We start from the raw sequence: 64,484 nt of genomic DNA on the forward strand, positions 1-64,484 counted from the left end.
CACACACGCAGATCTTTTTCCCCCTAACTTTTAGTGGGTTTTATTACCGTTTTATTATTATTTTTAATTCTCCACTCCCCCAACTCTATGCCACTGTTACCAAATTCTTTTAAAAATCATTTCAATTGTAATAGAAACAATTGAAAATCAATAAGCCTTTACTATTCAAGCTTAGTCACAAGTATAAATTTTCTTTTTTACTAGTGTATTTATTATTTAATTTGAACTTATTGAAAACGTGCAGTATAAATTCTACAGTCTTACAGTTTATCCTAAATTTGTTATTCCACTCTATGCATTATTGAAGAATACCTTTTCCTCTTTTAGAGACAGACCCAGGTCATATCCCTAGAAGTGAATGCCTGTACATTGACCTCTGCCTGTCCTCAGGACGGTCACCCATTCAATGCACTGTTTTGCTCTCTGAGCCTGTGTTCATTGACCTCAGTCTCTCCCGGGACCAGATTCTTTTATTTTTTATTGAGGTGAAGTTAATTTAAAGACTGTGTTAGTTTCAGGTATAGTGAAACAACCTTTAAATATATGCATATATATTCTTTTTCAGATTCTTTTCCATTATAGGTTATTACAAGATATTGAGTATAGTGTCCTAAGCTGTGTAGTAGGTCCTTTTTATTTATCTGTTTTATATATAGTAGTGTGTATGTTAATTCCACATGCCCCCCCACACACACACATACATAGATCTTTGTCTGTGCCATCCTTTGCTTTCACCATGTGGGTTGATGCTAACAAGTCTTATTATGTGCTTTTCTGGTGGTTACTTTACTTTTCAAAAAGGCTTAGTCTTTTGTGCCCCTTTATATTTTCAAGTTTTAACTAAATCGCTCATTTTCTGCTTTTCATTTGGGAGAAATGTGAAAAACAGGTCAATTCTTGGGACAGTCACATCAGCTCAAATGGCCTTTTAACTTCCCAGTCATTTCTTGGAAGTCAAAATCCCCTAGAAAAGAAAAATCTTTTTTGTCCTGTTCGGTGAAGTAGGAAGCTGCTAAGGGACGGCTTTATAGGGACAGAGAAACGTGTAAATGCTTGTCCCCCACATTCTCTGTGAAAGGCAAAGACCAGCTTGGCAGCCAGTATTGATAGATCTTGGAATAGAAGCAAGACTGCATTTCACCAAGGACTGTTTTATTGAAATTGCAAAGATAATGTCAACAGTGTCTGTCTCTGGGCTTTCTTCTAAAGGAAGAGTATATCTTCAGCTGGGTTGAGCCAGCCCTCTGCAGATAAAGGCAATAATGACAGAGACTTTCAAGACATGTGGGCTTTTATGGAGCACTATCTGGCATCAGCCCTGAAAAGCATGGAAAAGCTCATAAAATGCCTCAAAGGCTACATCCCATTATTATCTTTAACCCTCATTTCACCTTACACATTCTTTCCATCAGTCCCTCAGTGGTGAGCTATATCCTCTGCCATATATTCAGAATTTATTTTTAAAGTATTTTCAACTTTACTGATGTTACTCTTTACGCAACAGATGAAGCCATTTTAAGTGTAAGTCAATGAGTTTTAACAAATCGATACACATCTCATCATTCTCACAGCCAAGCCTTTAAAGATGTTCCCATCCAAACCAGAATCTTTCTTTGTGTCCCTATGAAGTCAATCTCCAGCTCCAACCCCAGCCTCAGGCTGCTTCCTGTTACTATAGAGTAGATATTTCATTTCTAAATTTCTAAAGTTTATTAATGGAATAATACAGTGCTGACTTTATGTCTGGATTCTTCTTCTGTCTATAACCCTGTAGAGACGTATCCATGATGATACATCCATCAGCAGTTAATTCCTTTTTATTGTTGAGTAGTATTCCCCTATCTAGACATGCCGCCATATACGTATCCATTGACCTACAATTGTCATTGAGTTGTTTGCAGTTTATTGTGAATAAAATTGTCGGTATTAATTAAAAAAAAGAAGAAGAAGAGGACTGTCTTCAAAGATGCACATATATGCAATTGCTTATGTTCTGTCTGTCCATCAAAGTGTTCTGAGAATGTTTGTTTACATAATGTCTCTGATGCGTTCCTCCCACTCCACAAAGATTCAGCATAAGCAATGCCCGATGGCCAACAGAGACCATCTCTTCCAATTCTCAAAGGGTGGAAAGAGCCATAAGGGAACTGGAGTTGGCTCTGGGCCAATATGGACCAGTGTCTATTACTGAAGCAGATAACAGGGAGATTAGAAAACAGGGGATACAGCTGCCAAAAGGAGAAAAGGTGGGGACAATGATAGGCTGGCTTTCAAGAGGTAATTGCCCTGTGAAGTATAGAAAGCAACTTTTTGGTAACACAAGAAAATTATTTTCTTAAGTCACTGAATTGTAATTATGACATTGACCACTCAAAGGATTATTAGCATCTTGGAAATCACCTGTAGATTAAACTAAACAAGTGACAATATTCAACAAGGAATAGAAATAATTCAACCATACCCAAATGGACAACACTCAAAGGCATTCCACTTGAATATTTTTAAATTAAATATTCTAAGTTGCTAAAGAAAGTAGCTTGCCATTTACCCAAGTTTTTCACATTATTTCATTTTGAGTTTTAACTTTATGGACTGGAGAGGCCTGCCTTGACTCTCTCCACTTTATAAAGAAGGAAGTCAAGGCTCAGGAAAGCTAAGAGGTTGACTCAAGTTCCCACAATTAGTAAGAATAATGGCTAAATTAGTACAGTACTTTGCAAGACACAAAGCACTTTCAAATATATCATATTTCATGCAACGCTCCTATCTGTCATGTGAGAATAATGTTACCAGTAGACTCATTTCTCAGAGATAAACTGAGGCTCTGCGGGCTGAGAAAGGATTTTCAGGGTTGCTGACATTGGGCCATACAAGACCCACATATCATATTTCAAATCTCACCCTCTCTCCATTTGAGTTCAACCCCAGCTCTATCAAGTACAAATCCACTTCATTTTCTGCTAAACCATCCGCCCTTGAAGAAGACGGAGAAATAAATTTCCTCTTTAACTGACCATTGTTGAGTCAAATGTTTTGAGAGCTTTAGCATCCTTGGGTTCTGTGTTGACTCTTTCAGCTCAGGGGGTATTGAAGCAATAGTCTACCCAGCAGTCAGTTTAAACTGATTTGCAAGTGGAAGATGCCTGGGAAATGGTAGAAGTCTTAACATCCCCTTATATAGCACAATATTTGGTTTTGAGATCCAGCCAAGAATGTCTCTCGCTTTAGAACAGCTAAATGTGTGTTGGAGGGCCATCACTAAGCCCTGAACCAGACCAACATATTTGAAATGAAAAGGGGTACATAAGGTATAAACTAAATACAAACCCACCAGTTGTGAACTTTCAAATATGTGAACACGCATTGGCAAGTCCAATCACGTAAGTTAGTTCACAGGTCTGGCACACACTGTTACATGCGTGCATCTCCGACAAGTGGTTGTGCTCTTGTGAACTCTACTGTAAGTGCAGTGTAGTGTACAGCCATACAGTATCTCTATTTCAACCCCAGGATGTCCAGAAGCATGTGTCGAAGCAGAGGTGATGCAGCTGGTGCTGCTAAGAGGAACCAGCTGTTATACTGTGAAAGTGAAAGTCACTCCGTCGTGTCCAACTCTTTGCGACCCTATGGACTATACAGTCCATGGAATTCTCCAGGCCAGAATACTGAAGTGGGTAGCCTTTCCCTTCTCCAGGGGATCTTCCCAGCCCAGGGATCAAACCCAGGTTTCCCACATCACAGGCAGATACTTTACCAGCTGAGCCACCAGCGAAGTCCAAGAATATGGGAGTGGGTAGCCTTTCCCTTCTCCAATGGATTTTCCCGACCCAGGAATTGAACCGGGGTCTCCAGAATTGCAAGCAGATTCTTTACCAACTGAGCTATGATGGAAGTACATTATACTCTACTACTGTGCTTTTCAAGGTCCTGTACTGTAAGATTAAAAGTGTTTTCTTTATGTTTTGTGTCTGTTTTGTTTTGTTTTTAGTAATACTTTTTGTGTGAAAATTATATAAACCTATTCAGTTCAGTTCAGTCACTCAGTCGTGACCCCATGAATCGCAGCACGCCAGGCCTCCCTGTCCATCACCAACTCCCAGAGTTCACTCAGACTCACGTCCATCGAGTCAGTGATGCCATCCAGCCATCTCATCCTCTGTCGTCCCCTTCTCCTCCTGCCCCCAATCCATCCCAGCATCAGAGTCTTTTCCAATGAGTCAACTCTTCCCATGAGGTGGCCAAAGTACTGGAGTTTCAGCTTTAGCACCATTCCTTCCAAAGAAATCCCAGGGCTGATCTCCTTCAGAAAGGACTGGTTGGATCTCCTTGCAGTCCAAGGGACTCTCAAGAGTCTTCTCCAACACCACAGTTCAAAAGCATCAATTCTTCAGTGCTCTGCCTTCTTCACAGTCCAACTCTCACATCCATACATGACAACTGGAAAAACCATAGCCTTGACTAGACGTAACTTTGTTGGCAAAGTAATGTCTCTGCTTTTGAATATGCTATCTAGGTTGGTCATAACTTTCCTTCCAAGGAGTAAGCGTCTTTTAATTTCATGGCTGCAGTCACCACCTGCAGTGATTTTGGAGCCCAAAAAAATAAAGTCTGACACTGTTTCCACTGTTTCCCCATCTATCTGCCATGAAGTGATGGGACCAGATGCCATGATCTTCATTTTCTGAATGTTGAGCTTTAAGCCAACTTTTTCACTCTCCACTTTCACTTTCATCAAGAGGCTTTTTAGTTCCACTTCATTTTCTGCCATAAGGGTGGTGTCATCTGCATATCTGAGGTTATCGATATTTCTCCCGGCAATCTTGATTCCAGCTTGTGCTTCTTCCAGCCCAGCGTTTCTCATGATGTACTCTGCATATAAGTTAAATAAGCAGGGTGACAATATATAGCCTTGACGTACTCCTTTTCCTATTTGGAACCAGTCTGTTGTTCCATGTCCAGTTCTAACTGTTGCTTCCTGATCTGCATACAGATTTCTCAAGAGGCAGGTCAGGTGGTCTGGTATTCCCATCTCTTTCAGAATTTTCCACAGTTTATTGTGATCCACACAGTCAAAGGCTTTGGCATAGTACAGTACTGTATAGCCAACTGTGTTAGTTGGGTACCTGGGCAAGCTTTATCAGACTTACAAACAAATTGGCTATACGAATGCACTTTCAGAATGGTACTTGTTTGTATGTAGGGGACTTACTGTACTTTCAAACCACATGATATTCAAGTGGCTATGGATTAAATGCCCAGCTGTACTGTGGACCCTCAGACACCCTTTTCTTTAGAGTAATCTACATTGGGGTCCAGTGTGGGAGCAAAGAGTGTGTCTCTACTAACAAAGCCCAAAGGTTATTAGTCTTAACTTGGCATCCTGCCGCTTTCCTTATTTTCTCATTCAGAGTTAACCTTATTTTGGCATTGATTTTGGTGTCTAATTTCATTTTTCAAGAAAAATTTAAAGACTGCCATCTCCACACACATGCACCCCATGAGAAACAGCTCTGGTGACAACTTCTTTTATTAAAGTTCCTCGTGACCAAACAATAGTGCTTCATTCATCTGAATTGAAAGACGAGGTTGTCAGAAAATCTGTAAGCTATTTCTGCACAAATCCCACAAGTGCTGTGAATACAACCTCTGTCCAGCCCCTTCCACAGATCTGGCATTGGCACAAAACTTGGCTCAGTGGGTTTCTTAAAACGAATCCTGAGCTGCCATACATGCCTGGTGGGTTTTATATTGACTCTGAAAATACCATCTATTTACCTTGCATTTCATCTTTTCATGCAACACCCTCATTGCTCCAGTTTCCACATTCCTGAAATATTAGAAGTTTTGGGGGTGTTCAAGGTTCACTTTGAGACATTAAATTGGCTGCTTGCTTTTTTAAGTCCTGTACAAAACAATAAGAGCACTCTCAGCATTCTTACTTTCCTAAGCCAAGAGAAACCAGGATGAGAAAAGGAAAACTTAATATTGAGTTGCAAAAGTCTCAAGTTTTTCTCTTTTTGTTTATGGAGTTCTTGGGTAACTATGAAGAGAGTGTTTGAATTCATGTCGAGTCTCAATGTCAATGGAAATCTTAGTCCCAGGAGGATTGCTAGGGATTTTAAACAGAAAATGGTTCCCATGACATATGTAGCTGGCTTGAGTCTGAGAAGCTAGCTTATTAGGGAAGTTACTCTTTGAATTGTAGCATGAAAGGCTGCTCTCCTGGCTGTAGACAGGCTCTTGACTCAGGGAAGGTAGAGTGAATGCCTATGGTGATTCTCAGATTATGCATTTGATATTTTTTTTGCAATTAAATAAGAAGTCAGGAGCCTCTTGATTGCTCAGGTTTGCTTTTGGTACAGCTGCTCCCAGGAGAAGCGGGATCTTCGCCATCTGTGCATCGGCAGCGACTCCCAGCTTTACGTCGTAGCATATGTTAGCAGCCGTTTTCTGTTGCTTGTGCACTTCATATGTTCCTTGAAACCCCACCTAAAACACTTCTCCTGTGCTTCTGTATGTGTAAGCCCACCAGCTTGCTACTGGGTCACTATCGTGTGTCTCCATTTAATTTTCAGTTCAGTTCTGTTCAGTCGCTCAGTCGTGTCCGACTCTTTGTGACCCCATGGACTGCAGCATGCCAGGCCTCTGTCCATCACCAACTCCCGGAGTTTACTCAAACTCATGTCAATTGAGTCAGTGATGCCATTCAACCATCTCATCCTCTGTCGTCCCCTTCTCCTCCTGCCTTCAATCTTTCCCAGCATCAGGGTCTTTTCCAATGAGTCAACTCTTCACATCAGGTGGCCAAAGTATTGGAGTTTCAGCTTCAGCATCAGTCCTTCCAATGAACACCCAGGACTGATCTCCTTTAGAATGGACTGGTTGGATCTCCTTGCTGTCCAAGGGACTCTCAAGAGTCTTCTCCAACACCACAGTTCAAAAGCATCAATTCTTCAGCACTCAGCTTTCTTTATAGTCCAACTCTCACATCCATACATGACTATTGGAAACACCATAGCCTTGACTAAGTGGACCTTTGTTGGCAAAGTAATGTCTCTGCTTTTGAATATGCTATCTAGGTTGGTCACAACCTTCCTTCCAGGGAGTAAGTGTCTTTTAATTTCATAGCTGCAGTCACCATCTGCAGTGATTTTGGAGCCCAAAAAAATAAAGTCGTCAGAAAAATAAACTGTTTCCACTGTTTCCCCATCTATTTCCCATGAAGTGATGGGACCGGATGCCATGATCTTCGTTTTCTGAATGTTGAGCTTTAAGCCAACCTTTTCACTCTCCACTTTCACTTTTATCAAGAGGCTTTTTAGTTCCTTTTCACTTTCTGCCATAAGGGTGGTGTCATCTGCATATCTGAGGTTATTGATATTTCTCCCGGCAATCTTGATTCCAGCTTGTGCTTCTTCCAGCCCAGCGTTTCTCATGATGTACTCTGCATATAAGTTAAATAAGCAGGGTGACAATATACAGCCTTGACGTACTCCTTTTCCTATTTGGAACCAGTCTGTTGTTCCATGTCCAGTTCTAAGTGTTGCTTCCTGACCTGCATACAGGTTTCTCAAGAGGCAGGTCAGGTGGTCTGGTATTCCCATCTCTTGAAGAATTTTCCACAGTTTATTGTGATCCACATAGTCAAAGGCTTTGGCATAGTCAATAAAGCAGAAATAGATGTTTTTCTGGAACTCTCTTGCTTTTTTGATGATCCAGCGGATGTTGGCAATTTGGTCTCTGGTTCCTCTGTCTTTTCTAAAACCAGTTTGAACATCTGGAAGTTCACAGTTCATGTATTGTTGGAGCCTGGCTTGGAGAATTTTGAGCATTACTTTGCTAGTGTGTGAGACGAGTCCATTTAATTTAGCACTCATAATATGCCTGTTCCTCTCCATACTCTCAACAACCTTCAAGGATAAGCTTTTTTTCATGTTATTGAAATATAGTTGATTTACAATATTGTGTTAATTTCTGCTGTACAACAAAGTGATTCAGTTAGACATACATATACACTCTTTTTTCATATTCTTTTCCATTGTGGTTTATCACAGGATATTCAATATCTGACTTGTGGTGTATGTATGTATATATATGTATAAGTGGTATATATTCCATATGGTATATAGTGATGCCCCAGGTCTGCCTGGAGCAGGAGAAGGCTTATGAACAATGAAAAGACTCAGCCACGTGTGTATAAAGGCTCAGCCATGTGTATCACACAGATGATGAGTGAGGCTCATAGATTCATATATACTATGGTATATACGTATATATACCACCATATATATCATTGTTTATCCATTTTATATATAACAGCTGTATCTGCTAACTCCAGATTCCCAGTCCAGCCTGCCCCTACCTCTCACGCCTTTGGGCAGCCACAGGTCTTGTCCCTACGTCTGTGAGTCTGTTTCCGTTCCATAGATAGGTTCATTTGTCTCATATTTTAGATTCCACATGTAACTAATATCATATGGTGTTTATTTTTCTCTGTCTGATTCACTTCATTTAATGTGATAGTCTCTAGGTCCGTCTGTGTTGCTGCAAAATGGCATAATTTTATTTTTTATGACTGAGTAGTATTCCATTGTGTATCTATGTATCATATCTTTTTTATTCATCTGTCAATAAATATCTACATTGTTTCAATGTCTTAGCTGTTGTGAACAGGGCTATTGTGGACATAAGGATGCGTGTTTTTTTTTTAACTGTATTTTTGTCTGAGTATCTGCCCACGAGTGGGATTGCTGGATCACCCGGCAACTCTAGTGTTTTGAGGAACCTTCTTACTGTTTTCCATAGTGACTGCAGCAACTTACACTCCTTCAGGGATGAGTTTTGATGTCCAGGTTTCATAGATGAGCAAATGGAGATTTGGAAAGACGAGAAGTAACTCAGCCACAGTCACAAAGCTTGTCAGTGGGAGAGCTGGGATTCGCCTCCAAGTCCACCTGAGCACAGGGCCTGGCCCAGCCCTTCCCACGCTCTGTTCCTTAGCGGCGCCCCAGGCCTGCCCAGGACACGGCCTGTGGGCAATGAAGAGCCTTGGCCACGCATGTATCAGTCACCCAGAGGACACGTAAGGCTTACAGACTCAGGCTCCCAGATCACCAGTTCAAACTTCTACCCCGATCAGCAATTCCCTCCACAGCAGTCCAGGTAAACACTTTCTCAGCCTGTACTTGAGTTGTTTCTAAATGAAAAAAAAAAAAAAGATGGTAAATGGCCATGGCGATGATCACATTTGCGTATAAATATTCATCCAGTGTTTACGTTTCTGCAGCAACGTTCTATTTGGGAACAATTGTGCAAACAGCCACGATCGGGCTGGGTCAGCGTATTCCCCCAGCAGAGCCAGGCCCCCGGGAGAGACCCGGCGGTAAGGTATAATCAGGAATCACAGTTCTTGCTGCTGTTTATGTGCCTTCCTGGGACTGACAGTCTCGAAAGTGGACCCCCCAGAGGGTGGAACAGCGTCCTCTTGAAACCACACAAACAGCCTGACAGACGGCACACAAATGCCCCAAACAGAGCAAACGCCCACACATCCCACCCGCCGAATGATCATGTTTTCACTCCCCTTGCTTCCTGTTCATCCCCGCCGTGTGTAAACATGATTTTTCAGGCTGTAACGAGATATATGTGCAATTTGCTATTCCGCTTTGCGTGCGTAACATTATATCACGAGCATTTTCTGTTGCTACACAATCTGCCTGCTTCTGACTTGTACAGACTGCATGATAATCCATCAAACTGACACAACATAATTTACGTAACTACTCACTCTTCGGCTGTTGCTAGGTTTTCTTTATTATTAATTACTCCACAATGATCATTTTCATTTTTATTGACTTTTATTGACTTTTCCTTCTTTCGGATTCTTTCCTTGAAGTCAAAAATCGGTTAGGCTCTTTAAAAAATAAAGTCAATGCGAATGGATTCTGGGTTGACTCTTGTGACATATGACAGGTGAAAATCCTTAGAATTCACATCGGGTGTGGTTGTTTAGCCATGTATTACTTAGTATGAAGGTGTCTAATCACTTGCGTCATAGATGAATAAAATTCTGCTCACAACGAGCTTACTCTCTAAAGGAAAGTAAAAGGGGAGTTTTTTTGTTTTTTTTTTTAAGAGTAGAACAATTTTCAACTCTTCTCACCCCCAAAGAAAGGTTTTTAAAATTTCTGTTATCTTTCCTTTTTTACTTCTGTCGCATATATGTCTTAAAGCTTTCAAGCACAGTTTTTTAAGCAGGAGGATGGGGTCATTGGATCTGCTATTCAAGCAGATCACTTTGTCCCCAACATGAGAGGAGGCCTGCACAGGGTAAAAGAATAGCAGGGGTCCAGTTAGGAAGCCCAGCAATAGTCCTGGGGGGCAGGGTGAGGCTTTGAGGTAGGTATGACAGGTGTGATGGGGTGTTCAGGAGGCCAAGGCAGGTGACACTTAGAATGGTCAGGGCTTGGAGGTCAATCAGGTATGCAGGGTGGACAAGTGAACCAGTTGCCAGATTTTCGGAGGTTTTCAGAAGCGTGCTCCTGCCTCAGCTTAGGTATAGGAAAGACATACACCAGCCAACTTGAAGTTGTTTAAGATACCCCCAAATCTGAGTTCACCGGCCAAAAATGCCGCCACAGGAGAATCACTCATTTGAGTTGATACCCTTCTCATCAGCCTTCAGTTACGAGGCGACCTGCTCTTGGGTGAAATGACACATTATGACATTATCCACAATGTGGGTCTGGGAAAGGTGCTGGGCTAAGCGCATCTGAGAGTGGAGTCTTAGTCCTCACTGTGTGGTCACGGACAGTCACTGGCTCCTGCCAAGCCTCAGTTTATCTTTCTGTAAAATGGGGATAACAGTCACTGTGCTGCCTGTTTCACAAGTTGGTTTTGAACATCATGAGAGATCACACGTGTGAACTCTCTCTGTAAACTCTGATATCCAACACAGATGTGGGAGGGTGGAGGGCAGGAAGGGGAGGTGGGAAGCTGACTGTGTCACCAGCTGATGCTGAAGGGCAGAAGCAGAGCTTTCAATGAGTGAGATATGGGACAGAAGATGCTGACGGGTGTCCCTGGAGGGCTGTCTGAAGAGTGTGTTGAGGCTGCCACGACGAAACACCACCATCAGGGTGGCTTAGATAACACACATTTATTTCTCATAGTTCTGGAGGCTGGAAAGTCCAAAAGCAAGTTGCTGGCAGATTCCATTCCTGAAGACCCTCTTACTGCCTTGCAGATGACCTTCTCGCTGCGTCCTCACAAGGTGGAGAGTGAGTTCTATTGTCTCTTCCTCTTCTTGTAGAGTAATCCCATTGTGGGGCCCACCCAATCCGGACCTAATTACTGGATTATCCAACAAGTTCGTTCAGGTTATTGTAAGATGTCATAGGAAAACCCAAACGAACTTTTAACCGACCCAGCTGCTTTCAAATTGTGGTGCTGGAGAAGACTCTTGAGAGTCCCTTGGATTGCAAGGAGATCAAACCAATCAATTCTAAAGGAAATCAATCCTGAATATCCACTGGAAGGACTGATGCTGAAGTTGAAACTCCAATACTTTGGCCACCTGATGCAAAGAACTGACTCATTTGAAAAGATCCTGATGCTGGGAAAGATTGAAGGTGGGAGGAGAAGGGGGCAAGAGAGGATGAGATGGTTGGATGGTATCATTGACTCAGTGGACATGAGTTCAAGCAGGCTGCAGGAGACAGTGAAGGAAACAGAAGCCTGGTGTGCTGCCATCCATGGGGTTGCAGAATCAGACACAACTAAGTGACTGAACAGCAACAACATACTTTCCAAAGGCCCTGCTTCCAAGTACCATCCCATGGGGACCAGAACTTCAACATATGAATTGGGCGAGGCGGAGCACACAACATTCAATTCATGGCAGAGCACTGGAGAAGGAAGCACTAAGAGACACAGAGCTGAATGGGAGGCTGATGGGTCTCTGAGCATCTGGAACAAGGGGATGCCTGAGAACAGCATATAAGGCTGGAATCCTGGCTCTGTCACTTTCTAAAGCTGGGCAACTCAGACAGGTTGCTAACTTTGCCACACCTCAGCTGCCTCCTCTAAAATGAGCACTCAACCATTCAGCCACCAGATTTTATTGAGCAGCTACTGTATGCCAGGAACTATTGTAGGTATGAAGGATTAAAACGTAAACAGGAGAGGCCTGGGAAAGCATAAACCCCCAAGGGATGGTAACAGTGTCCCATGGGGTTACTCTGAAGGGTCCTAGGTGTAATCTGCACGGCATGGTGATTTTGCAGAATAAGTGCACTAGAATTGTTAGCTGTTACTATCTCATCTGTTTCGCCATTTTTCCTTGGATAGGTCCTGTTAAGGTGCTGTTTTAATGTTAATAGAACAAGTGAATAGGAATCAGGGGCAGTGCCCAGAGGGGCATTCATGCGTCGCATCTGTTTGTATTTGCTGCTGTGGACTGGACTTCCAGGGTCACCCCTACGCTGCTCATCTCCCTGGACAGCCAGTATCCATGCAGTGTGACCATTCTCTGGGCTCCCTTCTCCAGCGAGTCCAGAAGGGCATTGCTTATTTAGGGAATGACATGTTCCCAGTTATTAATACATTCCAAATATTAAAATTTCAGTCGAAGCACTGGGAAAATCATGGCAGGCTCATAATTTAGGGAGGCCAGGTGGCTAATGAATGCTTGGTGCCCAGGAATATCTTAATTCCTCTGCCCCTCTCTCCCAATTAACAAAAGCGCTGATGATCTCAGGGCTGTTTCTGGCCATCTGGGATAAATCAGCCCGCTGGCAGCTGCCCAAATGATGTATTTTAAGGGCACGGGCCATGTGGCTCTCTATTGCAAAGCAATTGGGGTCACCGTGTTTGCATATGGATTAACTTGCTGTGCAGGGATCCTACCCTCTTACTGCACCTGCTGTGGGCTGACCCGCAATAGCCGTTCAGCAATGATAAAAAGGAGATAGACCTTACGATCCTTCAGGATGCCCCCATCTTCATTGCTCTCCATTCCTGTTTTTATTACTCTCCACAAAGAGACTTCAATTGGCTCTATCTATTTTCACAGTCCTCATTCTTAGAAGGAATTTCCCACAATTCATATGAAGACGTATCTGGATGAGTATGGCAGGAGGACCATAAAAACCCATATGGATGGGACTTGAAAGTCACCAAGTTACTTACCAAAATCACTAAGGTCTATTTTCCTTAGTGATGCCAAGGCAAGGTGTGTTAAAGTCATTTTAAAGAAACTATTAATTGGATGAGCCATTCTCTGGGGGGAAACCCAGGGCAAATCACAGTGAATGGGCTCAGGTGGTAATTGCTCTGTTGTGAAGAGTGTCTAGAAGTTCCTGAGTTTTCTGTCTCCATTGCCCTGAGCAATTATGTTCAACACGGAGATGACAGACTTATTCCCTATTCAACCATCATCAATAAGCATTTACCAATGACCTACCATGTTCGACACACAACACTGAACACTGGAAGGGTCCAGAGATGTACAAGACAGTCCCCAGCAACACGAGGTCACACAACTTAGATGCCAATTGCTCCCTGCTCCTTGTGATCCATGATCATAGGTCCTGGACTTTTTAGGCTGCTTTTAATACTTCATTTTCTATATCATTATCCCCATAAATCACTGAAGCAGTACAATAGTCAGCGTCCAAACTACATTTCTCAGACTACCTTGGTATCTCAGACTACCTTGCCTATAGCAAGGTAAAAAATTCTATAAAACCACGAGTTCTGGTTTTTAGCTAAATATAATGTTCACTGAACACACACGTAGCTCCTGCCATAAGGTCGGTGACCATTCATAATTCTACAAAGGCAATTAGCGAGGAGCATGAACCTTCCCAGCAAGATTTTCTAAGGTATGACTGGCCCTTACACAGCTTCTCCCTTCATTAATTAATTAACTATGCATCTATCCAATGAACGACAGTGAGTAAGACACAATCCTGACCTCTGAGAAGCTGACATGACTGTCTGGTGGGGAAAATAGACAAATAACGAGACAAAGAGGCAATGGGAGAAATGGCCAGAACCTTGGATGTGCTTGGAGGGATGTTGGACTTGACTCTGGGCACTGAGACCCACTGTGGGTCTTGAGCAGAGGTGGAGGAGATGTGAGTTGCACTTTAGAAAAGCTGATGTAGCTACAGGGCAAAGAGCTTGAAGGGGGCAAGGCTGGAGGGAGGCAGGCAGACACGGAGGACATTCCTACTCTATCCCAGGGCTTACTGCCACATAAAGCTCCACTGGGGGAGATTTCAGTTCTTGAGAGTGGAAAAGTGAGGCTGAGGCAACGAGCCAAGAAATAGCCGCCTAGAGAGGCAGAGCGACAGACAGCTCCGGTACCTACACACGGTGCTCAGCGTGTCTTCTGGACACGCTGGTATTCAGATGAGGAGAGGGAGGCGGCTTGGGGGTGAGTAGTCAAAAATAATTTGAAAATTAACCCTATGTACATGGACCAATGAAAATTCAAAAGACTCAAAATTGACTAAAGGGAAGTTCACCCTGCTTTGCCGATCCTGAAAGGCAGATAATAAACCCACACCTCGTATTTAGCATTGGAATGCAACTTCTTTTTTTTTTTTTTTTTCTGGAGTGTATCTGCCATCAATGCATTTTTTTTTTAATTTTGTCAATATAAAAATATTCCCCGCACTAACTCCAGACTGGCTGGACAGCAGGAAGCGGGAGAGGAAAAGCAGACAGAGCCCATGAGCCAGTCCTTGAGCACAGGGAAGGGACTGGAACAGTGTTCCCAGAGTTCACCGCCCATGACAACTGTGACCCTCTCAGCCCCCCTCAGTGGACCTCAGTGTTGTCACTAGAAAGTTCTAGAGAGGTGCCAGCTGCCTGAATAGAGTGACTGTGCTTTAGTGACACCATGGAATTCCTTTTTTCCCAGTTTTATTGAGAAATAATTTACACACATCAGTGTATGAGTTTAAGGCAAACAGCATGGTGGTTTGGCTTAAATATACTGTGAAGTGATTGTCACAATAGGTTCAGCCAACATCCATCTTCTTGTATGGATCCAATAAAAAGAAAAGAAAAAAAGGAAAAGCATTTTCTCCTTGTGATGAGAATTCTTAGGCTATATTTGTTTTTATTTGTTGTTCTTTAGTCTCTCAGTCGTGTCTGTTTTGCAACCCCATGGACTATATAACCCACCAGTCTCCTCTGTGCATGGGATTTCCCAGGTGAGAATACTAAAGTGGGTTTCCCTTCCCTACTCCAGGGGAATCTCCCAACCCAGGGATCTAACCCATGTTTCCTGCAAGTCTCCTGCATTGCAGGCATATTCTTTACTGCTGAACTACCAAGGAAGCCCCTGTTAATATTGGGTTGACCAAAAAGTTCATTCAGGTTTTCCATGGGGTCACAAAGAGTTGGACACAACTTAGCGATTGAACAAGAACAACCACCACCATCATCTCTTGCTTGGACCACAAAAGAGCCTCCTAAAATATCTACCTCTTTTATTCTTGCTCCCCCTCCAGTTTAGACATTCTAGCCCACAGAGGTCAAAATGATGTTTCTATTACCTTTTACTTTTTTATTTCTATGACTCTATACGGAGAAGGAAATGGCAACCCACTCCAATGTTCTTGCCTGGAGAATCCCAGGGACGGGGGAGCCTGGTGGGCTGCTGTCTATGGGGTCGCACAGAGTTGGACATGACTGAAGCGACTTAGCAGCAGCAGCTATACGGAAAAACATAGACTTATAGAAGGTCACCAAGCCAGGGGCTTCAACAATTCGTGAAGCGTGAACTTCCAGATGTTCAAGCTGGTTTTAGAAAAGGCAGAGGAACCAGAGATCAAATTGCCAACATCCTCTGGATCATCGAAAAAGCAAGAGAGTTCCAGAAAAACATCTGTTTCTGCTTTATTGGCAATGCCAAAGCCTTTGGCTGTGTGGATCACAATAAACTGTGGAAAATTCTTCAAGAGATGGGAATACCAGACCACCTGACCTGCCTCTTGAGAAATGTGTATGCAGGTCAGGAAGCAACAGTTAGAACTGGACATGGAACAACAGACTGGTTCCAAATCAGGAAAGGAGTACATCAAGGCTGTATATTGTCACCCTGCTTATTTAATTTATATGCAGAATACATCATGAGAAACGCTGGGCTGGAAAAAGCACAGGCTGGAATCAAGACTGCCGGGAGAAATATCAATAACCTCAGATATTCAGACGACACCACCCTTATGGCAGAAAATGAAGAACTAAAGAGCCTCTTGATGAAAGTGAAAGAGGAGAGTGGAAAAGTTGGCTTAAAACTCAGCATTCAGAAAACAAAGATCATGGCATCTGGTCCCATCACTTCATGGCAAATAGATGGGGAAACAGTGACAGACTTTATTTTGGGGGGCTCCAAAATCACTGCAGATGGTGAGTGCAGCCATGAAATTAAAAGACACTCCTTGGAAGGAAAGTTATGACCAATCTAGACAGCATATTAAAAAGCAGAGACATTACTTTGCCAGTAGTCATGTATGGATGTGAGAGTTGGATTATAAAGAAAGCTGAGCACTGAAGAATTGATGCTTTTGAACTGTGGTGTTGGAGAAGACTCTTGAGAGTCCCTTGAACTGCAAGGAGAGCCAACCTGTCCACCCTAAAGGAGATCAGTCCTGAGTGTTCATTGGAAGGACTGATGTTGAAGTTGAAACTCCAATACTTTGGCCACCTGATGTGAAGAGCTAACTTATTGGAAAAGACCCTGATGCTGGGAAAGATTGAAAGCAGGAGGAGAAGGGGATGACAGATGATGAAATGGTTGTATGGCATCACAGACTCAATGAACATGGGTTTCAGTAAACTCAAAATGGACAGGGAGGCCTGGCATGCTGCAGTCCATGGTGTCGCAAAGAGTCGGACACGACTGAGCGACTGAACTGAACTGAACCAATAGAAGGTCACAAATTGAGAAGTTTTTTGACTTTGCTTTCATCTTAAAGATGGGAAAAAAGAGCACCAAAGAAATGAAAAAACCTTACTGGAAGTCACACAGCAAGTATATGGCAAGTCTAGGAAAGAAAAGAGGCTTTTGAATTTCAAGTGGAGCCCTGTGCCATAGTCAGCTAAAGTATTTCCCTATATATACCCCAAGGCCTAGGCTACTGGGAAAAGGTGTCTGAAAACATACAAAATGATACTAACAGAAAATATTCAGGTAAAAAAATGTATCATCCGTTTGTGTGGGTTGTAATAAAAATGATGCTTTTAAAAGGCAAACCTGATTATGCCATTCTGCTGTTTCAAACCCCTTGGGACCTCCCAATACCGAGGAGAAAAAATCCAAACCTTGACACGGTCTTGTCTGAGATGACTGGCTCTCTGCACCCTCGCCTCCTACCATTCTTTCTCTCACTCTCCAAAGTCCAGCCTCTCTTCTTTCAAATGCCAAACTGTTCAGTGCTGGCAGGCCTGCTAACTGTCTCTCCACACATCCCACACCCCGCCCCGTCCCCTCCTGGGGGCCGGCTGCTCTTCCTTCAGTCCTCACCCTAAGCGCACCTCCCCGAGGACTGCCCCCCACTTGGGGTACCTATGCTTTTTCCTTTCATTGTTTTATTTTTATTGGAGTATAGATTTATTCTCTATATTTATCTATCCGTATTAACAATCATGAATTCAGACTGATGTTTCTAATTACAATTCATTGCTACGTGGTTTATTTTAGCCTTCCCTTTTTTTTGTCTATAGACTTACTCTATATAGTCAAAATGCTGTTTTACAAAGGTTAGTTTTTTTTTTCTTTTTGCTCTTCTCATTGGGTGAGTTCCTTTATATTATCTTCCAGCTCACTTTTGTAATTCTGTATGAATTTTAAGGGCTTCCCAAGTAGCTTGGTGATAAAGAATCAGCCTGCCAAGCAGGAGACCCAGGGTTTGATCCCTGGGTCGAGAAGATCCCCTGGAGAAGTAAATGGCAACCCACTCCAGTACTCTTGCCTGGGAAATCCTAAGGACAAAGGAGCCTGGCAGGCTATAGTCCCTAGGGTTACTAAAGAGCCAGACACGACTTAGCAACTAAACAACAGCAATGAATTTTCAGATTGTTTTATATCTGTGAAACATTTTATAGATATTAAATTGGAATTTTTATAGGGATTGCATTAAACCTGTAGAAGGAGTACAGTTGATTTAAAATGTTGTGTTACTTTCTGCTGTACAGCGGAGCGTATCAGTTATATATATATATATACACACACTCACATATACATACACACACACACTCTTTTTTAGATTCTTTCCCATACAGGTCACTACAGAGTACTGAGAAGAGTTCCCTGTGCTATATAGTAAGTCCTTGCTGCTGCTACTGCTAAGTCGCTTCAGTCGTGTCCGACTCTGTGCGACCCCATAGACGGCAGCCCACCAGGCTCCCCCGTCCCTGGGATTCTCCAGGCAAGAACACTGGAGTGGGTTGCCATTTCCTTCTCCAATGCATGAAAGTGAAAAGTGAAAGGGAAGTCGCTCAGTCGTGTCCGACTCTTAGCGACCCCATGGACTGCAGCCCACCAGGCCCCTCCGTCCATGGGATTTTCCAGGCAAGAGTACTGGAGTGGGGTGCCATTGCCTTCTCCAAGTAAGTCCTTATTAGTTATCACTTATATACATAGTAGTGTGTTTATGTCAATTCCAATGTCCCAGTTTAATCCCTTACGTTTCCCCCCAGTACCCATAAGTTTGTTTTCTACATCTGTGACTGTATTTCTGTTTTGTAAATAAGTTCATTTGCGTCCTTCTTTAGGCTCTGTACATAAGCGATGTCGCATGGTATCTTGTCTTCTCTGACTGACTCACTAAGTGTGACAATCTCTGAGTCCGCCCCTGTTGCTGCAAATGACGTTGTTTCATTCTTTTTTGTGGCTGAGTGATATCCCTTGTATATATGTGCCACATCTTTATCCATTCCTCTGTCAATGGATACTTAGGTTACTTCCGTGTCCTGGCTCTTGTGAATAGTGTTGCAACGAATCCTCTTTACTGTTGATCAGCAATGTGGGGACACCATTATTTTGTGATTGCTTGCTCTAAGATTGTCTTTTCCAGCCCACCATAAACAGGGTGGCATCTGCTTTGCTCAGTGCCAAGTCCCCAGACCTGGTAGAGTGCCTGGCACGAGGGCAGAGTTGGGTCCTGACACCCAGGAATGAGCCCAGGGATTAGAGGCAGGAGGTGGGTGGGCAGAGGGGAGTGAGCCTGTGAAATGGGGACCCCACCATCCCCTTCACCCCAGACCTTCTGCTAGGCTGCTGCTTCTACTGTCTCTTCATCACTCTGGACCGTCATCGTATAAACGTGTAACCTAACAACTGTTGGAAACATGCCACTTTGGGAGAATGTGCTCAGAGAATGCAAGCGGTCTCCTTGCCCACTCTTCCCCCCGTCTTTTGAGCTCCGAGCAGCTACGTTCGGGGCTGCCCCTGGAACAAGCATCATCTGTTGTGTGAAGGAGGCGGAGTCCTGCACCCCACCCCACTTCCCACCCTCTCCTTCAGCTTTCAAATGTCTCTCCAACCTGGGAGGGCTGGGAGGATGTCCTTGACCCTCCAGTTCCCTTGGTCTAGCCTCCTTACTTTCTTCTCCCCCTTAAATCCAAAGTTCTTAAAAGACCCTTAAATCCAAAGTTCTTAAAAGAATTGTCTCCATTTGCAACATTCACTTCCTGCCTATTCACTGTTATTGTTTTATTCACTCATTTTTTTGACAAATTTAGATTTTATTTTATTTTTATTATTTTAATTAATTTATTTATTTTAATTGGAGGCTAATTACTTTACAATATTGTGGTGGTTTTTGTCATATGTTGACATGAATCTGCCCCGGGTGTACATGTGTTCCCTATCCTGAACCCCCTCCCACTTCCCTTCCCATCCCATCCCTCAGGGTCATCCCAGTGTACCAGCCCCGAGCACCCTGTCTCATGCATCGAACCTGGACTGGCGATCTGTTTCACATATGGTAATATACATGTTTCAGTGCTATTCTCCCAAATCATCCCACCCTCGCCTTCCCCCACAGAGTCCAAAAGCCTATTCTTTACATCTGTGTTTCTTTTGCTGTCTCACATATAGGGTCATCATTACCATCTTTCTAAATTCCATATATATGCATTAGTATACTGTATTGGTGGTTTTTTTCTGACTTACTTCACTGTGTATAATAGGGTCCAGTTTCATCCACCTCATTAGAACTGATTCAAATGTATTCTTTTTAGTGGCTGAGTAATACTCCATTGCATATATGTACCACAGCTTTCTTATCTATTCGTCTGCTGATGGACATCTAGGTTGCTTCCATGTCCTGGCTATTATCAACAGTGCTGCGATGAACATTGGGGTACATGTGTCTCTTTCAATTCTGGTTTCCTCGGTGCATATGCCCAGCAGTGGGATTGCTGGGTCATAAGGCAGTTCTATTTCCAGTTTTTTAAGGAATCTCCACACTGTTCTCCATAGTGGCTGTACTAGTTTGCATTCCCACCAACAGTGTAAGAGGGTTCCCTTTTCTCTGCACCCTCTCCAGCATTTATTGTTTGCAAACTTTTGGATCGCAGCCATTCTGACTGGCGTATGCACCCATCTTTTGACCTGTCAGTCTGTGTTCACAGCACAGAACCCAGAGTGCTCCAAAAGGCATGGAGTGGAGCGTCTTTCTCCAGTGGGTGTCCCCACGCCCGTGTCTCCCCCCAGAGACAACCCCTGCCGTCGGCCTCTGTGAGTCTTTCCAGAGGGCATACGCACTCACATATTCTTTTTATTTGTTTTGGCGCACTGGGTTGTCATTGCTGCGTGCGGGCTTCCTCTGGTTGCAGGGAGCGGGGGCTACGCTCCAGCTGTGGTGCTCAGGAGTCTCACTGCAGTGGCTTCTCTGGTTGTGGAGTGTGAACTGTAGAGGGCAGGCTTCCAGAGTTGTGGCACACCCACTCAGTTGCCCTGCAGCGTGTGGGATCTTCTCACGGCAGGGATCAAACCCATGGCCCCAGCATTGGCAGGTGAATTCTTAACCACTGGACCACCATGCAAGTCCTGCATACATATGTTCTTGTTTATTTATTTATTCATTGGCCATACCATGACGCTTGTGGGATTTCAGTTTACCAACTAGGGATTGAACCAGGGCCCTTGGCAGTGAAAGTGCAGGGTCCTAGCCACTGAGTCAGTTCAGTTACCCCATGGACTGCAGCACGCCAGGCCTCCCTGTCCATCAGCAACTCCCAGAGTTTACTCAAACTCATGACCATTGAGTCTATGATGCCATCCAACCATCTCATCCTCTGTCGTTTCCTTCTCCTCCTGCCTTCAATCCTTTCCAGCATCAGAGTTTTTCCAGTGAGTCAGTTCTTTGCATCAGGTGGCCAAAGTATTGGAGCCTCAGCTTCAGCATCAGTCCTTCCAATGAACATTCAGGACTCATTTCCTTCAGGATGGACTGGTTGGATCTCCTTGCAGTCCAAGGGACTCTCAAGAGTCTTCTCCAGCACCACAGTTCAAAAGCATCAATTCTTCAGCACTCATCCAACTCTCACATCCACACATGATTACTAGAAAAACCATAACTTTAACTGGACAGACTTTGTCAGCAAAGTAATGTCTCTGCTTTTTAATATGCCACTGAACCACCAGAGAACTCCCCTGTTTGTATTTTTTATACAAATTTGGCCACTTTGGCAACCAGATGCAAAGAACCAACTCCTCGGAAAAGACCATGACGCTGGGAAAGATTGAGGGCAGAAGGAGAAGGGGACGACAGAGAATGAGATGGTTGGATGGCATCACCAACTCAATGTACATGAGTTTGAGTAAGCTCTGGGAGTTGCTGATGGACAGGGATGCTTGGCGTGCTGCAGTCCATGGGGTCACAAAGAGTTGGACACGACTGAGCAACTGAACAACAAATACAAGTGGAGGCATTTAGATATGTTTTCTACCCTTTGCCTTTTTCACTAAAAATATCTAAGGTGTGTGTTCTTACATCAGTATATTCAAAGCTGCTTCATCCTTTCAAATTGTTGCCAAGATCCGTCTATGAGGATGTGCAGTGAATTCTCTGCTGCGGACACTGAAACCGTTTCTAGGCCTTTGTTCTAACAGACACGCTGCAAGGAGCAGCCTTGCATAGAGAGGATTTTTCCAGCCTTGTGAGCCCATCTGCAGGGTAAATCCACAGAAATGAAATTACACTTTGCATTTTGGAATCCAGTTTTCTCCATAAAATTTGCACCAATTCAACCACCCACAGCAACGTGGGCCTCATTTCCCCTCATGCTCTCCAATAGACTGTTCTAACAAGGGTGTTTATTTTCACCAGCCAGATAGGTGAAAAGGAATACTTGAAATTTGCATTTCTTTTTATAAGTGCTGTCAAGCATTTTTCTTATGTTGAAGAGTCATTTGAATTTCCCCTTCTGTAGAGCCTCTGTTCCCATCCTTTGCACACTTTTTCCATCCTGGTATTTTAATGATTCCTAGGAACTCTCCTGGTCTGCGGTATGAGCTGCAAATACTTTTAGTCACAATGATGCTTTGCAGCATGTGTTCTGTGCCCAATAAATGGAGCAAACGGAACTGCAGTCTTATTGGCTCCTGCGCCCTTCTCACTGAGGAGTCCAAAGGCCTTTCTGTGTATTCTTTCCTTCTCCCATGACGTCAGCATCTGATACTGCGGATCCGTCCTTCCTGAACTCGCCTTTTCTTCCTGCATCACTACTTCATCTTGGGTCTCCTCCCACTTCTCTGGTTGTGACTTCTCTTATTCCTTCCGAAACGCCCATTACAAGTGCCCTGGGGAGAGGACGTCTTGAACTCAGCAGCAGTGCCCCCGGGGGCTGAGCCTCTGCAGGCTGCAAGGGGGTTTTCCAGCACCTTCCACCTCATGGAAGATGCAGCCAGTGGCGCCTTGTCTGAATCCAAGGCAGGCTCAGTGTGGTCCCCAGGCTCTTCTTTACCAGCCCCCCATGATGCTTTCAAAGTGGTGCTGGAGAAGACTCTTGAGAGTCCCTCGGACAGCAAGGAGATCCAACCAGTCCATCCTAAAGGAAATCAGTCCTGAGTATTCACTGGAAGAACTGATGCTGAAGCTGAAGCATCCAGTACTTTGGCCACCTCATGCGAAGAGCTGACTCATTTGAAAAGACCCTGATGCTGGGAAAGATTGAAGGCGAGAGGAACAGGGGACGACAGAGACTAAAATGGTTGGATGGCATCATCAACTCGATGGACATGAGTTTGAGCAAGCTCCAGCCATGGTGAAGGACAGGGAAGCCCGGCAGGCTAGAGTCCATGGGGTTGCAAAGAGTTGGACACTATTGAGCGACTGAATATCAAGTTCAACAAGTCTGAAATTAGTCTTATATCGGCTCTCTCACAACTGCTCCTCCCAACGGCCTCCTCTCCCCTGGGCTCCCAACACTCTCCCAGTTCTCCTAGGCCTGAAGCCTCACCTCCCCAGCCCAGCAGCAGCACAGACACTCGGACTCGGCCCCGAAAGTCATTTCCACCCCTCAGCCCTGCCCAGCCCCCTCCCTCTGCTGGGAGACTCGGGCCCTCCCCTGCAGCACCCCCTTACTCCTCAGTAGTGGACTCTGTGCACAGCTAGAACCAGACACGGATTCATGAAGCCTGGATTCACATGAGGTCATGTAGTCCTGGTGGGCTTCCCAGAGGGACCTAGTGGTAAAGAACCCGCCTGCCAATGCAAGAGACCTAAGAGATGTGGATTGCATCCCTAAGTTGGGAAGACCCCCAGGAGGGGGAAAAGGCAACCCACTTCAGTGTGCTTGCCTGGAGAATCCCATGGACAGAGAAGCCTGGCGGGCTACAGTCCATGGGGTTGCAAAGAGCCGGACACGACCGAAGAGACTTAACACACACACATAGTCCTAGTACTGGCAGACGGCATTTCCAAAAGCTAAAAAAACTTCTCCTGTTCTGCTTTTAAAATACATATTAATACTATATCTATATCTCTCTATATAGTATAAAATGTATACTATATATAGTATAAAATGTATACTGTGTGTGTGTGTATATATATATATATATATACTCGACTATTTCTTTAGACATAACAGTGTTTTTGGTGTCTGTTTGTTGCCATTGTTGTTTTTGTCTCTTTGTTTAACTTATTTAGTTAATCAACCAGAACCTATTCTTATTCTTTCCCAGCTTGGCTTCCAGTTTCCCTGCTGAGCCTCCTGCTAAGGCTCCCAGAGAAACCTGGGACGAGAGCCCATCGCTAACACCCGGGCTCGCGCGCCTGTCCGGGGTCCACCCAGCAGTGCCAGCCGGGCGTCAACCCCGCAGACTTTGACCGGGGTCCCCAGTCCACCCGACGCGATCTGTGTCCGGTTCCGCCGGCGCCCCCAGCACACACACAAGTTCGCTGCAGGAAACGGGCCTCCAGCCAGCCGCCCAGCAGAGCCTCAGACACCCTGAGAGCTCCCCGGACGGCGGAAAGAGTCCTGGCGATCCGGCATGTCGTGGGGTCGCGGGGCTCAGCATCCTTGGTCCCCTCCCCCTCCCCCATCCTGACACACTCAGACTCACGAGGGGCTTGGGGGAGGGGGTGCGGAGAGCGCGGGAAGAGGGGGCTGTGGAAAGTTGGGCGCGTTCACCGCTGCTCCGGGGCGGGCGAGGGAAGGCAGGGCAGAGGTGAGGCGCCAGGAGGGGTGGGGAGCTCTGGGCTGGACCAGGCGGAGGGCACGGTGTGCGCGCGCGTGCCCCGCGTTGAAATGCCCGGCACGTCGGGGCCGCAGGCCAGAGCCCAGGGCGCCAGCCAAGCCTCCTGGTGTCCTGCTCCGGCGGCCGCGGTCATGACGGAGAACTCGGACAAAGTGCCCATCGCCCTGGTGGGGCCCGACGACGTCGAGTTTTGCAGCCCCCCGGTGAGTACCGCTCGGGGCCCCCAGACCTGCGGGGGCCCGAACGCCCCCGTCCCGGGTCTACGAGTTGCGTGTCACCGAATTTGGGAGGTGGGGGCAAATTCGGGCGCCCAGATGGGGGCTTGGGGTGGCGCCCCACACGGGTGCGGGTGCAGAGGCCGGGGCATCCCCAGATGAGCGCGAAGAGGAAGGTGGACAGGGAGCGAGGAGAGGGCGTCGCGGAGGGGAGGCCGCTGAGATAGCAGACCCGCGGGGCGACGACCTTGAACCGCGAAGCCTTTGCTCAGCGCTCATCCAGGCCTGAGGCCCAGGGACCCGCGGCTAGGGGCGCGCGGAGAAACGGGGCGCCCGGAGGAGCCCGGGGCCGCTGTTCCCCATTCCCACCGGCGCCCCGATGCCGCGGTCGCTGCGCGCGGACTTGACGCGTCCTCTCCCGGCCGCCCGCAGGCGTACGCCGCCGTGACCGTGAAGCCCTCCAGCCCCGCGCGGCTGCTCAAGGTCGGAGCCGTGGTCCTCATTTCGGGGGCGGTGCTGCTGCTCCTGGGGGCCATCGGGGCCTTCTACTTCTGGAAGGGGAGCGACAATCACGTAAGTCCGGAGGCGCACGGGGTGGCCGGGGCCCCTGGATCACTCGCGTGCCCCCTCCTCGGGGGCCCCAGCGGATCCTGTGCCCTCGGGGGCCTCCCGGGCACCTCGTCCCTTCTTCCACCCAACTCCAGGACGTGGCTTCCCACTGACGGGCAACTTCGTAGAAAAGCCAGTCTGGGCTTCAAAAGTGGTGTAGCCGGGGGATGCAGTGGAGGGTTTCAGGGAAGCCCTTCTCCGGGAAGGCGCATCGCAGCCTGGCGCCTCCACTAAGCAGCTGAGGGACCACCGGTAAGGCACGGCCCTTCTGGCCTCGCCTTACTCACCCTTAGGAAGAAATGAAACTATGGTATCTCCCAGCTGAGAAAGGCTGTGAATTGAAGAACCTGGGACAAAGGTAGCGGAGGAACATTCAGACCTAATAAGGGGATGAACCTGACCTCCCACTAGCGCCTTCTCTTTTTCTCTCTCCCTCCCACCTTTTCTCTTTTCTCTCTCCTCTCTTTCTCTGTCCTCTCACTCCTCATCCTTTAATTTGCCCTTCTCTCTTGCTGTAAGGGAAGAAAAATAAAATCTAACTTCCTTAAAGATAGCTAATATCTTTAAAAATCATTTCTGGCCTGATCACATGTGACTTAATGGTAAATGTTTTACTGACCCCCGTCCTACTTTCTATGAGCGCAACTATTTATGTTAAAGCTCCGTTGGCTCTCAAGGAATATAAAAAGTGCTTCTGACCAGAATGGGCAAGATTCCAGGGTGTTCATTAAATACTCTGAATTTTGTTCACCTATCTAAAGGAGGGGGACCATTTTATCTTGATGACCATTGCCAGGCCTGGTGTAAGCTGATTTCAACTAATGGAAAAGAATTCCCTCTCCAGGGTGCACACAAAGGGCTGTTTCTTAATCACTCCCCTCAGAGAATCCGTGACTGCTGTTTTCCCCTTTCTCTCCCACCATGAAATTCAAAGCATGAACGAATTCCAGTACTTAGAGAAAATGGTGCTGAAAGCAATTCAACCATTTTACACATCACATCTTCTGCAGTCACTGCATAATTTGTATTTTTAACTCAAATGCCTAATGTAGATAAGCATGCCATTTAGCACCAAGTCTGTTTTAGAGACTATATCAAATTTACAAGCATCGATTTGTAGGATCAGAATTGCACGGTATTTTATGTGTATTTGAAAAGTGCCTTAATGAATTTGTGTATTTTAAATATAGAAGCCGGGCCAGATGCTCATATTCGAAAGCAGCATATCTGAACATTTCTATATCTCCATCTCCATTAATAGCAGGGTTTAGACTGTCCTCCCTTGGGAAATGTAAATGCTATCTTTTAGACGACAAAACGTCCATGGTATGGGTCCTTTGGGGACAAAAATAGCTTTGCTTTTTTTTTTTTTTTTGGTAGAGATTTGGGTCATGATATATATTTAAATGGGTACCATTTGGCATTTAATTATTCAAGGCAAACAGGGTTAACTAACAAGCTTCTAGAAAGAGAGATTGAAAGATCATCCAAACTGAGTGGGGCCTCCTTTTATCGTAACTTTTACTTCACTGCAAGATGGTGGGTTGTCTGGTTCGAGAGAGTGGTATTAAATTCTAAAAATACAGAGGAAGAGTGAATCACATTTTATTGCCAACAATACAAGTTACCACTGTCTCTCTGCGGGTAGGACAATGAAGAAAATCGTAGTAGGGTTTGTGTGTTTATTTTTTCAACTCCCAAAATATTCCATGCTGATCCATATTACTTAAGTCTGAGAAACAAATCACAAAATACTAAACAGAGTAAATTTGGTACCATCTATGCATAGCATATGCACAGGTCTGCTTTCCCTGAATTCAAATCTAAACGGCCCAAACAAAACATAATCAGAGAAGGTCAGCCTCTGTCAAACAGACAGAGACATCCACAGCCAATGCACTGCCCACTCTTTGGAGATTACCCATGCCTCTGTTCCTCTGTACTGGTTTATGGAGGAGAAGCAGCAGTAATTCACCTCCTGTGCCTTTCATATGGATAAATCCCCTTAGGACAGGTTTACTGGAAATCAGCTGGAGGACTCTGAAGCATTGAAGTGTTAATAATGAGGGGACAAGTGACGGGGCTCAAATATTGAGGTCATGTTTCATCCACATTATTGTCAATGGAACAAGGCATTGAAATATGGGAAATTCCCACCAATATGAGACAACTGACAACCCAAGCGCCTGGGATGAGGGGATGAGATCATTGCTTGGGGCCTTTATTCTCAGCCTGATTTTTTGAGATGTTGGTCCCAAACATGATGTAATTATCTCATGAACCCAGGCTTTATTAGAAACTCATTAGCAAATCTCCTTGGCTGTAAAAGGCACCATATTGAGCAGAATTTTGGCACATAATAAACTTTCTTTGTGCTTGAATAGAAATAGCCTTAGGTGCTAGCTAACAGCTCCATCAGTTAGAGCAGATATTGTGATTGCTGCTTCACCAACCCAGCCTTCTCCTGAGCTTGGGGCTCAGTACTTTTCACCAGTCTCCAAGCCCAGGCACTTCAGGAGGAAGTGAAAACAAACAAACCCCCTCTCTTGCTCTGGGGCAAGCAGGGGCTGCAGCTCCATTAAAAGGATGCAATACCCAGGCTGGGTTAGGTAGGGTGTTTTGTTGAAGGGGAAGGTGGAGAAGGGTGATGATGAAGAAAGTCAAGTTAGGCGCACAAGCCACTGTTCCAGTGCTATGATCTTGTCTCCTTAAGATTTTCTAAGAATTTGGAAATAGTTCATTTCTTAAATCCAGGATCACTTTAGTAGTAAAAAGTTTATATGCAAGGCTTTAAAAAAAAAAAAAAAGAGCCTCTTGTCTCATGAGTAAAGGACGGACACTTGTGCCAGCAGAAACTCACACACGCGTTGTCCGCCATGCACGCCTTAACAGCCAAAAGTAACTCAGATGAACAGTGGCTGTTCAGAGAGCGCAGGGGCTAAACAGAGCCCGCTTTCTGAGCCTCACCTGCAGGGAGCCCTGGCTCAGCCAAAGAAAACAGGTTTCCCCAAACAGGCTGATGGTGAGCACCACCGAGGTGCAAAGTGAAAAGAGATTGGTGAGCTCTGCTCCCATGCCCCTAAATCAGAACCCCTGGAAGTGGCTCTCATGATCAGCTGAGCTGGGGAGACAGCGTCCTGCAGGAAGCGAAGTTCATCAGAAGGAGGGGAGGACCTGTGCTCAGAGGTGGTGAATGCCGGGATTTTCTGTTCCACTAATGGAGAGCTGTTGCCTACAAGGGTACCAGCTACCGTTTCTACATCTCTGCTGATAAAACAGCGCTTTGTGGGTCTTGCAATAATGAGTTTTCTACAAGTAATGATCCAATAACAACAGATACTTTCCCCAGGGTTTGTCCATGGGGACAGTTAGCTATTTCTCATAATAAGGGAGAAAAATCTGACTTGAATTGAATTTGAGCTCTTTGCAGTTCTGACCTACGGACCTAACACTAAGTAGCTAATGGCCCTCATCAGTTCCTACTCCTTCCACTTTGAAGAGTGTATATGTTATACAACACATAAGAGATACATTATGTATCATATCTGGGCCTCCTTGGTGGCTCAGTCAGTAAATAATCTGACTGCAATGCAGGAGACCTGGGTTCAATCCCTGGGTGGGGAAGATCCCCTGGAGAAGGACATGGCAACCCACTCCAGTATTCTTGCCTGGAAAATCCCATGGACAGAGGAGCCTGGCAGGTTCATGAGGTTGAGAGAGTCAGACACAACTTAGCCACTAAACCATATATCATACATAAGATATAGTGTGTTAGTCAATGAGTGATGTCCAACTCTTTGTGACCCCGTGGACTGTAGCCCACAAGGTTACTCTGTCCATGGGATTCTCCAGGCAAGAGTACTGGAGTGGGTTGCCATGTCCTTCTCCAGGAAGATATAGATATATACATATGTATGCTTCTAAGTCAGAAAATGGAAGAAAAGAAAAGAAAAACCCACCTCCTACCCCACAGTGCAGAGAAGGTTCTTGCAGAGCAGCAGCATGCTGGTCAGGAGCAGCGTGTAAATCACTTTTTAAACCAGTGTCCTAACCAGATGTCTAAACTAAGAGAGCGCTACTGGGGACTTGCCTGGCGGTCCAGTGGCTAAGACTCCATGGTCCCAACACAGGAGGCCCAGGTTCGAGCCTGGTCAGGGAACTAGATCCCACACGCCTCAACGAACATCGAGGATCCTGAGTCTCAAAACTTATTCGGCACAACCAAAGAAATAAATAAATATTTTTTTAAGAGAGAGAGAGCCCTTTGGATCCTGTAATTTAGTGGTACACTGTAAAAAGGGTTTTTTGAATGGCGGATTTTAAACAAGATTTTACTCAGAAATGCAACACATGAAACAGATCAGAAGCAAAGCTGCCCTGGTCAAATTGCAGATGAACCGTGGGTGGGTGGGGGGGACTCGGATAAAGGAACCTCACAGTCCCAGCTGCTCTGGGCCACCTCTGTGACACCCCAGAGCTCTGATGACATAAAACCTCCTCTGAGGTTCCCACTTCATCATTTGGCATTCAAGGCAACTCCCAAGATGCAGAGCTAAATGGTATAGCCAGCTGTTTTTCTGATTCCTGGCCCAATGCTCCTGCATAATGCCAAAACTCTCCCCCTTCCATCACACATCTTGTAACAACGCCTTCAGTTCAGTTCAGTTCAGTCGCTCAGTCGTGTCTGACTCTTTGCGACCCCATGAATTGCAGCACGCCAGGCCTCCCTGTCCATCACCATCTCCCAGAGTTCACTCAAACTCACATCCATCGAGTCGGTGATGCCATCCAGCCATCTCATCCTCTGTCGTCCCCTTCTCCTCCTGCCCCCAATCCCTCCCAGCATCAGAGTCTTTTCCAGTGAGTCAACTCTTCGCATGAGGTGGCCAAAGTACTGGAGTCACCTTATGTCTGTCCCATAGCGTCATTAATAGGGGTCCCTCTTATTTTGAGCGGAAACAGACAAGCATGTTGGCCTTGCTCTCTGTAATGTGGCTGTATCTCAGGCATACCCTAGTCCTGTCTGCAGTCCTTACTGTATACCACCCTCCATGCCAAGTCTTGACTGAAGGATTTTTTTTAAATACCTTCAAATTGAGGTGCCACTGCAGATTTGGTTAACAGCCCAGTGAACCCTCTGCCTCTTCAATGTCCATTTATCCATCAACAGACCTCAACTCTGGCTGCAGAGTAGAATCGACCTTTAGAAAAAGAAAGCTCTGTGCTCAAGCCGCATCCCCACAGGTTGTGATTTGATCCATCCTGTGGAGGCAACCCAGGTGTGGTAGCTGAAGATTCTCCTTAGATGTGTCTATGTGCCACCAGGATTGCAAACCACTGAGCTCTTCAGATTAGTATCAGAGACAATCAAAGCCTTTACTTTCAAAATATTATTTAAGAAATCATTGTATTAAGTAATTGGTGGATGAATGAAGTCCTCCCAGATAAATGTCTTACTATTAAGGATGATTCAGTGTATCTCTGAGACACAGGAATGCTAATTTATATAAAGATAAGCCCTGAATTGCTCTAAGAGGGAAGCATCACTAATTCTGGTCTTCACTTCCAGATTTACAATGTCCATTATACCATGAGTATCAATGGGAAGTTGCAAGATGGGTCAATGGAAATAGACGCTGGGAACAACCTGGAGACCTTTAAAATGGGGAGTGGAGCTGAAGAAGTGGTTGAAGTTAATGATTTCCAGAATGTAAGTATATTTCATGCATTTAGGAAGTCTAACTAGGCAAGCCTGGGAGACGCCTCATTCACGGAGAAGGCAGGCCCCTCACATACACCCAAATGGGAACTGCTCTTTATGGCAGTCATGGTGCCACTAACCTCCCTGAACCATGTTGCCTGTTCTCTCTGAGAAAGGATCACTCTCTGTCCTTGACATTTTCAAAATGAAAAACCAACACCTTAGCACTGAAAAAAACAAGTTCTTGGAGCTATCAAAAGTCTTGGCAGAAAGACTTGCAAGAGCTATTTTTCTCTAAGCAGCCTTCTTAACATAGTAAATAAAATGCCCAAGGTCTCCCAGAATGTGGCAAGATCTAAAACTGGCAGTTATCGAGAGGAGGGAAACTTTAATGACCTAATAATCTAATCAACAGCAGGTGGGATCTATTTACACACATGTCTCAGTGCTCCAGATTTCCCATTTAATCCAGAAAATGAGCATGGAGAAATTCGCCTAGTGTATCATCTGCTGTCTGAACAGAGCCCATTACAGATGAAACATTCGAGTCTCCTTTGCAAAGGACACACATGTTTGTTTTCAAAAATTCAATTTACAGGCAATTGGAGACATCAAGCCATGCATGGATGCTTCAGTGGACATCTGTGAACCCAAGTGTCACTCCAGGCCTCCTCTCTGGCTGGCCACCATAAATATCTCATTCTCTTTCTTGATCTAGGAAGAGAAAGAGGCATCACTGTTTGTGCTCTCCTATAGATGCAGTAGGTGAGACTTCCTCATGAAAAAAGGCTCTTAAAAATAATGTCTCTTCTGATAGTTTATTGGCCTACAAACATCTCACCGACCTGTCTTCCTCTGATTGATGAGAAAAACTAGAGATGCTTTTCATTTGAATGAAAGAACTCCCCTCGTTGATACCCAAACACACTTCACAAGCCCTTTTGAATATCAAACAGATGCTAACCTTAGAGCTCGGCTGATATTAGCCATTATTTGGTGATGACAAGGGCTGGCTGTGTTTGGCGTGGGCTCTGCCCTGGGGACGGGCTCTGCAGCCCTGTGTGTGCCCAGCTCCATTTCGTTTGGTCATAGCTTTGCAAACGGTTCAGGTCGAGTCCCAGAGATAATTTCTCTAGACCTATTAAAGGCTTTTACTGCAAGACCCAGGACAAGGTAAAAGGCATTTTTTTCTTCGCGCTGCTCAATATAAAATCATAAAATGTGACTCCCACACATGCATCTTTCATTCAATCCAGAACAAAATTGAATACACAGGATATGCCGCAATATCAAGATATGCAAAGGTAGCTATGCAGATAAATAAGAAAGATCCCTCTCTCGCAACATGTGTATGTATCAGGAATGTCCTTTTAAAATATTTAATCCCAAACCTATATTTCTGTTTTATAAACCTTTGGTTCTAATAATGGTATTGATTGCATTTTGTTCTTAGAGGCCAACAGGGCCACAAATATTTTATAAACTGATCAATTCTCTTTGATAGCTTCCACATTTCTCTAAGTCAGAACTGGTGAGTAGAACATTTTTTTGATGGATAGAACCTGTTATGGGTTTAAATAAGCCTGGACTTCTGAAAACACATGAATCAGCCACCGTGGTACCTGAACTATTACTTTCTCCTGTATTACAAACCGTCAGTCAAACTCAGGAAGCGTTTATGGAAGCTGACTATCGATGTGCAAGGGATTGTGTGAAGCATAGAGTATGCAGAGACGACTGACACTTGTTCCCTCTCCCAAGGACATCAGGAGGTGGGCATCCACAGAGAAGTGGCTTTAGGTCAGGCTGGGAAGCACGCTGCCACGGAGCTATGAACAGAGCTGTGGGGTCCTCGTGGGGGAGGCCATTGCTGCCAGCGAGGAGATGGAGCAGGTTTTGCAGAGGTGGCAATGAAGCCAAATCCAGCCTCTGAGCTCCGACACTGAATTAATATTCAGAGACAGAGTTCTGAGTGAAGTAGAAAAGGATAGCTTTCTCGCTTTGCCAGGCAAAGGGAGCCACAGTGGACTAATGCCCTCAAAACTGTGTGTCCCAACCTGGAAGGGGTAGTGAAAAGTTTCATGGTAATGGTTCAAAGAGGGTGGGATTGGCTATGGGCATTCTTTTGATTGGTTGGTGGTAGTGGGTGGAGAAGGCAATGGCACCCCACTCCAGTACTCTTGCCTGGAAAATCCCATGGATGGAGGAGCCTGGTAGGCTGCAGTCCAGGGGGTCGTGAAGAGTCAGACACAACCGAGCGACTTCACTTTCATTTTTCACTTTCATGCATTGGAGAAGGAAATGGCAACCCACTCCAGTGTTCTTGCCTGGAGAATCCCAGGGACGGGGGAGCCTGGTGGGCTGCCGTCTGTGGGGTCACACAGAGTCGGACACGACTGAAGCGATTTAGCAGCAGCAGCAGGGTAAGTGGGAGTCAGCATCATCAACCTTCTGGTTCCACCTGATGGGGTCTCCGTACTTGTGGGCAGCCCATGGGGAAGGGGTTTCAGTATATGCAAAACAACTCACAGATATTGTTATGTGTATCCCTTGATGGGGAGCTAGGACCCTTCCCCAAGGCTGCACCACTGTTTCTCTGGACTGTCCTCCCTGGCATCTGCATCCTCTCCCTTGCCTAATTAACAGCTGTTTGAACCTACCCATTGGAACTCAGTGAAGGTCATGGAGGTTGAATGAAGCCTATTTCCTGTAATCAGAGAAATGGGGGACAGGGAAAGCTTTTGTGTGTAGGAGCCCTGCAGGGTCCTGCTCGCTATCAGCAACAGTTGAACCAGGCCTGGAAGAATGGTTAGGATTTCAACCACAGAGAGGCAGAGGCAGGGCCTTCCAGGCCCAGGGAAGGATACACCATACCCGTGCTCAGGTCTGCTCCCAAGGTCTAAGCAGGGAGCTTAAAAAGTGAGGAGCGGGGAGATGGAGATGCAGGCCGGCCCAGAGCAGGAAAGTCTCTGAACTGTAGGTGAACAGCCTCCCCTGCTAACCCCACCAAGATAGTATGGAGCCAATGGTGGGAAAGAGCCCCCGAGAGGGAATTTGCACTGAATGAAGGGCTCCAGGCTCTATACCATTGGAGAAAACAGTTGTTCAGGCGAAGGTAAGGCAGACTCCATTCAAGGGAGGCTAGCACTGTGGGGTTTTGTAGTCAAGGAGAGAGAGCAGGCTCAACTCTGAATACAGTAAGGAAAACTGGAGTGTGATGGTCACGGAGCAGGGTTGGGTGCTGGTGGATGGGAGATTACTAAAGGTACAGTCGTTCTTCGCTAAACTGACCTAACGGGATTTTTGCTGCAGGCAGGTCAGGGGGATCAGATATCCAGTTTGACCAGACTAAGGCTGACTCAGCAGGATTCTTGCTAAAATTGGAATAAACCGGCCAAGACAGAGCCCAGGGTGGGGGCCTAGAGGACTCAGAGGTGCCTGACTGGAGTTAGGTCAAGAGAATCTCTGACAAAACCCTGAGGAACACAGAAGATACTTCTGTTCATAATGTATCAAAGTTATACCTTCAAAAGTATCAATGCTGTTGGTTTAAGTCAACCCTCTCAACCCTAATGACCCACAGATATAACAGAAATCCTGGTTAGAAATAAGATAGTTCTCCAAGAAAACACCGGAGCAGGAGAAAATAGAGGCAGAGAGAATGGCCTCCAATTTTGGAAGATACAACATTTTCATAAATATTAAATAAATACGTCTAAAACTAAAAAAAATAAGATAGAATGGTGGATATAAATAGATTTTCACTATACAATTCTTTTGACCTTGTGTATATTTGAAGTTTTTTAATTTAAAAAGCTGGAGGGAGGGACTTCGCTGGTGGTCTGGTGACTGGGACCTCATGCTCCCAAAGCGAGCGAGGGGTCTGGGTTTGATCGCCAGTTGGGGAACTCACACGCCTCATCCAACACCTGCTGCAGCCAAATAAATTAATTTATTAGCTTAAAAAAAAAAGACTGGAGGGGAAAAAATGGACAGCACAGCTTATCTGATAGGTAAGTAGGTTATTGGTTTCAAGAATCTATTTGGCACCTAACTATAACACAAAGAAAAAATAAAGTGAAAGTAATTTATAATACAGTTAGAACTTGAGCCTGATGTACCTTGAAAACATCATAGTCAAATGCTTGGGTCACTGTCTGTGCCACAGCCTGAAATGCAGACTGACCTAAGTGTGTGCTGAGAAATTAAATATCAGGTACTTTTCTCTAAACGGTATAGAGCTTCTCCATCTTTCGCTGCAAAGAACATAATCAATCTGATTTCGGTGTTGACCATCTGCTGATGTCCATGTGTAGAGTCTTCTCTTGTGTTGTTGGAAGAGGGTGTTTGCTATGATCAGTGCATTTTCTCGGCAAAACTCTATTAGTCTTTGCCCTGCTTCATTCCGTATTCCAAGGCCAAATTTGCCTGTTACTCCAGATGTTTCTTGATTTCCTACCTTTGCACCGATCACTGAGGAAGGCTTTCTTATCTCTTCTTGCTATTCTTTGGAACTTTGCATTCAGATGCTTATATCTTTCCTTTTCTCCTTTGCTTTTTGCTTCTCTTCTTTTCACAGCTATTTGTAAGCCCTCCCCAGACAGCCATTTTGCTTTTTTGCGTTTCTTTTCCATGGGGATGGTCTTGATCCCTGTCTCCTGTACAATGTCACGAACCTTATTCCATAGTTCATCAGGCACTCTATCTATCAGATCTAGGCCCTTAAATCTATTTCTTACTTCCACTATATAATCATAAGGGATTTGATTTAGGTCATACCTGAATGGCCTAGTGGTTTTCCCTATTTAAGGAGAAAAGGAAAGATATAAACATCTGAATGCAGAGTTCCAAAGAATAGCAAGAAGAGATAAGAAAGCCTTCCTCAGCGATCAGTGCAAAGAAATAGAGGAAAACAACAGAATGGGAAAGACTAGAGATCTCTTCAAGAAAATCAGATATACTAAGGGAACATTTCATGCAAAGATGGGCTCGATAAAGGACAGAAATGGTATGGACCTAACAGAAGCAGAAGATATTAAGAAGAGATGGCAAGAATACACAGAAGAACTGTACAAAAAAGATCTTCACGACCCAGATAATCACAATGGTGTGATCACTGACCTAGAGCCAGACATCCTGGAGTATGAAGTCAAGTGGGCCTTAGAAAGCATCACTACAAACAAAGCTAGTGGAGGTGATGGAATTCCAGTTGAGCTATTTCAAATCCTGAAAGATGATGCTGTGAAAGTGCTGCACTCAATATGCCAGCAAATTTGGAAAACTCAGCAGTGACCACAGGACTGGAAAAGGTCAGTTTTCATTCCAATCCCAAAGAAAGGCAATGCCAAAGAATGCTCAAACTACCACACAATTGCACTCATCTCATTCATGCTACTAAAGTAATGCTCAAAATTCTCCAAGCCAGGCTTCAGCAATACATGAACCGTGAACTTCCAGATGTTCAAGCTGGTTTTAGAAAAGACAGAGGAACCAGAGATCAAATTGCCAACATCCGCTGGATCATGGAAAAAGCAAGAGAGTTCCAGAAAAACAGCTTTATTGACTATGCCAAAGCCTTTGACTGTGTGGATCACAATAAACTGTGGAAAATTCTGAAAGAGATGGGCATACCAGACCACCTGACCTGCCTCTTGAGAAATCTGTATGCAGGTCAGGAAGTAACAGTTAGAACTGGACATGGAACAACAGACTGGTTCCAAATAGGAAAAGGAGTACGTCAAGGCTGTATATTATCACCCTGGTTATTTAACTTATATGCAGAGTACATCATGAGAAACGCTGGACTGGAAGAAGCACAAGCTGAAATCAAGATTGCCGGGAGAAATATCAATAACCTCAGATATGCAGATGACACCACCCTTATGGCAGAAAGTGAAGAGGAACTCAAAAGCCTCTTGATGAAAGTGAAAGTGGAGAGTGAAAAAGTTGGCTTAAAGCTCAACATTCAGAAAACGAAGATCATGGCATCTGGTCCCATCACTTCATGGGAAATAGATGGGGAAACGGTGGAAACTGTGTCAGACTTTCTTTTTGGGGGCTCCAAAATCACTACAGATGGTGACTGCAGCCATGAAATTAAAAGACGCTTACTCCTTGGAAGGAAAGTTATGACCAACCTAGATAGGATATTCAAAAGCAGAGACAGTACTTTTCCAACAAAGGTCCATCTAGTCAAGGCTATGGTTTTTCCTGTGGTCATGTATGGATGTGAGAGTTGGATTGTGAAGAAGGCTGAGCGCTGAAGAATTGATGCTTTTGAACTGTGGTGTTGGAGAAGACTCTTGAGAGTCCCTTGGACTCCAAGGAGATCCAACCAGTCCATTCTGAAGGAGATCAGCCCTGGGATTTCTTTGGAAGGAATGATGCTAAAGCTGAAACTCCAGTACTTTGGCCACCTCATGCGAAGAGTTGACTCATTGGAAAAGACCCTGATGCTGGGAGGGATCGGGGGCAGGAAGGGGACGACAGAGGATGAGATGGCTGGATGGCATCACCGACTCAATGGACGTGAGTTTGAGTAAACTCTGGAGTTGGTGATGGACAAGGAGGCCTGGCGTGCTGTGATTCATAGGGTTGCAAAGAGTCAGACACGACTGAGCAACTGAACTGAACTTCTCTAAACAGCTTCCCTAGTGGCTCAGTGGTAAAGAATCTCCCTGCCAATGCAGGAGACGCGAGTTCGATCCCTAGGTCGGAAAGACCCCTGGATAAGGAAATGGGAACCCGCTCCAGTATTCTTACCTGGGAAATCCCATGGACAATGGAGCCTGGCAGACTATACAGTCCGTGGGGTCACAAAAGAGTCAGACATGACTTAGTGACTAAACAACAAAATCTTCTCAAATAGTAAACAAAAGTAACATTTTCTCTCTATTTTCATAATAATTCCATTCCTAGGAAATCCTTTGTACGTTAAGACTGTGACAAAAATCACGTTACATTTACATATAAAACAGTGTTAGGTTCCAGGCTCAGGTGCTTACAATCCAGTTTTTCAGCCAAGATTCTGGGCACTTGGTTCTTCAGAGTTCCCCCAGGCTGGTCGGACCCAGCACCCCTGGGTCATGCCCAACAAAGGGCCAGAAAGCTCCTAGTTTTGTGACAATAACAAAACTCCCTCAAAAGTTTCTAAATCACCGGGGGAAGGTCCCCTTGCCCTCCTTGGGAGTTTCTGGTTTAAGCCACAGAAATAAATGAGACCCCTAGAAAGAAAAAACTGTGTGGCTAAAATGAGATTGGCTGACTTTGGATAAAAGGATGTTAGATCATTGGGATCCTCACTCACTACATTTGTTAGCAAACATCTTCATTATCACCAGCTTCTAAGGTCTTGTTTGTTTGCAAAAACAGGAGATTTGCCTGCCTTTCTTGTGCCGTTCCCTTCCCTCTGTTTATAAAATCTTTTAGCGTTTCTGGCTGCTTGATATGGATTTGTAGCTAGATATGGTGGTTAATACATGTGAATTCCTTCCCACAGGACCCATCCCCATGGGGTTTCAGTTTTCTTTGCAGCCTGTAGACCGACTGTCAGAACTAACTCAATACTAGACACATTCAGTGCTGTGAATCCTTCCATAGTCAGTTCTCTTCCTGGGGATATGGTAATGGCTAGATGGTGCTTCCTCCCCAGCATCTCATCTCAGAAGCTACAACGGTTTGAAGTCAAGAGAAGATATAACATGGGTGGTGGGGGGTGGGTGGCTGGCCAAAATCTTGGCTTTCTCCTCTCACCAAAGCCAAATAAAAAATATGGAGATGGAGTTTGGAGGAAATAGAAAGGTGACTGTAATTCCCAGCTGGTGGAGAGGGGAACACAGTAGGTTCACACCTCAAGAACTGTGCCCACCCTCCCCCCAAGAGGAGTCTGCAGGCTTAAATAAGATAAGGACTCCCATTTAGGAGCCGGTGACGAGGAGCAAAGGTGTTAGCATCTTGATTCCTTCCTCTTTCATTGTTTCAAAGACAGTCATAGGCTGACTTCGTTAACCCAGCATTTGAGTCTGGTAGTTAGGTGGCGGTGTGGCCTTCTTTCTGATATGTAGAAAGCTGAAGCTAAAACTCCAGTACTTTGGCCACCTGATGCGAAGAACTAACTCATTGAAAAAGACCCTGATGCTGGTAAAGACTGAAGGCAAAAGGAGTAGGGGATGAGAGAGAATGAGATGGTTGGATGGCATCAGCGACTCAACGGACATGAATTTGAGCAAACTCCAGGAGATAGGAGAGGACAGAGGAGCCTGGAGTGCTCCAGTCCATGGGATTGCAAAGAGTTGCTCAGACACGACTGAGCAACTGAGCAACAAGCAACAATACGGGGAAGGGTGTTGTAAGGGTAAACACCAGATACAGGATGTATTTAGCACAGAGTCAAAGGAAGGTGGGTGTGAAGTGGAGTTCCTGCAGAGTTAGGGCGCAGAAAGGTGAACTGTGCTGCAGACATGCAGAGTTCAGTTCAGTTCAGTGCAGTCGCTCAGTCGTGTCTGACTCTTTGCAACCCCGTGAGTTGCAGCATGCCAAGCTTCCCTGTCTATCACCAACTCCCAGAGTTCACTCAAACTCACCTCCATTGAGTCGGTGATGCCATCCAGCCATCTCATCCTCTGTCGCCCCCTTCTCCTCCTGCCCCCAATCCCTCCCAGCATCAGAGTCTTTTCCAATGAGTCAGCTCTTCACATGAGGTGGCCAAAGTACTGGAGTTTCAGCCTCAGCATCAGTCCTTCCAATGAACACTCAGGACTGATCTCCTTTAGGATGGACTGGTTGGATCTCCTTGCAGTCCAAAGGACTCTCAAGAGTCTTCTCCAACGCCACAGTTCAAAAGCATCAATTCTTCGGTGCTCAGCTTTCTTCACAGTCCAACTCACGCAGAGTTAGGAGCAGTTAAAATAAAAAACTAGGAATGTTCAGGCCTGCTCACTGTTTTCTTTATCTTCTTTGTTCTCAAGAAAGGGAAAGAAAAAATTCATTCCTCTTTTTTTTTTCTTTTCACTGCAACAGAGGCAGTAATCCCCCTCCCCAAACTCTCGTTTTTCAAACCATGTGCCATAGATTGACATGTAGAATAAGAACAACTGGCCTTCGGGAGACAGCATGGTAGAGCACAGTGGTTCCCCAAGTGTGTTCCTTAGGCCACCAGCAGCAGCAGCACCTGAGAGCTGGTTGGAAATGCACGGCTTAGCCCTCACTCCAGACCCCCGGCTTCAGAAACTCTGGCGGGGGAACCAACACAGCATTTTGTTTCGTGCGTCCTCCAGATGATTCGGTTGCAAGGAAAAGTTTGTGAGTCACTAGTACAGAGGGAACTTGGGTCCAGAGGCTGTGCCTTAGTACCCTGAGGCTGCTACAACAAATCACCATGGGCTAGGTGACTTCTACACAACGGAGTGTGTGTCTCATAGTTCTGGAGCCTGGAAAGTCCAAGGCTAAGGTGCCAGCAGGTTGCTTGTCTAGTGATGGTCTTGCTCTCTACTCATGGAAGCCTGTCTTCTCACTGTCCTACTCACGAGGCAGAAGGGGAAGGAGCTCTCTGGGGAAAGGATGCTAATCCTATTCATGAGGGCTCGGCCCTCATGACCTCGTGCGTTCTAAGTTGCTTTGGTCATGTCCAGCTCTTTGCAACCCTATGGACTGTAGCCTGCCAGGTTCCTCTACCCATGGGATTTTCCAGCAATAATCCTGGAGTGGGTTACCATTTCCTTCTCCAGGGGATCTTCCCAATCCAGGGATCAAACCTGAGTCTCTTATATCTCCTGCCTTGGCAGGTGGGTTCTTTACCACTAGTCATGAGGGAAGCCTCATGACCTCACCCTTCCCAAAGACCCACTTCTAGGTACCACCACATGGGGCATTAGGTTTCAATATACGAATTTAGGTGGGGGTGGGAGAGACGCAAACATTCAGTGCAGAGCATGCTATTTCAGTTACTTTAAATCTTTGTGGATTCGATCCATGGGTCAGGAAGACCCCTGGAGAAGGAAATGGCAACCCACTCCAGTATTCTTGAAAATCCCATGGACAGAGAGGCCTGGCAGGCTACAGTCCAGGAGGTCCCAAAGAGTCAGACACGACTAAGTGACTGAGTGCACACACACACACTCTGAACAAGTCTCTTTCTCCTGAAACTGGGGGTCCTCAACCCCAGCTGACATCATGAATACACGGGGAGCTTTTAAGCATGCCAGTGTCTGGGCACAGCCACAAGCCCGTTAAATGGGAATCTCTTAGGAGAGGCCCAGGCATCTGTGTTTTTAAAATCTCTCCATGTGATTTTGGTGCTGCATCGAGACCTGCAGTTAAGCCCGGAGCTCTTCCCCTGTCGAGGGTTGGGGATGGGGGCTCATACCTCCTCCTCCCTCTGGGTGAGAGGTGACGCTGGGAGGAATGAGATGTGTTATGCATGCATGTGGTCGATCAGGCCGCAAGAGAACTGACGAGGAGCTTCCAGAGGAAGGAGCCATTCCTTCTCCTGTCTGTCGCCCACCCACGTCTGCAGGACGCCTGGCTCTGAGATTCCATTCGGTGTAACTTTCCATGAAGATCCTCCAGCGTGACTGACGTGTGACTTCATTCTTCCTTTAAGAGGGCTGAACGCTGGGACTTCTCTGGTGGGCCTGTGGTTAAGACTCTGAGCTTCCACCGCACAGGGAATAGGTTCAACCTCTGATCAGGGACAGATCAGTGCCACATGGCGAGGCCAAAAGAAAAAAATATTAAAAAAAAAAAAGGAGGGCTGAATCCTGCCCCTAGATTTCTAAAGGCTTTTCTTCCTCCCACTCCCTGGTATTGATATATTAGAACAAGTTCTGTGTCTTCCTGACATTTGTCTCAACCCAATAGAAGACTGACCAGTTGAGAATTTCAGATTCGTTTGGTGCCTACATTGTTATGACATATAATTTGTAGATCTTAATACTGGTTTTGGCCACTCACTAGTCATGGAAGTAACAAGAAATGAAAGGAAACACTCATGGGTTAGAACATACGTTATGCCTGACGCACTCCGTGGGCAGAATCGGTGCCGAGCTGTCAGCTAAGACCGGAGCCTTGCGGCTGAGATTTCCCTGGAGGCCAGTCCCTAGGCAGACGGGGAGACATTGTTTATATCTCACGGGACAAAAACAAAACATCCAAGTCCTTGGATAAGCTCTGGGAGCAAACTTCAGCTCCCCAGTGTGATAGAAAGCTACTGTTTCCTCTGGGTTCAACAACCTAAGAAGAATCTGAATTCACAGAATTCGTTAATTGGACCAGCATCTTCTGAGAACTTCTGTGGGAGCACCAAACGAAAACAAAAAAGAGATTCAGGTTGATCTCAGGTTTAGAGTTGAGTACGGAGGTGACATTCGCAAGACGCAAGGGCACTGAGAACTGAGTGCCAAACGGGCGGTGGAGATGGGAGGGCTTTCGGAAAGTCAGAGGAAAGGGAGCCCCCTTAGCCCGGGCTGGACTAAGAAACCTGTAGGGAGAAGATGGCATTTCATCTGAGCTCGTGGGATGGGTGGAGCAATGAACGCACTGTCTCTCAGCGCAAAGTCAGACCTTGACAGAAGCCTCCCCGACTCACTGTCTAAAGGACCATTCCTAGGACGTTCCTGGCAGTCCGGTGGTTAAGACTCCATGCTTCTGCTGCAGGGGGGGCATAGGTCCGATCCCTGGTTGGGGAACTAAGATCCTACACGCCTCACAGCATGGCCAAAAATAAAAAATAAAGCACCATCTCCTGTCACTCCTATTTCCACACTCTGCTTTATTTTTCTCCATAGCACTTAATGCCACCTGACTTTATTTTTTATTTTTGGTAAATAACACTGAAAGGTAAGCTCTATGAGGGCAGAGATGCCATCTGTTTTGTTCATCCCTGTACCTGGCACCTGGAATAATACGTAGCTCGCAGTAGACACTCAATACACTGAATAAATGAATGGATGAATAGAGGATGGATAAACTTTTGTTTCCTAGGGCATCACAGGAATCCGTTTTGCTGGAGGGGAGAAGTGCTACATCAAAGCGCAGGTGAAGGCTCGCATCCCGGAGGTGGGCACCATGACCAAGCAGAGCATCTCCTCTGAACTGGTGGGTACCAGCGGGCTCCACACAGCAGGAACGTTGGGCACACACAGAAGGCACACCCCTCCTGTCTCTAGTTCCTGGACAGGTCTGTGACCAGAACATACGCTCTCTTTCCTCCCTGACAAAGAACTTAATTACTTTGGTCCTACTTGTTGGTTCCAGGTGATCGTTCTTACATGATGTCGTGTAATTGAAGGTTCTGGAAAACCAGATTTTAAAGTACATAAAGGGTAACAGTCATCACATGGCCCTTATTTGCTGATGCTAGGGACTTCCCAGGTGGCACTAGTGGTAAAGAACCCACCTGCTGATGCAGGAGATGTAGGAGACTCGGGTTCAGCCCCTGGGTGGAGAAGATCCCCTGAAGAAGGAAATGGCAACCTACTCCACTGTTCTTGCCTGGAGAATCCTATGGACAGAGGAGCCTGGCGGGCTACACAAGGTTGCAATCCATAGGGTTGCAAAGGGTCGGACACAACTGAAGTGACTTAGTACGCACGCAGGGAACTGATCAGTGATTCGGACAACTTAAAGGACTTCAGGTGTTAGGATCATTAAGGGGCTCAGGAGCCTGAAGCCTCACTCCAGCCCCAGTTCGACTTAGCCAGGGGAGAAGTCCTCCTGAAATCCCCAGAGCTGATCACTCAGCCTCTGCTGGAAGCATTGACCAGGCTCTCCTTCCCTGCGTGTCAGGCAACTTCTTGGGAGGAAGTTCTAATTGCTTTGCCAACACTGAGCTGAATGGCTCCCCCTACGATTTCTTCCCACCGGTTCAAGTTCAGTCCAATGAGGCTATTCAACATATATAGAATTCCTTTCCTATGTATCAGACTTGTGAGGTTCTTTAAACATATTTCACCCATTTATTATTAATAGCTTGCCTTTGAGCTTGGTTTTATAAAAGCTTGTATTAAGAATTGCACACAGCATTCTAAAGAAATATTTAACAGTAATACCTTACACTGATTTGGTGCTTTAGGGCTTACGAAGTAGCCGCATTCACTGTCATCTTCCATTTGAGTTGTGGCAGGTTAGGGTGGAAGAAAAATGGACTTTGGAAAATGTGGGTTCAAGTCCCAGCCCTGACACTTGGTGTGAATGTGGCGTCAAGTTTTTAAGCCTCAGTCTTGTCGTCTGCAAACTAGGGGTGTGCACTCTGTCCCCACGGCCCTGAACGCGCTAGATAATGACTAAACGGATGCTGCTTTGAGTCTTAATTTTATTATGCTCACCTCTGATCCTTCAGGATCCCCAAGAGGGAGGTGAGCCAGGCATCAGCTCCCGAAAGGCATATGAAGAAAACTAAGAGTAAGCAGAGGTGCCTGGAAACCGCTCGATTGTTTGCTCTCCTAGGAGCAAGCCCAGGGGTCTCAACACACTGTGAGTTTTTCAGGTTGGCCAGCATGTCCTCAGTGTCTCCTCCACTCCCAACCTCCCCAGCCATTCATCCCCTCCATCATGCTCCTCTGATCATGAGCTCGTTTGTGGCCCCTGAACTGCACCCTTCGGAACACAAGTATAGACTCGCGAATACAGAGTCTAGAAATGAGACCAAGACCACCTGTGCTCTGACCTTGAACATCTCTTATTGCATTACCTTTTCAATGGTCTTATCACTCAGCTTCTGTTATGAAACCTTTAATGAACTGTAATCCTCAACGTTTCCCTCATGAGTAGACGTAAAGAGCCAACTTCCCAACCAGATCTTAACTGACCAAGATCTTATCGAAAGTTTGCAGCAGTACAGGGACTTCCCTGATGGTCCATTAGTTAAGACTCCACACTTCCAGTGCAGGGGGCGTGGGTTCAGTTCCTGGTCAGGGTAGCCAAGATCCTGCATGTCCTGAGGTACAGCATAAAAAAAAGTTTGCAGTACATTTTCAGATGTTTTTTTTTTTAAAGAAGGCCTTGTTTGTTTGTTTGTTTGTTTTTTCTGATTTTTAAAAACAACACTTTGTCATTATAGAAATTCAGGAATACATGAAAGGAGAGAGTAGAAAGTCACCCAGAGTTACAAAATCCATGGATAACTAATATTAGTGTTTTGGTAAATTTTCTTCATGTACAATGTGTGTGATATGCTTTTTATAATTGAAGTTATACTGCTATTCAGTTCAGTTCAGTTCAGTCGCTCAGTCGTGTCCGACTCCTTGCGACCCCATGAATCGCAGCATGCCAGGCCTCCCTGTCCATCACCAACTCCTGGAGTTCATTCAAACTCACGTCCATCAAGTCGGTGATGCCATCCAGCCATCTCATCCTCTGTTGTCCCCTTTTCCTCCTGCCCCCAATCCCTCTCAGCATCAGAGTCTTTTCCAATGAGTCAACTCTTTGCATGAGGTGGCCAAAGTACTGGAGTTTCAGCTTTAGCATCATTCCTTCCAAAGAACACCTAGGGCTGATTTCCTTTAGAATGGACTGGTTGGATCTCCTTGCAGTCCAAGGGACTCTCAAGAGTCTTCTCCAACACCACAGTTAACTTTAGGTCTTCCAAAATGTAGGTGATAATGGATTATTGTATGTTATCATATGATTATAATTTCTAATTGATATTAAAGCTTGCCTGGTGTTCCAGTAGCTAAGACTCCACACTACCAATACAGGGGCTATGGTTTGGTCCCTGGGCAGGGAACTAGATCCCACATACCCCAACTAAGACCCAGTGCAACCAAATAAATATTTTTTTAAAATTTATATGAATGAAAATTTAAAATTATAATCATATGATTATAATTTTAAAAGGCTTTTGCTCTTGAGTATCAGTATCTTCAAGTTTCCATTCTCTTAAAAATAATAATTTAAAATAATTTTTTCTGAATACAGATAAAATTCACCTTGGTGAATGGCTTTGCACTTAAATCTTTGCCTCTGATTCTTTACTGAGGCCACAGAGGTGAATTCTGTTTCTCGTGTTTTAGTTGTTTCTATGGGGCGTGGTGGATTCTCTGGTGGACAAAACCAAATTCAGACAACATGTTTGTATGAATTAGGAATGTGTTGGTTCCCTAGGTGTTGCAGCGGTAAAGAATCTGCCTGCAATGCAGGAGATGTGCGTTGGATCCCTGAGTCGGGAGGATCCCCTGGAGAAGGGCGTGGCAACCCACTCCAGTATTCTTGCCTGGAAAAAACAGAGGAGCCTGGTGGTCTGTGGTCCATGGGGTGGCAAAGAGTTGGACACGACTGAGCTTGAATACACACACACAGCTGAGCATGACACTTAGAGTGACTTTAACAAATAAGGATTTTTTTTTTTCTCCTTGGAAGTAGATGACCCCAGGCATTGACTCCATGGCCAGCATCTCTTATTTTTGCAGCCTTTTACTTCCAGCTCTAAACATCAACCACGCAGTCAAGGAAGGAAGGCAGGAAGATGCTGAACAGTGCCAACCATGCTTTCTCTGGACTCAGGAAAAGCAGACAGCGTCACATTCCCTCCACACACTTTAGCATGGATTGCATTGTCTAGAACTGGTCACACGGGCACCCTTAGCTGCCAGGGAGTCTGAGAAAGCAGGTGTCTCTCCTGGGGCCGCAAACAAAAGCAGGATTGTGTTGCAAGAGAAGGGAAGGAGATGGGGTAGCAGCTGAAAGAATGTGCAGGCCCTTTTATTTAAAGCTCCTAGCTTGTAGGTTTCACGCATATGCATTCTCCCTATCACCCCACTCTGTCCCCATGCACTTCAGATTATGATGGGGTAGATTTATGCACCACTAGCTCTCATGCATTTTTCATCAGTTTTGTATAACTTTTAAAAGCTACTATACCCAAAGAGCATTCATTTCCTGGATGGAGCCATTTAATTTCAGGTGAATAACTGGATTACCTGCGTGTTCACTGCCTCCAATAACTTTAAGTTGTTTTAATGCTGCCAGAAGCCTGAGGGAGAAAGCATAAATGAAGTGTTGCTTTTAGCTAAAGAATCAGGAGAAAACATTTTAATTTCTCCAACCTATTGCAAACTAATAAATACATGAAAGGCGCAACCTGGCACAATAAATTTGTCTCCCAGGTTATCAAACCATTCTCAGCATCTCGCTGCAGAAGAAAATCCAGGGTTTAGCTTTGAAATCTCGGTGGTGCGCTTGATGCGAAGAACATCTGAGATATGTTTTGTTATAGCTGGGAAATGCAGAAATGGTTTATGTTAAATACTTTGAACTGAAAACATTAAAGAACCAATCACTGGCTTTTTCCATTGTGGTTTGGAAGCGGCAGAACAAGGCCCAGAGGACGTTGACTTCACACGAAGGACGCCTCTCTCCTCTATCGGATTCTAGAGTCCGTTCAATCGCTTTTCCTCCAAAACATCTTTGATCAAAAATATCAGATTAACTGAAATCTCAAAGTTGGCATCAAGTAATTTTCACTTCTACTTAAGACGCTCAGATTCACACCTTCGAATCATCCAAAGGCCGGATGGCATGAGGGGTGTGGAATGTTGTGAAAAGAGCTACAAAGAGATGAGGACTTCAGAGTCTGTGTGTGTGTGCATGCCTTTGGATTCTCATGAAGTTGTCTTCTAAATTTTATTGAAGTATAGTTGATTTACAAAGTTGCATTAATTTCTGCTGTACAGCAAAGTGGCTCAGTTATACATATATCTGTTCTTTCTCCTACTCTTTTCCACTGTGGTTTATCACCGGATAGAGAATATAACTCCCTGGGCTCTACAGTGGGACCTTGTTGTCTATCCATCCTGTATATACTAGTTTGCATCTGCTAATCCTAAACTCATTTTTATAGGGCAAAATAATCTTTTACCAACACACGAATCTTCACACACAGCGTGTTCCTCCGCCCTCTTTGATCCACGCATTTCCTTTTCATCTACAGGAAGGCAAGATCATGCCAGTTAAATACGAAGAAAATTCTCTCATCTGGGTGGCTGGAGATCAGCCCGTGAAGGACAACAGCTTCTTGAGTTCCAAAGTTTTAGAACTCTGCGGCGACCTTCCTATTTTCTGGCTTAAACCAACCTACCCAAAAGGTAACGTTTTAAATTCTCTGGAAGCTGCTTGGACCGCTCCCAGCCGGCGTGGGTTTCCTGTGAGCCCCTGCACAGGCGTGAGCACATGACAAGGAAGCTAAGCCAGGTGCACGGCGCAGGTCTCAGTAATCGGTACAAGAGACCAAAGGGGAGGGCAGGGTGGCTGTGAATGTCACAGGGCAGGGCCGGAGCAGCGGGCAACAGGATGCAGGTGGGCCCGGGACCCCTCGGCCACTGCTTCTGCTCTGCCCGCCTCTCCGTTATTGCACTTTGCAATTTTACATTTTTTTATCCCTAAAGCAGAGAATCAGGGGACTAATAATCTATCCTACTGCCAAATCTTTTTCTTTTTTTGGTAAAAGATTTAATTATTTTTTGATTGTGGTGAGTCGTCATTGCTAAACGCGGGCTACTCTTCATGGCGGTGCACGGGCTTCTCACTGTAGTGGCCTCTCTTGTTGAGGAGCACAGACTAGCCACACACGCTTCCTGAGTTGCGGCACGTGGGTTTAGTTGCCCCGTGGCCTGTGGGATCCTCCTGGACCAGGGATCGAACCCATGTCCCCAGCCTTGGCAGGTAGATTCTTAACCACCAGGGAAGCCCCTGCCAGATCTTAATTATGCTCAAACCTTGCATCATGGGATAGCCACAAGCAGCTGTGGACACAGGCTGAGATTCCTCAAGTCCAAGGCTCGTACACCCACTTCCAAGTCCAAGAAAAATAAAGGAAGGGCTCCTGGCTTCAGAGCAGGTCGGAGTTCCCAGGTGGAAACACCTGGGGCCGTTTCCAGGGCAGGTGAGCCCTGCAGCCAGGCTCCTTCCCGGGGTTCCATATGTCCCCATCGCTTGTCGTTGTTTAGTCTCTCAATCGTGACGGACCCTCTGTGACCCCAGAAACTGCAGCCCACCAGGCTCCTCTGTCCATAGCATTCTCCAGGCAAGAAGACTGGAGCGGGTTGCCCTGTCCTCCTCCAGGGGATCTTCCCAACCCAGGTCTCCTGCATTGCAGGCAGATTCTTTACCGACTGAGCCACCAGGAATATCTACTGTCTTGATTCCCACCACAGTCACCCCACTGACCTCCCAGACGCCAACTTTGCAGCTCCAGTTTATTGGTGGGGAAAAGGCCCCCATCTTAGCACAGCTTAGTGGGCTACATTCTCAGAAAGTTACACTGAACACCGAGAGAGAACAGCATGGAAATACAGAGAATTTGGGGATTAGAACCACCAGACCTAGGAGACGGGGACAGACAATGACTGTTTCATGCGTGCAGCCTTCAGTTTTGCAAGATAAAAAAAGTTTGGGACATAGATGGTGATGATGGTTGCGGAGCAGTGTGAATGTACTTAATGCCTGACTGTATACTTTAAAATGGTTAGGATGGTGAGTTTTATATATATTTTACCACAATTGAAAAACACACACCAGGCCTAGAAAGTCCCTGCTTCTCATTCTGCCATGGCTAACTCATTCCTCCAGTTCACAAGTCCTATTCAGTTCCAAAGCCTGGATAAAGTGGTTACATTTTAGCCCAGGCAAAGCAAACAGGATGCAGTTTGTAAGCCACTGGCAGCAGCTGTCTGGAAGAGCAGGTTCAGAATTCTGAGGCCACGTGCAGGCTCAGTGAGAGAGAATCCTCTGCGCAGTGTCTGCCGCACCCTAGGGCATTGGGAAGGAGGGCTGCCAAACGGACCACTGCTTTTGCTGTCCTGGGTCTAGCCCCGGACAGAACAGGGGAGCCTGGTGGGCTGCAGTCCATAGGCTTGCACAGAGTCAGACACGATGGAAGCAGCTTAGCACAGCACGTCCTGGGTCTTGCTCTAGTGAGTGCTCACACCTTCATTCTCTGGCCACTTACAACTTCTGGCTTTTTATTCCTCACCTGTCTTCACATGGAATGGGCCTCCCATCACCCAGGAACTCCTTCTCCAATACCTTGTCACATTTTCCAATCAAGGACAAAAGTCTCGGAGCTTTCCTGGTGGTCCAGTGGTTAAGACTTGCCTTCCAATGCAGGGGGTGCAGGTTCAACCGCTGGTTGGGGAACTAAGATCCCACATGCCTTTTGGCCAAAAACCAAAACATAAAACAGAAGCAATATTGTAACAAATTCAATAAAGAGTGTAAAAATGGCCCATATAAAAAGTCTTTTTTTCTTTTTTTTAAAAAAAAAAGGACAAAGTTTCCAACTCTGCCACCATGTAGAGCTCTCTCTAATCACTTTCTGTTTGAGGACATGCCTCTTACCCAGAGACTTCATTCATTCATTCAACATCTATTATGTGCCATTTACTTGTTCTAGGCACCTGGAATGCACTGATGAACCCATGCCCCCCAGGAATTTTGCATTGTAGCTAGGGGAAACACTGCATATACACCGAAATAAGAAAATTATTTGGTACAATCCATGGTGCTACGGGGGGCTTCCCAGGTGGCATTAGTGGTAAAGAACCTGCCTGCCAATGCAGGAGATGAGAGAGATGTGCGTTCAATCCCTGGATCAGGAAGATCCCCTGGAGGAAATGGCAACCCACTCCAGTGTTCTTGCCTGGAGAATCCTGTGGACAGAGGGGCCTGGTGGGCTACAGTCCGTGGGGTCACAAAGTGTTGGACACGACTGAAGTGACTTAACCCACACAGGTGCTATGGAAAAAGGACAGAGCGGGACAGGGTGTCTGGGGGCAGAGTTGGGAGGACGATGCTATTGGCGCTGCAGGATGATTGATAAAATGAGAACCTTCACCCTCTGAGAAAGAGCTGTGACTTGTTCCCTCACAGTCTAACAGCGTGATCCCTTCTGAAATATTCAGTAATGTATCATTAAGAATTAATCACACATTGTAGGTATTCAATCATCACCCCATCCATCCAAGAATTACACACATTATACACAACAGCAGAAAAGCAGAAATCACCTAAATGCCCCCAGATTTGAAAAGAATTAAATTAAATGTTGGTCGGCGTAGTCACAGGACGGAATAGCATAGACATTAAAAGTGAGGGATTTTCTTTCCAGTCTCTCATAAATGCGGTGTATTTTACAATAAAGACAGCAAAATAAAACCCTTTCCAAGGATGCCGGGATCCCCGCCACCTAATTCTAATACAGCCTCCCAGCGCCACGTCCGGCAGCCCCTGCCCTCAGAGCTGGATGCTGGCAGGTCGTCAGCGTCACGGAGCTGAACCGTCAGAGCCCTGGGAGTGACTGGACCAGGTCAGAGGGAAGCGGCGGGGAGCCGAGGTCTGCTGCCCGTGGGCTGTGTGCCACGCTTTCCCTTTTGTCCTTATTTCATCTTTGCCAACAACTACCCAGGCTTCCCAGGTGGCGCTAGCGGTAAAGAACACACCTGCCAAGGCAGGAGATGTAAAAAATGTGGGTTTGATTCCTGGGTTGGGAAGATCCCCTGGAGAAGGGAATGGCAGCCCACTCCAGTATTCTTGCCTAGAGAACCGGTGGACAGAGGGGCCTGGTGGGCCACAGTCCATGGGGTTGCAAGAGTCGGACACAACTGCAGCAACTTAACACACACTGTATTCTAACAACTGTCCAGGTAACTAGTCATACTCCCTGTTTATAAATGAAGAGACTAAGGTCAGAGATTGAATCGCTCTCCTGAGGTCATTGATTAAAAGAAGTGCAACTGATTTTTTTTAAATGTTTAATTAGGAAAAAGAAAAAGAAATGGAGTCTGAGATTTGAATCTAGGTCCCCCAAAATGCCTCTCCAGCCCTGCCTAAGAAACCAAGAGGCTACCCATGGAAGCTATCCACAGCTGGGCACACAACCACACCCTCACAGATAACATGGCATCATACCATCATCCCCTAACATTCGAGGGCTTATTCCATGCCAAACACTATGCTAAAACCCTGAGACAAAGTTTTCATGACCTCTATCACTACCCTGGGAGCTAGATACTAATATTATCCCCATTTTAGAGTATAAGAAACTGAGGCTCAGAGAGACACCAAAGCCACCCCTGTGGTCCTCTCTCCATTCTTGTTACTCAGCAGCCATGGGACCCACGAGGCAGAGTGGAGAGCAAAGGCACTGACCTGGAAGCCAGAGACACTCATCTCTGCCACCTGTTCTGTGATCTCAGCTGAGTTACTTGGTCTTTTCAAGCCTAACAATTGCATCTGCTAATCAGATGCCTTTGTGTATAAAAGTATTTGCTTATTCTTTCCCAGAATTTGTAAAAGAATCAACCAAGGACTTCCCTGGTGGTCCAGTGGTTAAGAATTCGCCTGCCAATACAGGGGACACGAGTTCAGTCCCTGATCTGGGACGATCCCACATGCTGTGGACAACCACTGAGCCCGTGAGGTACAAGAGAAGCCGCTATAACAAAGAGTAGCCCCCACTTGCTGCAACTAGAGAAAGCCCAAGAGCAGCCATGAAGACCTAGCACAGCCAAAAATAAATAATTTTTTCAAAAAAGAATCAACCAAGATAATAATAAATCTCCTGAAAAGACTGTAATGCTTTATACGTATATTGTAAATCCAGGAGGAATGCATAGGGCTGCAAGTAACAGAACAGCTAACCAACAGTGACTTCAACACATACATACAGGTTGACTTTTTTCGTACAGCTAGAACTGTGGAGGTAGGAAGGTAGGTTTTTGGCACTGCCATCAACTCTCTTTCTAGCTTACTGCCTGCTACGTGACACAGATATCACGTCTACATTCAAGGAAAGCAAACCAGATGGAGGAAGCTGTGTCCGTCCCTTTCAGCAAGAAAACAGAAACTTTCCTGGAAGCTGCAGTAGCATATTTTGCGTAGGTCTCATCTGGCCACTCCTAATTGCAAGGGAGGCTAGAGGGGAAAGGCTTCCCTGGTGGCTCAGAGGTTAAAGCGTCTGCCTCCAATCCAGGAGACCCGGGTTTGATCCCTGGGTCAGGAAGATCCCCTGGAGAAGGAAATGGTAACCCACTCCAGTATTCTTGCCTGGAGAATCCCATGGACGGAGACGCCTGGTAGGCTACAGTCCACGGGGTTGCAAAGAGTCAGACATGACTGAGCGACTTCACTTTCACTAGGGGGGGGAAAGTGCTACTTTACTTTCTCAGCCCCTAAGGAGAAGCAGGGGATTCCCCGGTGGCTCAGTGGTAAAGAATCCGCCTGCCAATGCAGGAGACTCGGGTTCAATTCCCTGGTCCAAGAAGATCTCCTGGAGAAGGAAATGGCAATCCACTAGTATTCTTCCCCAGAGAATCCCAGGGACAGAGGCGCCTGGGGGCCCATAGTCCATGGGGTCACAAAGAGTAGGACATGACTGAGCCACTGACCAACAGGTACAGGCAGGCTGAGGAAGGGAATTGCAAGATTTTGTCAGTTGTCTTACACCATCTGCCTCAGCATTATAAACCAAAGTCTGGTTACCTGATGTTAAACCCAAGCCTGAAACATGCTTTAGTCTTAAGAAAATGTGTATATTTAAATAGGATAGGATCTACTCGTGTGTTTGTTTTTATATCTTTTTCTTATGTTTTTCACCCTATAAACACAGAATTTCCTTAACAAAAAAAAGGGAATAACTCACAGCAGTTTTATTGTTGTTGTTTTCGTATTGTTGTAGAAATCCAGAGAGAAAGAAGAGAACTGGTAAGAAAAATCGTGACCACAACGACCACAAGAAGACTACGCAGCGGCCCTCAGGGCACCCCAGCCCCTGGAAGACCAAACAACGGAACCAGACCCAGCGTCCAAGAGGACGCAGAGCCCTTCAACCCAGACAACCCTTACCACGTGAGTGCTGGCGTCTGCCCCACAGCTCGCCGGGGCACGTGAAACCCAGCACCGAAGCTGCAATGGCGCCGCTTGAGAGCTCAAGGCACTTAGTAGTCAATGGAGACTTTTATTCCATTATTTCAAATACATCTTCATTTGCTTATTGCAGAGTTTATAAGTGAGGGTAACATCACTTCTGTAGCGTAAAATCCTGACGGGTTGTACTCCTTACTCAAGGTTGTTTTCTGCTCGTTTGAGTCACAGGCAAATTCATGAAGACCTATTCACATCAGGAATTCGATTATTTAAAAATATTTCCAAGCATATGCCCTGCAGGCAGTACAGATTGAAAGCACTCTCTTTCCCCGTGTCCACGATATTCATTCAGTCGTCAGACTTTTGCAGAGAACCTGCTATTCTCCAGGCCCTGGGCACACAGGAGTAACTCCTGCCCTCGGGGGCACTCAGTCCTTTCGGGAGACAGACTCACATAGGGGATCGAACACTTCAGATGAAAACCTTGAGAACTGGTGTTTGTAAGGATGGCACCAACATGCTAAAATCTTCTCAAATCTTCAACAAAGTGTAGTTTATCAAGACGATACTTTGTAGGGAGTGAAATCAGAAAAATAAGTACTTATGTGTAACTAGTGTTTTAACTAGTTAAATAATAAACTAGTACTTTAACTAGTTAGAAAAAAATACGTGTTTTTAAATGTATACAATGAAAAGCGAATTTACCTTCTACCACAGACACCCTCCTCTGAGCAGTCTATTAACAATGGCTGTTTGCCCACTTCCTCTGCATAAGTGTACACACACACAATTTTTAACACAAAAGAACATACATAACTTCCTTACTTTGCTGTCTCTCCAGTTACAATACAGTATTTTAGGAATTCTACTCTATCTCTTACATGGATCCACCTCATTCATTTTAATGGTGACCTTGTATTCTATTGTGTGGATAAATGTATAGAAATTGAGACAGTTCTGCTTTGGTGGGCATGTAAATATTCCTCCAATACCATTAATAAGATATACCTGGTACCTCCTGCATAGGGTATGAGAAAGAAGATGTAAGGTAATGCAGATGAAGCTGTTAGCACAGTGCTTGGCACATAGTAAGTACTACCTTGCTCCATGTTAGCTATCAGTCTTATCCATACTTCTTGTACATGAAGGGAATATATCTTTCCGTGGTGGTGTGCTGTGCTTAGTCGCTCAGTCGTGTCCGAGTCTTTTCGACTCCATGGACTGTAGCCCACTAGGCTCATTTGTCCATGGGATTCTCCAGGCAAGAATACTGGAGTGGGTTGCCATGCCCTCCTCCAGGGGATCTTCCTAACCCAGGCATCAAACCCAGGTCTCCTGAATTGCAGGCAGATTCTTTACCAGCTGAGCCACCAGAAAAGCCCTTCCTGGTGGCTCTGGGCTGTAGGCATTTAAAAAACTCAAGTGCAGAGAGAGGCTTTCTCTGAACTCCCCTTATCTGCCTAAGACAAATCCTCCAGAAGGAATTGTATTGTCATAAATCCCCTGCCGGGGAGTTTCATTAACCAGGGAAGATGGACTCATCACAGGAGGAGAGTGAAATCAGCACCACACTCAAGACAAATTTCATCACAAACTATCATACCTCCAATGTGTTCTTCTAAGGGTCCACTCGTCTCTCCTAAAGTCACTGACCCCGCCAGAAGAGATCTACATCCCCCCCTTTCCCATTCAGATATTTAATCCTGAATTTTAAGCTGCCCGGGAGTTACTCATTTTTCCTGGGTATCTCACATTCAGGCAGTAAAGGAATCTGCCTGCAATGCAGGAGACCAGGGTTCGATCCCTGGATTGGGAAGATCCCCCGGAGGAAGGAAAGGCTACCCACTCCAGAATTCTTGCCTGGGGAAGCCCATGGACAGAGAGGCCGGGCAGGCTACGGTGCATGGAGTCACAGAGTCAGGCACGACTGAGTGACTAACACTTTCTCACTTTTTAGCATAAGTACTGACACATGTGGGTTTACTGGGTCACAGTAGACGAGAATTTTACATTTTAATGGAGGACACTAAATTGCCTTCCAGGGAATTATAGCAGCTGCAAGTCTTCAAATGGTAATGCAAGGCCTCATTTATTATCAAACTTTGTAAAGTCTTGGGTGTAAAACTGCATCTCCTGTCTTGGCCAGTCTTTAATTCTCTGAAAGGCTGAGCATCTTTTCATACACGAAGTCATTTGCGCATTTTCTTTCCTGTATAGCCTCCTCAGTCCTTTATTGTTTCATGTGTTGCAAGATATCTTCTAGTTTGTCATTTTAGACTAATATTTATATTTTAAAAAGACGTAGAGCAAAAAGTATTTTGAAGTAACCCAAGGCTTACTAGAAAATTCAGGACGCCATGGTACTTCATTCGCTAAAGCTCAAAGAACAATAAAGGAATAAAATGTGGAGAGAGAAGTTATTCTCCAGGCAGCTGGCCTCCCTGCACCGGGGTCTAGGGGGGGCTTCAGCCCCTTTACAGGAGGTGGGTAGGATGTGACTGCGCCCTGCTTCCGGACTTCAGGGACCTGTGTTCCTGAAAAACTTCCACACAGCAGTTTCTTCCTTTCTTAAGTGTTGAGCTTGTAAGCAGGAACATCTTCCCTACGACTTCCATCCTTCCCTTATCCCTTTAAGGAAGTATCTCAGAAATATCTCAATAACTAGAGATTTCTGCCAACTTTTTAATCGTAACAAACTTTTGTTGGCCCCTCAGGTGAGGAGATGCCTCAGCCACAGGCTTGTTGGCTCCTCCTGCCCTGTGCGTGCGCGCGTGCTCAGTCGTGTCCGACTCTGCAAACCCATGGACTGGAGCCCACCAGGCTCCTCTGTCCATGGGATTTTTTAGGCAAGAATACTGGAGTGGGTTGCTGTGTCCTTCAGGAGATCTTCCCAACCCAGGGATTGAACCTGCATCTCCTGTGTCTCCTGCATTGGCAGGTGGATTCTTTACCACTGAGCCACCCGAGAAGCCCCTCAAATCGGAGTTTTTTATTTTGCTGTCCCAGATAAAACTTTTTCAAGATATAAAGCAGGAGGAGGAAATGGAAAGTCTGAAGAATTAAAAAAAAAAAACAAAAACCTGGTGTTAGGGAGTAAGACAAATACTTGGATGACAAAATGTGAACCTAAGTTTATTGGATGGTATTGAGGAATTGTTAGTTTTGTGAGGTGTCCTAGTGGCAGTGTGGTGCAGGAAAATATCTTATTTTGGAGAAACATTCTAACATATTTATGGGTGAAATGTCACAATGCTCTCAAGTCTCTTTAAATTTACTTTAGAATTTTAAATACTTAAAAAAAATCAAATTTGACAAAAGGTTGCTGCTGCTGCTAAGTCGCTTCAGTCGTATCCGACTCTGTGCGACCCCAGAGACAGCAGCCCACCAGGCTCCCCCGTCCCTGGGATTCTCCAGGCAAGAACACTGGAGTGGGTTGCCATTTCCTTCTCCAATACATCAAAGTGAAAAGTGAAAGTGAAGTCGCTCAGTCACATCCGACTCTTAGCGACCCCATGGACTGCAGCCCACCAGGCTCCTCCATCCATGGGATTCTCCAGGCAAGAGTACTGGAGTGGGTTGCCATTGCCTTCTCCATGACAAAAGGTTAGCAACTCTCAAATCTAAATGATGTTCAAGTACACAATTTTCTCCATTTTTTTCAGTTAGGTCTGAAATTTCTTACAGTTGAATGCCCCCCACCCCTAAAATAGTTGAATAAAAAAAGTACACCAGAAAAGGTGATAGGGTTGCTTAAGTTCACTTGGCTCATTGAAGTCTAACCTATGTTGGTGCTGCGTCTCCGCCAAGTTGTTCCTCCAGGAAAGAGCTTTAAATTGAATAAAGTATTTACACTACTGATACAGACTTACCCCCCCCACTGTAATGCAATGCCATAATAAAGAGAATATAGAATCTATACCCCTAGAAATTCATGAAAAGGAAACCCAGACACACAATTTGGCAGGTGCCAAATTTCTTCCAGTTCTGTGATCTTTCCAGCAGTGAAAATAGAGTTCTGTAGGTGACCTTCAGTTCAGTTCAGTTGCTCAGTCGTGTCTGACTCTGTGACCCCATGAATTGCAGCACACCAGGCCTCCCTGTCCATCGCCAACTCCCGGAGTTCACTCAGACTCACGTCCATCGAGTCAGTGATGCCATCCAGCCATCTCATCCTCTGTCGTCCCCCTCTCCTCCTGCCCCCAACCCCTCCCAGCATCAGAGTCTTTGACCTTGGGACTTCCCAAGTGGCTCAGTTGTAAAAGAATCTGCCTGCTAATGCAGGAGACGTAAGTTCGATCCCTGGATTGAGAAGATTCCCTGGAGAAGGAAATGGGAACCCACTCCAGTATTCCTGCCTGGAGAATTCCATGGACAGAGAAACCAGGCGGGGTACATACAGTCCATGGGGTCACAGAAGTTGGACACCACTGAGCAAGTGAGTAACAAGGTGACTTTAACTTCAGTACAAGTTGGTAGTTAACTATCATTGTGGCTCATACAAACTAGCACGTAAAGTTTGCAGTCTTCAATCTTTACACAGTAAATGGTGCCCTTTCCTGGGGGCTACAGACCCTTATATTGACACGAAGGCAGAAGCCAGACGACTTGGTAAGCGTTCTCAGCCACTGCGAGTGAAAAAGCAATCTGTTGTTAGCCTGGACCAGTGAATCCCACATACGCTCCCCAGAGCCCTGGAAACCATTATTACAAGATGCCAGGGGGCCTCAGCAGTGGCAGAAATGCTACTTTTGAATCAGGCTTCCTTCCTATTTTCCTACTTAAGACAAGTTGAGCCACTACTGAGTGGTAACCATGGCTCACTGAAGGCATAAGGAAACCATGCGTGCTAAGTTGCTTCAGGCACGTCTGACTCTTTGTGCCCCCATAGACTGCAGTCCGCCAGGCTCCTCTGTCCATGGGATTCTCCAGGCAAGAAGACTGGAGTGGGTTGCCGTGCCCTCCTCCAGGTCTTCCTGACTCAGGGATGGAACCCCTGTCTCTTTTGTCTCCTGCATTAGCAGGTGCGTTCTTTACCACTAGTACCACCTGGGAATGGAGAAACTTTACCATTAAAAAAAAAAGAATCTTCCTGTAAGTGACCGATCAGGCAGGGTGGAAGTTCCTTCATGTTTAGAAGGGTTTCTGAATGATAAGGTTTTAAAGATTGAAAGCGCCTTATGGAAAACAGTGATTGCTGGTACCACTGAGACATTTAAGACCTTATTTTAAAATAACGTGCGTGCTATAAATGTCGCCTCACGAAGGAAACACAAGTAATTCTCTTTTATTTCACAGCAGCAGGAAGGAGAAAGCATGACATTCGACCCCAGACTGGATCATGAAGGAATCTGCTGTATAGAATGCAGGAGGAGCTACACCCACTGCCAGAAGATCTGTGAGCCTCTGGGGGGCTACCACCCATGGCCCTATAACTACCAGGGCTGCCGTTCCGCCTGCAGAGTCATCATGCCCTGTAGCTGGTGGGTGGCCCGCATCCTGGGCATGGTGTGAAAGCGTTCAGGGAGCAGGCGCTGTGAAGAAGTCAAACTCCAGAGACAACCAAAGCCTGGGGCATCCTGAAGCTAAAGGGACCATGACGGATTTTCTGTTCCATCTGAGCAATGTTATTCGAGACACTGAACAGAATACTTTTCAATGCTTTATGTAAGAACTTTATTCAGAATTGCAGAAGTACTGAGAGGGTAGTTTTAAGTCTAAAATATCATAATAATCCTTTTATTACTTGCTATTGTTTTGCTTTTCTTTGCCAGGAAGGTCTGCTTTTAAGCCTTCCTTACCAAGCTATTTTGAAATAACCACGAAAAATTACTTACAATATATCAAAGATCTCAACTGTACACTTGAGTTACTTTTAAATCAATTCACAGACTAAAACGATTGTCTTCTGTTGTTATTTGCTCAGAATTCCTGTTTTTCTTAATCTTGATTGTTCTTTCCTAGTCTTGCAAATGTGCCCCCAGAGTTCCCAGATAAAAAGGAGACAAAAAAGGGAGAATGAGATATCTAATGAAATCTCCCTGAGAGTGAACATCACCCTGAAGGCAGCAGCTCTCGGGAGACCCTGGGAATAGGAGGCTGGCCTGTTGAGAGCGGCGCCCAGGAAGAGCGCTCTAGGATGAGGAAGAAAGCTCAGTGCAAGGCCAAGCAGACTTGTGGGGAGCGCTTCCACCGACATTCTGAAAGCCAGGTCTTCACAGCCCTTTCAAGCTGCTGTCAGTTAAGTGGTCTTCGGGCTTGAAGCAGCATAATGATTTCCACCTTTGTAGTACAAGTTGGGCTGCTGACATAGTTCAGTTACCAGTTGAGTTACTCTCCTAATAACACGGCGGGCAGCGCTGTCTTACAGACACGGCTGAGGAGGAATGGCTTATTTATAATGACAGAAAGAATCTCAGGACCAAGGACTGTCTTTAAAAATTGAGAGGTTAGATCAGGAAGATGAACAGGTATTTCATATTTTTGACATTTTAGTTTTGACTCTCATAGTTTTAAGAGATTAAAAACCTTCCTAAAGAAAGTAAGTTTTCCAAAACAACACAAAGATTCAGAGAGATGAAAGGTTGTGATACCACAACGGTCCCATAGTCTAAAGACATCTTACTACTATACATCTAGTTCTGAAACTTGGTTATCAGACGAACACCCATATACCTACATTAAATGGGATGAACAGCAAGTTAGGTCTTTGGAGAAAAAAGGGATGAAGGACAGACACACTGACATGTATGGTCACACTGTTCAGGCAGCACCAACTTCCTGCAGCTACAAATTTTACATTTTCAAAATGGTTGCCCCTCTACTAAGCAAGTCAGTGCCAATGGTTATGCACACCACCTCCCACCTCCATCACCCAGCAGCCTCTATGTACTTGCCTCTGCAAATCAAAGAGGAAAAAAGACGGGAGTCAGTGATCCCACCCCAGAAGTGCTTGCGGTCTCATGAGGCAGATGACTGGGCTTCAGTACACCAAAGGCCTGGATAGACTTGGGAGCACTGGGCTTCTGGGGAAGAGAAGGCCTTCAGTGGGTCTTTGAGGATGAGCAGGAGTCGGCCAGGTGGTGACAGTAAGGGCATTCCAGGCAGAGGGAGCAGTTCCGGTAGAGGCGTGAGGCTGTGCGGTTAAGCAGGGAAACGAAGCATTCAGGCTGAGGCAGGCGTGTCAGGATGGAAACAGAGGCAGAAGCTCCAAATGATATTGCATGTCAACTTTGAGTTTACTGGGGGAAGAAGGAACAGGAGGAAATGGCAGCCCACCCCAGTACTCTTGCCCAGAAAATCCCATGGACAGAAAAGCCTGGAGGGCTACAGTCCAGAGTCACCAAGAGTCGGACACGACTTAGCTACTGAACACACACACACAGAAGGCAAAGGAAACCAACGGAAGGTTTTGGGCAAGGAGGGGGCTGGTCGTTTCCACTTTACATGGAGCCCCTTGGAAGCTTTCCATGTGGGCACTGAAGGGTGCCAGCCTTAGCGAGGAGGACAGTGAATCACGAGGGAAGGAAGGCTGCCTCTTGAAAAGATGCTCCCTCTTCAAAGCACCACAAGTAAATGAAATATAGGTGGATAACTTAGATAATGGGATTATGCTGTTATGAAAGTCACTCGGCACCTAAGGAAGTCAACATAGCAGGGGGAAAAAATGGATGTTTTAAGGATGAAAAAGAAAAAGTGTAGTTGCTTGGTTGTGTCCATCTTGGTGACCCCATGGACTGTGTAGCCCACCAGGATCCTCTGTCCATGGAATTCTCCAGGCAAGAATACTGGAGTGGGTTGCCATGCCCTCCTCCAGGGGATCTTCCTAACCCAGGCATCAAGCCCAGGTCTCCTGCATTGCAGGCAGATTCTTTACCATCTGAGCCAAAGCTTTGACCTTTTTAAGGACAGAGGGGAAAGTCAAAATTGGATTAAATGCAGGAATGACAAAGAGACTCAAATTTTTCAATGAGAAAAACGAAAGGTCTACTTTGAAAGAGAAGAATCGAGTGTACAAAGAAGAATATTTGGTTAAGGGAGAGGGGACACTGCAGAATACAAACTTTTCACAAACTGCTCCTAATCCCTAAGGGACCTCTGACCTGGTCAGTCCAAAAGCTGCAAATGCTGCCCAGTTTGCAGTGCTGAACCTCGACCTGTCCTTTAGCTAATCCTCAGTGGTGAGGCAGACCAATCCTTAGGACACCACAGGTTCATTTTCAAGGTCCTCGAGTCCCATCTTGACTCAGTAGTCTTAAACGTGATCGGTGCTGCTATGTCAGCAGAGAAAATGAAAAACAGTACTGCTGGGTTTCAGGAAGTGATCCACGTCACATGACATACCTCACTGAACAAACTTCCTCTACAATGTTAAGAATTTGCTTAACCTCATCCTTAAACCCCCTTCCCACCATCACCTCAAATAACTGTTGACACTAAAAAAGCAAATATATTCAGAATAATCACTTAACCCACTTAACAGGTGTTCTTATACCAGATTTTATTACAGTCCGAAATACAAGCTACATTTTTACAAAGTAGAAATTCCTTGTGTGAGTGGAATAATTTTTACTTCTGCATAAGCTGAATATGCTGATTTGTTTTATGTACATTTATTTTATAGAAATGTCACATTTCCTCTTAAGTTAACTGACTTATTGAGGGGAAGGAGGGCGTCAACAAAAATCTACATGCAGATAGCCCCAGTAGCATATGCAGAGAGAAAGGTGCAAATTTAAGTCAACTACGCAAACTTCAGCAAAAATGTTTTACAAGCAGAGTGAGTTTTGCTGTTTATAAAAGAAAGCTGAATTCCTTTTAAGGGCTTTTGTACATATATGCATGCTCATATTTTATATGCATATACAGGTTTCACTCTGAAAAAGCCCAGTATGTTAGAATCAATTTACAGAACCAGTTTAAGTTAGTATCGATTGACTCAACTACAGATTTTATTTAAAATGCTTACATTCAAAAGTAATCAATTTACATACAATTTTTAGGTACTTCCTATGTAAAGGTAGGTACATCTATACATGCATTTGCGCATGTATTGATGTAGCCTAACCTGGCAATAGCTAATGCTATTTTCTAAGGTGTTTTGGTTGACTGAACCTTTACCATGTCTTAATAGTTTTTAAATCAAATATACAAGAGTCAGTCTTTATTAGGATCTATGTTATCACCATAGGTTGATAAAAAGACCAGTAACAAAGCTATAAAGAAGTCCCTAGGTTAACCACCAAGTTATTAAACACCATTTGTTTTAAGAAGCATGCCCCACTGTAAGCTCCCTCTGTGAGTTTACTAGTAACGTTACACATGTCACATTTCTCTTCTTTCTGTGCCTGCTCCTGTGCAAAAATTCTCTTCCTATCAAATTTCTGCAACTGAATCAATCTCCTTTTTCTCATCTGTAACACGGCTGCAAAAATCTTAACAGCAATGAGATAGTCTGGAAGAAATACTCTGTACACTTTTTCTTAAAACTAGCATTATATTTGCACATTTACTTGCAGTTTCTTAAAAACATGAATTCCTTAGCTTCCTGTTCTTCAGCTTCCCAAGGTGTGGATTATTTACCAAAAATTTTCTTTTCAACCGCCTATTTATTTCCTTAACATAGACCATTATCCATCTTTTTTATGATGGATTTACTTTATACTGACACAGTCAAAGACCTGGAATAAATTTACCCAGCATAAACTTCCTCTCAGCAGGAAATTATGCTTTTAAAGGCAAGTGGTTTCTTTTTAATTAAAACCATACTCCTGCCTAGAAGGTGCTAAGGAAACTACAGCTACGAAGTGAGAAAGATCTCCACTCGAGAAAGCTCTCCCCTAACACACATCCTACTTGACTTAATCAACCAGCATTACAATGTTTAATTCATTTAGCACCTATGTGTAATCATACAACATCTGAGAATATTCCAGTTGCTAAAGAAGTTGCCTTATTTAAATCAATACTATGATATTCCATATATACTCCATGGATACTGACTACTCTAGTATTTGCTGCTCAATAATATCTCAGCAACAATAAATAGCACATTGTCCAAATGGTCTCAATTTGCTTCACTTGACTGAAAAAGATTTTCATCATGTGCAACACCACATGGTTATATGGATTCAATGACTTGTAATGACCGTAAGGTTCTGTTGACAGAGGAACAAAAACCATCACTAAGCACCTCTCCTCTGCCTCACATCTACATTAGAGGGAAACAGATTCTTCAAAAGGACAAGATCCCGAGTAACTTTTCACCTGTCTCTATAATTTTTTGGAAATAAGACATAAGAGATGAAGAGCACTAATAACTTCACTTTTTAATCTTTTAGTCTATGAAATCACTTTCTTAAGGGTAAGGTCCCAGGTCACATAC

General features: G+C 45.2%; 1 protein-coding gene across 2 annotated transcripts; it reads left to right on the top strand.

Moving 5' to 3' along the window:
* Positions 1-24,725: 24,725 nt before the first annotated feature.
* On the top strand, positions 24,726-60,017 carry CNMD (chondromodulin). 2 transcript variants are annotated; one of them, XM_070799995.1, is made up of 7 exons: positions 24,726-24,927; positions 25,372-25,512; positions 31,118-31,258; positions 43,229-43,342; positions 48,174-48,327; positions 53,916-54,085; positions 59,402-60,017. In XM_070799995.1, exons 1-7 carry the CDS (start codon positions 24,775-24,777, stop codon positions 59,612-59,614), a joined length of 1,086 nt encoding a protein of 361 aa, XP_070656096.1. In that variant the 5' UTR covers positions 24,726-24,774; the 3' UTR covers positions 59,615-60,017. The 2 variants fall into 2 exon arrangements, with proteins under 2 accessions (XP_070656096.1, XP_070656095.1); XM_070799994.1 differs by having other exon boundaries at positions 24,734-24,927; positions 59,399-60,017.
* The last annotated feature ends 4,467 nt before the right edge of the window (positions 60,018-64,484 follow it).

The sequence above is a fragment of the Bos indicus genome, chromosome 12 (genome assembly GCF_029378745.1).
Source record: "Bos indicus isolate NIAB-ARS_2022 breed Sahiwal x Tharparkar chromosome 12, NIAB-ARS_B.indTharparkar_mat_pri_1.0, whole genome shotgun sequence".
NCBI classification, from domain to species: domain Eukaryota; kingdom Metazoa; phylum Chordata; class Mammalia; order Artiodactyla; family Bovidae; genus Bos; species Bos indicus.

Bases quoted from the DNA above. Each gene is read 5' to 3' on its own strand.
- CNMD (XM_070799994.1), top strand. From the start codon at position 24,775: ATGCCCGGCACGTCGGGGCCGCAGGCCAGAGCCCAGGGCGCCAGCCAA. The intron at 43,343-48,173 runs GTGGGTACCAGC...TTTCATCTACAG, and splicing joins AGAGCATCTCCTCTGAACTG to GAAGGCAAGATCATGCCAGT. The intron at 48,328-53,915 runs GTAACGTTTTAA...GTATTGTTGTAG, and splicing joins TAAACCAACCTACCCAAAAG to AAATCCAGAGAGAAAGAAGA.